General features: G+C 37.9%; 2 protein-coding genes across 3 annotated transcripts; one reads left to right on the top strand and one right to left on the bottom strand.

Annotated features, from left to right (window-relative positions):
* Positions 1 to 5,906: 5,906 nt before the first annotated feature.
* POLR3A (RNA polymerase III subunit A) lies at positions 5,907 to 42,025 on the bottom strand. Its single transcript, XM_035552118.2, has 31 exons — positions 41,756 to 42,025; positions 41,506 to 41,641; positions 40,829 to 40,966; positions 40,124 to 40,295; positions 39,405 to 39,559; positions 38,292 to 38,531; positions 37,200 to 37,362; positions 36,880 to 37,016; positions 36,215 to 36,318; positions 35,032 to 35,173; positions 34,403 to 34,543; positions 33,120 to 33,189; positions 32,285 to 32,412; positions 30,704 to 30,842; positions 28,530 to 28,694; positions 28,091 to 28,263; positions 25,741 to 25,852; positions 24,523 to 24,641; positions 23,063 to 23,200; positions 21,298 to 21,468; positions 20,487 to 20,600; positions 15,754 to 15,840; positions 15,586 to 15,668; positions 13,948 to 14,118; positions 13,179 to 13,272; positions 12,980 to 13,072; positions 12,334 to 12,498; positions 11,517 to 11,681; positions 11,041 to 11,172; positions 9,465 to 9,597; positions 5,907 to 6,487 (listed from the first exon to the last, which is right to left on the bottom strand). Exons 1-31 carry the CDS (start codon positions 41,797 to 41,799, stop codon positions 6,339 to 6,341), a joined length of 4,173 nt encoding a protein of 1,390 aa, XP_035408011.1. The 5' UTR covers positions 41,800 to 42,025; the 3' UTR covers positions 5,907 to 6,338.
* Positions 42,026 to 42,098: 73 nt separating this feature from the next.
* On the top strand, positions 42,099 to 48,018 carry RPS24 (ribosomal protein S24). 2 transcript variants are annotated; one of them, XM_035552243.2, is made up of 7 exons: positions 42,118 to 42,199; positions 42,906 to 42,971; positions 43,327 to 43,536; positions 44,036 to 44,146; positions 45,004 to 45,021; positions 46,907 to 46,942; positions 47,819 to 48,018. In XM_035552243.2, exons 1-5 carry the CDS (start codon positions 42,197 to 42,199, stop codon positions 45,007 to 45,009), a joined length of 396 nt encoding a protein of 131 aa, XP_035408136.1. In that variant the 5' UTR covers positions 42,118 to 42,196; the 3' UTR covers positions 45,010 to 45,021; positions 46,907 to 46,942; positions 47,819 to 48,018. The 2 variants fall into 2 exon arrangements, with proteins under 2 accessions (XP_035408215.1, XP_035408136.1); XM_035552322.2 differs by lacking the exon at positions 45,004 to 45,021 and having other exon boundaries at positions 42,099 to 42,199.
* The last annotated feature ends 18,359 nt before the right edge of the window (positions 48,019 to 66,377 follow it).

Here is a 66,377-nt window from a genome sequence, read left to right as displayed (position 1 = left end):
CTTTGTCCTTGCCTGTTCCCACTTCAGTCGGTGTCTGTCTTACATCTCACTTCAGGAAGAGCAACTTCTGGCCTTTCTCTGCTTTCTTTGGAAGATGAAAGAATTAAAAGAACAAAGAATTATACACAGCAACTGCTAATCATATTTCTTAATCCAGACATCCTGGCAATAAGAACCTAACAAGAGAAGAAGATATACCCTTTACCAAATCTTCTGCATGGCATATAGCTTTCACAAACACATCCTTCACTCACCATGATGATCCTGTCATTTCCTTTCACAATCATGTTGCTCAGAAAAGACTATCATCATTTAGCAGTCTTTAGTAGATTAAAGTACACAGAGTCTAAATGTTTCCCAAGGTCATGCTAGTGTGCGGCAGGAACAGCTGATTTCACATATGCCCATTACCACACTGCTGCACTGAGCATCGCTGCTTCTTCTTCTTCTCTACAGAGTACATGTAAACACGAACAAGTGAAACAACCTTTGTGCCAGGTACACAGGAAGGAACAAAAACAAGACAGAGAAAAAATAAGTGGAAAATTCAACAGCAGAAGACTTTTCAGTAGTGACAGAATGCCACACCTAACAGGGATGCCTCGCCTTTCAGTTCAGAGCACAAATACATTTCCTTATATAACAAAGTCATCAGTTCAGAAGTTATTTGACCATAACCGTAATTTTGATGGCAGTACATTTCCACATCCAGATGTGCTGAGGAGGTGTTTTTTCCTCAAGTGATTTCATTATCCTCCAGGCAAAGGTTCACAGCAACCTCGCATGGCTGAGCTGAAGCCAGCCAGTGGTACAGTATGGTTGATATAGCACTGCTGCAGGGAAGCAGTGTCACCAGCAGTGACAGTCACCAAGGCCCAGAAGGAAGAAATCTATGTGAGAAACAAGAACAGGAAGAGAAAGAATAAATGTAAAGGGAAATTAGAAAATGCAGAACAGTGGCGTAAGTCAGAAGAATTACATATCTTCTTAAAACTTAAGTGTAGAGGAAGTCTCTAATGGAACTGCAAAATACTTGTATGAGCTGAAAACCTGGAAGATGGGCTTATGGGAAAGTGATCAAGAGTCTCATGGGCTTTCCAAATTACCTATACACATATACAAGAAACATTTTAATATCACTGCACTCGAAAAATGCAGGAGTCAAGTAGCAAGCAGTGAAGCGTGTCCCTCCTAGGGCATGCACGAAAAAGGTCTCCTGCCCTCTGTGCCCTTCACCACCCCACTGCAGCGATACGGCCGAGCCCATTCCCACCACTCCAAAGACCAGCAGGAGTTGACAACAGCAACAGTGAATCTGACTGACTCAGAGAAAGCCTTACCTGTGACTGCACGTTGCTCAAGCTGAAGAACTTCATTCCTTAGGGAAAAAAAAAAAAAAACAAAAAAACTTCAGGAAGCAACTCCTATATGAAGTAACAGAAAAAGTAATATCACAGGATTATAAGCAGGGATGAATCACACCACACTGCTAACCAATACTTCTCAGAAGTGAGCAAAACACTGAATAACAAATCAAGTCTAAGAACTTTTAAGTCTGACAGGCCTAATTCTGGCACTGTCTGGGACACCTGAAGTTTAACCACAGTGCAGTCTCACTACTGATTTTGCATTTCTTGGCAATTCTCTTTATTTTGTTTTTAAAATCTGCACAACGTAGTATTTAAAAAGGGGTGCATGCAGACAAAACAGCTCTATGTGTGGGAATATTAGCCAACCAAGACCCACTTTCACAAAAAGGAGAAATAAATAATCCAGATACCTGCTGCTTTCACAAGAGCTTCATTTCTGGTCGACAGTGTCTCCACCAGATGAAACATAGCCACCACGGAGGTGAAATGAACCTGGTATGAAGTCCAGTGGAGTATCCCAGCTTTCAGTAGACAATGAAAGCCAGCCACAGGGGTGCCTGCACATCCTCTGGTCTTTTATGTATGTCTTTGGACTCCTCAGCACTACCCAGCTTCGCTATCAGCAAGCTCATAACGCTATGGTGGCAGACATACACTGCAAATCTCTATATGCACACATATATGTGTTTAATTTTACGTGGAAGTTTTCCTATTCAAACCTTAGCAAATTATTCACCTGATCTTCATAGATACTGTATCCTCTCTTCTAGTGGGAGCCGTACCACCACTAGGAACTTAATTGATGTCATTTCCATATCGTGGCCTAGCAGCAGGAGTTACAAGCTCTCATTGAGAAGACCCCATGAACTTAGTTACACATCTGAAAGGCACTAACAAAACAACAGCATCCCAGTAGGTTTCAGGAGTAAAGGGGAAGTCATCTTACATAACTTTGCTGTTTTCAATTGTCAGCACACTCGGAAGACCACCTATTTTATATTGTTTTCAGTCCTAGACCTTGGTCTCTTGCATCTCTCAGCATCACCTTCAAGCATTAGTAATCCAGTCTTGTTTGGGAGCTCTGCAGCAGCTGCAGAATACGGAATGCTACCCAGCAAGCTGCCAGGGCTTCATCCTTCAGAGAAGCTCTTGCAGCTATTGTTTTAACACTTAGAGAGACCAAACACGCTAGGGATTATTTAAACAGACTATAGAGACCAAATGCAGATTGTAACAAGCATTTCTGCACGGAAAGTGCTGCAACAGAAGACACCATCCACTTTCACAGTAGATATACTGCTCTCCCACTCGTAAAGAGCAGTTAGGTACTTCAGTTCCTTTGGGAATGATTACATCCCTCTATCTCAATGCCACATTTATTTTTTTTAAAGCCAGATGGGGCAAGAGATAAGCAAGTCTTTACTTGATCATGAAAAAAACATGTCTGAACTTCCTTCTCTCCTTACTTCCTTAGGGAAAGGTACTCTATTATCCTCCTTCCCCATGTATACAATTTTGCCAGTTTACCTTCCTTCTTGTAGTTCTATTTCTTAATCTAAAAACAAGAATTGCTACCCAAACTGATCTTTTCCTAAAGAAAAAAAAAAACAAAACACTGCTCTCTAGTGGAAGATGATCATATGATCTAGTCATGCCTCACAAAATGCTTTATAGTTTTCATTTTATTATTTACAGAAAGCCTTCATTTTTACAAGCACTTACATTGAAGTAGCAACACTGGTTGGTTTTATTTCATTCTTTCAGATTGTCCTGTGAGATTTGGGTATTTATTCTTTCTTAGAGATAATTTTGCTCTGCCAATCAAAGCTGTAACCACATCAAAGTGACCTGTACTTTTGCATTAAAATATTAATTTATTTTCTAATTTGATTCCTTATGATTTGTCTGTTCTTGGACAGTTTTCTGTTCTTAGTAGTGACAAGCTTTTCAAGGTCTCAATGCACAGCTGTAGCTAGCTATCTTGAAGATAAAACATTCATGAGTTATACTCACAGAAGAATTTAGGCACATAAATGGATAATACTAAAATCTTTATGCTATATGCTATGGGCTTCTAAAGACATTCCTATCTGCAAGCACTGTGATACCAATAACACAAAATTGAGAACTGCCTATTGCAATGGCTACTTCAGACATTTTTTTTCCTTCCTTTGATAAAGACGCTGCATAGATCCCAAACTGACATCACTTCAAAAGTACAGCAGTAGTATATGAAGCTATCATTAATGCCTCTTTCCAGCTACTAGAAGCTTCACTTTAGGAAACCTCATTACTTGTCAACTGTCTTAACTAAGCAGATGAGGGAGAGACAGGTCAGGTCACCCATAAATTAATTATGTACAAATTATAATGCATCAATAAACAAACACAAGGTTTTCATTTTTATCTTTGCCTCTTTTTATTGTCATAGTAAAGGCAATGATAACAGATGTAATTCACCAAATACTTAAGACGCACAGAAGAGTAAGCCCAGCTTCATTTCACTATATTTACAAAAGAAAACTAGGTGGTTACTCATGTCAGCACAAACCTCAACCGATTACAACTGTAGAAGAATCTCTATTCATAAAAACGCCAAGCTCTTTCATCAGAACTTCCCACGACAAAACAAAGTACTTATACATAGCAAAGCTTTATCGGCTTTCTCGCCATTTGGCCCCTACCTGTCTTATACTTGCATCTTTAAAGACAAATAAAGCTAGACTTGTATTAAGACTAACTCTTAGGTGGCAATCTCGCAGAGATTACAAAGAAATTTTAAATTTATTCTGAATTCTTTAATTATTGCAAGAGAGGTGGCAAAATCTATATGGCTTTCAGAGCAGGTACCAAATGCATTACATTCCCAACCTTTACCCTGGCAAAATCTAGGCAGAAGTATATTCTAGTATATCCTACAGAAAAAAAAATAAATAAAAACATCTGAGAACAGCTATGTTGAATTTCACATCGTGCCTTCACTGCATAGAAGAATTAAAAACAAAACAAAACCCTAAGAACAATGGCACCCTCAACTTAAACCAACACGTTTTACATTCTCTTAATATAGCCTTACACTTTTCTTTTGGTTGCCACATGAAGACAAACTGCAGCACAAACTCATGGATTTTCAAATGCTAGATTATTCAGCAGCCAGCTTTTACTTTGTGAGTGCAACACTTCACTTCTCTTTGTTTCTCTCTAACCTTGACCCATAATATGAGCACATTCAATATCCAAATACTGCTGACAAGAAGAACCAAGATATTTGCCCCCCACAGCGCTAGAGTAAATTTAAACATGCCACTCTACAATAACTTAAAATGTATATTCATTCTGAAAACTAGTCTAATAGGATAAAGATTAAAATACCTGAATCAAATTATTTCAGGTCCATACATGAAAACAGCTTCTTTTTTATTCCTGCATTACGTATCAAAATAGAATTAAGTTGTTCCAATGACCCTGCTTACTTATGAAATTTCCCAAACTAAGCCTGCTCTAAGTTGCAGAGTCCAGCAGTATAACAACTGCTATAATATGAAAAACTATTTGAAAGTTGGAACATTATTCTAACAGTCTTCACAGAACTTAGTGAGAGCTTCACAATCTGCCACTTGTTGTAGGTATGTCCTAAACCAGAACCCTGGGGAGGAAAACCATTTCCTGAATAGTAACTTTGGATAAGGGAGAAATATTTTTTAAAAGTGAGCAAAGAGCAAATACTTCATATACTTTTAACAACACTCCTGAAGTTAACACAGGATGAATGAAATCAGAAACTCAGTTCTACTTTTCTCGAAGTACACTTCATTCTTAGGAGCTGTAGAATGACCTCTGCAGCACCTGCTGAAATGCCTTTTCCTAACATACAGTGCAACCTCACAGAATTCTCAGGCAGGTGTTTTTTATCAAATCTAAATTCAGAGCTGGTCTAATACTGAGTTAGGAAGAACTTCCATGCATTAACAGTAACGCAAATAACAAAAAATAAAGCAAGCTATCATACTGCACATATTTTATGGACTACTTGTAAATTACAGAAATATGTTTATACTACAAATGCCTACTCTTCACCTTCACCTTTAGCCAATATTACAGCTTCACTAAGTACACAATTCTCCCGGTCATCAATTTCGCAAAATTTCCTTCAGCCTCCAGAATTCATACAGCCAGTTCCCAGGAAATCATGAGCAAGTTGTGGATTATTTTCCCAAGCATTTGTGGATTTACCATGAGGTTTTAGCAATCCTGTTTGCCTATAAGAAGCTTTAGTTGCCTACAGAACCAGAATGCATGGCAACAGTAGCTTGACACTTGATATCCACCCACACAGAGCACAAGTTTCCAAGTACAGCACTTCCTTTCCTACAACATCATGTTTTAACACGCATTTCAGTTTTCCTTCACCCATGCTACAAGAGTACCTGAAACAGAATTATTTCTCATCATGTGTTGTAGGCTAGCCATAGGTAATTTCTTAAGAAACAAAACAAAACAACCAAACAAAAAACAAAAACAAACCCAACACATGTATGTTGTAACATACATTATATTCTGAACACTTTATTTTTTCTTCATAAGGCAGCAGAAAGTACATGTCAAAATTTCAGAACTTGACTTGTGGTGGTGATGAAACAAGCTTGCTTCCTATACAAACTAGCATTAACTAGCCTGGGAAGTCATTTTCATAAGGTACTGACAGTTTCAGGTCATTCCAAAGCATGTTACTACAGGAAGAAAACCATCAGCTGAAATCCACCTTAAATGTATTTCTACTCTCTGGTGCAGAGAAGCTTCTCGTATCAGAGTCCGTACAAACAACAGATGGTAAACAATCGGGCAACTCTTTTGCTAGTATTTCACCTACCAATTCAGTTATTGAGACACACAGCACTAATAAAACTCTTTCTTAAATTATGTTTTCTTGCTATTTCTTGTTTTTCTATCTGGTATTATACACGAGTGCTATGTAACAATTGGAATATGAAACTCATTATTATCAAATATCAGAGGCCTCCTAGGAGGTGTTGATTCTTTGTCTGCTTTGTGCAAAAGTTTAAAAAGTCCTGTTCCTATATTCATTGGAATTCCCATGATGATGCATTCAGAAACACCTAGGGAGGGAAAAAACAAAAACAAAAATAGACACGTTGAACAACCAAACAGTAAAGATTTACAAAACCCTTAATTATTTTAATTTGCCCATTCTGAACACGTTACCTATCACATCTCCTCGAACCTCACATGTGAAGGCCAAGGTCTCTTCACTAGATGAACTGAAATGTTATGGCTATCAGAATGTTAGCTCAATATATTATTTAATTGGTGCTACTGCTATTCTAGATAGCTAGAGAAAAAAATCAATCTAATCTAAACACCACCTCTAGCAATGAAAGAGCTCCAGAAAATATTTTTTTTCCCAGAGAAGACATGTTCCATTTGGTGCCAACATAAGAAGTTACCACAGCAAAGTCACTTCATATTAATTTAACTCAGTGCAAAGACTTCAGTCAAATCTGACCAAGCTCCCTTGAAACCCCTGCAATTTCCTGTGAAAGAGGTGTACTTACTATTTTAGTTTGGAATTTTTATTGATTTATTTATTGCATTTTCATTATTCAAAAAGTGCTTGGTTTGAACTCAAATATTTAGCCTGTCTATATTACTTTTCATAGCTACAAAATTTCACAGCAATGTGCTGACATATATTCCAAATACACTGATATATGCAATTTTTCTAAAGAATATTCTATATTAGAAGTAAGCTACCAGATACCAGTGTTTTAACTTCTGCCTACAGTTACGATCCAAACAAAAATTTCACACATACTCAGGAACATGAGAATGCTTCATATGAGCATTTAAAAAATAGCTACATCTATAAGCTATAAATAACAGTACATTTGAATGCACATCCTAGGATGAAAACTGATTTCCTTAAAGTTCTGGCAAGATTTGATTATTTCATTGTATGCAAGTGAAGATTCAGTATTTTCACTCTTAGTCCAGTGTTGCATTTCTACACGTTTTCCAGCATTATGCACTTAAAAAAAAATTTGAATGTGTAATAGAAATCTTAGGTATTACTGTAAATTTAGTCCCACCTCTTTATGCATCCTTATAGCATACATGTTGCAATGCATAAAGGAAACACCTTTCTAAAACTTAACTAAATAAAGCTTTCCTGGTTTTGCATAATAACGTTTCAAGGTAAGCCAGCCTCTGAACCATGTAAACAGCATTTAGATTTTGGGAATCCTCCTCCCGTGCCAATGCATTTATACCAGGAGCCCGTTCTTCCCACTTTCTTTTGCAGCATCTGGCAGTAGTCACATATAGCAGGAGATGTATGGACAGAACATGCTGCTGTAACAACCAAGAATGTTATATATGTGCTCAGCTTAAATTCTAGGAACCCATTCTGCCCACTGAAAGGTGGCATCAGCACCTTGCAGAAAAAAAAACATGGTCTTCATGTACGTAAGGCATGAATCAGCTTTGCCCATTTTTCTCAAAGGAAAAAAGGCCTCTTACAAGACGAGATATTCAAAAGCCACATTGTCTACAGCTACATCCAGACATTCTGGAGAATCACTGATTTGAAATGCCATTCACTTCTGCACCTATGCTGATATTGGGCACATACTCATTTTTCTTGGCCATGTTTGTAAGTTTTCCTGCTCTGCAGATGCAAGAATGTGAGATTCTCTTTTCATAGCAATTCAAAGAGATAACTAGTGATGACCAGGTCAGGCAGCAGCACAGCAATTTTCCTTATAAGCAAGCCAGTAAGATCTGTTCTGTTTTGGGACACAGACAACCATGTTCTGTTTTGTCCACTCTGTTTCCTTACTTGAACTAAACCATTTATATAGAAGGCAACATGAAAGGATCTTTGGTTTCCCTATCATTCAAAACAGGATCTTACTAGGTCAGATGACTTCGAGTAAATACTTTCTTTTCCCTCTGTCCAGGACACTATCATTCTGCCATAGGACTTTTGCTTTAATCATGGGCAGGATGATAAAAAGAATTAATAAAATCCCACCCACATGGGATGCTGGACAGCCAGAAAGTGTCTGATTTAAAATGCAGACTAGTAATACAAACATTTCTAACAGATTCCTCTGATTCAGAAAATATTCCGTCTACAAAGCACTGACTACACTTTTTAAAACCATCGAGAAATACATATAAATTAGCAAACCTTAACCTAACACAATCCTATTTTTATACTTCAGTAGCACCCAGAAACTCTAAATGAGTAGTTACTGCTCCAGGATTGTAGGCCTTAAACACTTGATGAAAAGCGTGAAAGATGTTTGACTTCTTTTCCCAGTTAAACTTACTAGATACACACTTGTTAACAAATAACTCCAAAAGGAGAATGAAATCTAGGAGAAGTGTTGTTAAAGGAGAGGAATAATGAAACAAAACAGAAAATATTTCCATTCCAAATAATACGTAGCAGAAATGCAAAACTGAGACAAATGTTTATCAGATTCTTATCAGATTCCTTCATTACTTCAGTGAAAAGACAATTTAGTGGACATTAATGTTATCTCTAAAACTTGAAAAACACACATTTAGGAATAAATTTCTCAGGACAGGGACCATCTCTGTTCTGAGTACTGACAATATTCACCTATATTACCTGAAAAATAAATGTCTTCCTACTTCTGTGGAAACATAAATATTAAGTGGGGTACTAGATTCCTTAGGTAGCTCTAGGTGTTGAAGATGCACAAACTTTTGTGATTGAAAAAGCATAACTACTGATAATGGGACAAATGTCCTGGTATTTCACTTATCTAAGTAGTGAGAGACAGAAAATCCACATAAATCCACGTCTACTTTAAGGAATGTAAGACAAATGTCCGACTGACTTCAAAATCTCTGACGGAGATTAGAAGTAGAGAAAAATCCACCAAACTTCTAGGATCAAGAAGTAAGCATCAGCCTCAGACCTGAAGTTTTTGACACTTCAGCTGAACAGAAATCTTAACGAGGCTAAAAAATCTTGTATGTGTTGAAGAGGTTTACAGCTGCTGCATGAGAACCTCAAACAGCAACAGAATTTGCAATACCTACCACAAACAGAATCCTTCTGTCCAAAGTAGGCAGCATCAAAGAGATGGTCTGCAGTCTTTTCAAAAGAAGCCAGCATCAACACACTTTCCTTCATTTTTGCCAGTCCAAACCTGGTAATACCCAGCACTTCACCCTTGAGTGATAGAGAAACCCAAAGAGACTCTCATAATAGTGGCTCAAGGTCACTTTACCAAGTTATACTTGGTGAAGAAGCAAATCAAGTTAACAACAGAAATGTGTTTTGCACATGAAAGAAGTAGTAAAGTACTGCCTATAATATAGCATTTTTGTAATAGGCTGCTTTACAGCTAAACATCCTGAAGGTTAGTAGTTCTGTAGTAACAGATACTTCAATAAACCAGAAGAGAACACTCATATACTACAGAACCAGTTATAACTGTTGTTAATATTCTTTCTTCAGAAAATATCTTATTAAGATTGACAGAAACATGGACATGAGAAAAACAAAGAGATCAGTTTGCTGCAGAGCCACAAACTTTTGTAGTCTCTCACAGCAGTCCCATGAAAGCACTATACTCAAGCTACTGCCTATTGTCTACTAATAAATTTGATTTCAGCTGCCAGGAAATTACAGAACATGTTAAATCTTTATTTTTTCACTCTCCAGAAGAAAAAAAAAAAAAAAAAAAAAAAAGCTTCTCTTTTTAAACTAGCTTGGTGTATCTCTGCCCCTTTCTAACAAACATCCCAGTTATAACTGACTGCAGTTTTGTAGCACAAGTCAGAAGTACAGACAAAAGAATGCATGCATGCTAGAAGTCCAACAAGTGTAAAACAGTGTACTCCGATGCCCTTTTTCCTCATTGTGTGGCAGCTGTGCACAGCCAGCCCTGGGGACTATTGCAGCTCAGTACAAAGCCTTACATTTTCGGGAAAAGTCTGTACTCCTCCATCCATTTTACCCAAATTAAACCCTTGACCTCTGGCAAACAACAGCAGAAAAACTGGACTTCACTAAGTGTACTTAAATAAACCTTTTTAAAAAAACAACCAACCCCATCCCCCCTCCAAAAAAAAAAAAAAAAAAAAAAAGACACCACACCACCAATATTTCAGATGCAAAGGAAGAAAAAAAAAGTTAAAGAATGGATAGGATATTTTTCTTAACAAGTTCTGGAAGCCTGTTCATACTCTAAACGTAATGTGATTCTATCTAATGTCTGTATTCTTAGGCTCATCTACACAGTGCAGCTGCTATGAACCACACCCCATGTGGTTTTCTGCACAGCATGCCTTAAATTGCATGGATGGTTATTGAGACAGTTGATTTTCATCCGGCTATTTTTAAGCTTCAGATTTTGAATATGAAACTATGATTCTCTACTCCTTATATCAACTTGTCTTCTATCAAAATAGAACTTTCATCCGCCCTCCAAGAACTAGATAAATTGTTTTTGTTTGATACACAATCAACAGTATTTGGTTTGTACTACTTAAAATTCTTTACATCTGTAACTGAGTTCCATCTCCCTAGCTGACCTGTTCTTCTCAAAAATGGTAAAATTAATTTGTGTAAGCAGGTCAATGTAACATTGAAAAAAAGCACTGTACGAACCTTGTAAGTCATTAGATCAGACAGTAACATAACATGTCTCCTGTCAATGCTCATACCATGGTTCACCATTGTATACTGAATCTCATTGATAATGGTGGTCCGAGCAGCTTCAATTCCTAGTGTTTTTTCTACCTGCAAGAGAGATCACATAGACTTCATGAACAACCTTGGAGCACATATGTTCCTGGAACAAATACCATCTGATGTCAGATAACACTCCATTTCCATTATTATCGTTTTGGATTTCTTTGTTTTAAAAGTATTTATAGAAAAAGCTTTCAAGTGAAGTCCACTGCCAGCCAAATTATTCTCTTGTGTTAATGTATTCTGACAACTATTAGTGAAATCAGGCTTGATTAGATATAAATTGTGGCATCTGAGCACAAACAAGCACTTGTAATCAAGATTCTACTGGAGAAAAACAAAACAAACCGAAACAACAACAACAAAACACACAATAACCATTTAAACATTACCTCGTAAGTGTTGTTAGAAGATGTTTTTGTTCCTTTCACTCCATGAGTAGCCATAACAGCTCGCAGATTATCACCTTCAACTAGAAGTTTGTATTTTTCCTTACCACTTTGTTCATCAATATGGATGACAGCTCGGGAAACCTCTGGTATACCTTGCACTACAACCTTCACAAAACAAAAACCCAAATAACTTTGATGCATACAGTAATGCAGTATAAAGGACTGACCCTAATCAGTATTCCAACTGATTTTGAAGCTTCACTCTTTGGAGTAGATAGTGAATTAAGATACATATGAAATCAGATTTCACTATTAAATATGCCAGTACAAACGTGATCTTCACACTGTACTATTAACCTTACATTTTATATTTCATTCCATATATCCTCACATTCAGACGTCTCTCTCAATAGTAGGTCCACACAATTGAAAGTGCATCCTGCCAACAGTTAGGTTCATTCATCAATACTTTTAAAAGCAAAAAGTAGACAGTTCTCACATACAGCTGCAAAAACATCAGATACTGCCGATGTGGTTCAATTCTAGACGGAGCTACAGGAAGATAATCAGTTCATACATTTACAGCTGCTGCACTCAGAATGCTTCAATAAGTGTTGTAATGAAGGCTATGTACTGAGGCTTCTTTTTTATTTAAACACTTAGTCACTAAGTCTTAGTTTCAACTGCACAGCAGTACAAAATGTACTCACATCACCTTCAATCTTGTCAATACTGACAATAAATACTTCATCTTCCCACTATAAAACCCCAAATTATTATTACTGAACACCTCCTAAGATAGAGTCTTTGTTTTTACCTTTGGTAATTCTTCTTTCAGGGACTGCAATACATAATACATTGAACTCTTGCTATTTTCACGAGGGGTCACACACACAACTGCTTCTCCATGGACAGCAACATCCCCAGGCTTCACTCTGAGTTTAGATATGCAAATAGAGTAGCGCACAGTCTCTGCATTCACCTGGGGCGAGAGTCAGTCAGCAAAATCTAGATATCTCTCAACACATGTAAATGTGCTCAAAGACATGCAGCAGTCAATATTTCTGCTCTTTCAACAGAAAATCAAAAGTGGAAATGTAGAAAAAAACCAACATAAAACCAATTACTCTTAAAAGTTATATGACATACCATCCTATGCTGAAGGTACATACAGGTTTGTATGTTCCTAACAGACAGACAAGAATATTCATTCTTGTCTTGAGAATGACACCAAGAAATTAATTCACATTCTAATTTCCAAATAGAGGAAAAAGTTATCTGCTTTACAAGTTAAAAAAAAAAAGTAAAACAAACACAACAGATGTAATATTGGCACAGGACATCCTTGGTTTTCTTTCTATTTTCAGTTTCACAGGTCTGATGATTTTTGTTTCTGTGCAAGGAGTAAAAGACCTTCTGGATCCTTCCTAAAGCACATTCTGATTAAGAGCTCAAAAACCCACCTCTAATCTCAGTAGCCTAATGCGCTCTAGAGACAGCTTCACTAGGATGAAACAGTCATCTGGAAGAAACACTTCTTCAATATATTCTGAGATCTTAAAAAGATAAGGGCAAAATAGTTAGCATGTGAAAATGGTTAAAATGCCCTATACTGGCTAACATTTACATTTAAGGCATTACCAATAATACAATTTTTCCTACCTCTCCTAATAAAGTTTTCTCAATTCTTCCTTTAACCAGACGGGCAAAATCAGGATCATCATCTTTGTCCAACTGTGCTGTTATAATAGGTGTGCTACAAAGAATAAACACGCAAGAAAACAGAGTTAGGAAATTGCTATACTAGATTACAGATAGCAATTGGAATTAAAGCTTGCCTTATGAAGCTAATCACATTATCTAGAGTAACATTTAAACAAAAATAGGAAAACCTTCAGCTTCCTCAGTTACGTTGAAGAAAGCTATCGTTTATGTACTGCAGGACAGCAAAAATAAGCAAACACAAGAGAGATTATAATAATACAATAGTGACTATTTTGATGGCCTACAGAACTCCAGTATTGTTTAAGAATACCTCCAGTATACCCAGGTAGTTTCGGCTACCACTAAACAATGGTAAGCTTCGTAATATGAGAGATGCCTAACACAGTATTATAATTAATTAACAAGTTCAGCTAATTTAATTTTCAGAAAAAAAAAAAACACACCAACAACAACCTAAAAAAAAAGCACAAAACATTTCTAATTTCAGTCTTTAAATTATCACTTAGTTGTACTGAAGCTAGGTTCTTCTCATTCGGGTGGTGTTCCATGGATTCAATGTCATCTAGCATGTTACCGACAACAGGGAAATGCTACCACATATAAATCCCAGAAATCAGAATCTTAAAAATACATCAGGTTTCACTGAGGCAAAGAGGAAAGAAAAAAAATGCTTCAAAAATGAAAACCAAACCCACAATGTTAGTACCTAATTGCCTTTGAAGCATTAATAATTTCTTTGATTCTTGGCACACCCAAAGTAATGTTCATGGAAGCAACCCCTGCAAAATGGAAAGTCTTCAGCGTCATCTGTGTGCCAGGCTCGCCAATACTCTGTGCACAAAGGGCTCCTACCGCAGAACCAGGCTCCATCTGTGCCCTGAGAAAGAAATGGTCTCATAAAAAATACAGGAAGATTCAGAACTCAGTAAGGCTTGCAGTCATACACAAGCAAAGACAGCAACTCTTCTGGTAGACATAAGGGAAGTGTATTACTTTTTAGAGAAGTTAAAAGATCACCAATACTCAAAGACACTGCTCTCATTCAAGGCAAGAGCATGCCTTGTTATATACACATTCCACAGCCCCACAATAACATCCCTAACATAAAAGATTAAAGGCTTGTCCCCTCCTCCTCAAAACCATCAAGCAGTAAATTCTGGGTTTGCCATTCAGGGAACTCCCCTACATTAATATTTCCAAAATTCCCCTTTATGTTTTGAAGCAGAACAGACCTTTACCAAATATTCTTCAATAAATTATTATGCAGGCTGCTTCTAATCAGAGCAAAATCCAGATATTACTGCTTTCTTGTTTCCAGCTAATTCTTAAGCCACATTACTTGCTTCCCCATGAAGTTACGCACATAATGGGCTCAGTCCCACATTTGCCTCTTCCTAAAATTTCTGTTTCTTGAAAACTGGTTGTCATTACAGGATAGAAAATGAAGGCGGCTACACTATATCATGAGATCTCTAAATGGTTTACAATTCTTCCCTACAATTTTCTTCAGATCCTGCAGTTAGCATTCTTAAGCTCACAAAGAGTGTGATGTGATTAGCTTTCCTAGAGCAAACACAACCTCTGAACTTAAAGCACAATACCACAAAGATTGCTATTGATTTGAAACTGACCTATTCAGGTATTACTGTTCATGGTCTCTTTGGAGGTTTGCAAAAATCTCCTGCAAGAGGAGGAGGAAGGGAACATGTCTACCAGCAGGTATAAAAATGTTGCTATTTAAACAACATCCTATCTCCCTTCCAATCACATTGCTTTTGGCTTTTACCAGAATCTGCTGTCAAAATGCAATTTGTGGATATAACTGGTAAGGAAATATAGAAGAAAATTGTGCCTGCAGATATGACTAGGACTATTACAGAACACAGGTGCCCAAATACAAGCAGATAGATTTCTACACTCAAGTCTCCTGATATAAAGATTAAAGAAATATAAAACATTTTTTCTGCTATGTTACAGGAAACACAAAAAAGATAGTCATGAGAATGTTTAACAAAACAAATCTCATTAAGATTCAAGACAGAAAGATGAAAACTTCAGCTCTGTCAAACCTCAAGAACTGTCATACAAGGCTCACCTCTGCCTTAACAGTTCCACCTGTAGATGGTGATACTTGACTTTTTGGCATTTTACCTTAGTCTTGCAAATTTCATGTCACTGGGGACAACTGTTTCTTATTCTTTGTTTTGTAGTCACAATAAAACCAACATTTTTGGAGTAACAATAGCAAACACTCAGTTTTGAGTTACTCCTAGATTGCAAACAAAGCAACAGATACTAAGCTGGCAAGATAAATAAACAGAGAGAAATTAAGCCCAAAACTTACCTCATGTATTTGTCCCTACATGTCTCTAGAAACTTCTCTAGTTGTGTTGGTGTAATCCTATCCAACTGATATAAAACTCGTGGCTGAAAAGGAAATGGAACAGTTGGAAAAGGAATAGCTTATGAAGATGTAAAATAACTACACTGTTAACCCATTGAAATTATTTACCTCTGTTGTGCCATTGTCATTAATACCATACTTGTCCCTTGTTTTTTTTATTTTCTCAGAAACACCTTTGATGAATTTTTTAATTTCCTGAAATTACATGAAAACAACAGTAAGCAAAGTTATGTTCTTCATACTGAAATCTTCAGCAGTAAGGTATTTGATTAGAGATCCAAATGAAATGTTTAGAATAAAAAATTATCTGCACAATATGAAGAGAGGAACATCAAAAGTTAACACACACACCAAATTCACTCTCGCATAACCACAAATTAGTAGCAGCACATGAGGAATATGGTCGACACTGAATAAAAGCATCCTTCCTGAGCACACACTGAAAACAAAAGATTTGACAACGGTTGACCCTTCCTTTCTACTCACCACTCACTAAAACTTCAAAGTTCTCCCATCAAAAAAAGTCACATGAAGTAAACCCTCAAAATCACCATTTTCTGAAAATACTGACACAAAAAAAAAAAAAACATACTCATTTCTTAGCATTCAAAATAAGTCAATGTGAAAAGACTGAAGCAATAGAATAAAGAGCAAAGAATACCTGCTGAATAGGTTTCAGAGATTTAAGACATACTTTATCGGGGAGTAGGGAACAAAAAATAAAATACAAACAAACACTCAAAACTGATAGAAATATATCAGTCTACCTAGTATAATTCAAATAACAACTTCTCCGTGCTGTGGAGAGGTCTTGCAAAAAAGTGCATTCAATGTGTAATATTAATACATAAGCCAGTCACTTTCTTATCAGGATTACGCCAGAGTAGTTCTAATAGTCTTTACTGGAATAGAAAGTGAAACAAGACTGTTAGAAATATATCCAAAGTTTCTATGAAACATCATCCAGGCTTTGGGTATAGATATGTACACTAGAAGTCATGAAATATGATTCAGCTTGCTCACGCAAGTGGACTCTGTGCAAGTCATTACCATAAGAGGCTTACGAAAACCAAAACGTGAACAAAAAGCAAGAGGAAATCATTGCCATCTACTTCAATAATGATTTAAGAAAGCCTCTGTGGAGGAGGAACAAGTTAGATGTTTAGAGTCCATTTATACCCCAACAGCCCTGCTTGCCAAACAGACCAAGTATCCCCTCTTCTTCACTCAGTACTGGACTCTTTCCAACTACTGCAATAGCTGAGCACTGAAAATTACTTGCAAAATTGAGTAAATATTTGAGCAACTGCCCCTTTTTATGACTCCATTCATACACAATTATCTAAACACTTCTATTATATCCTAACAGAATCCTCAGATTCTCAAAATCTAACACTCTTACTGGTATTCCAAGTATTTTCAGATAGTTCATTATGTTCTGTGAATACCAGCATGAAGTTCAAATGAAAGAATTGACAATAGAAATGTGCTGCTGGAATGGATGCTTCAAGTTGTTGCCCACTTGGATGACACAAGTTGCATTCATACATTTCTGCCCCTTTTGCCCTGTAGTAAGTCACTGTAATTCACAAATGAAATATTGTGCGACTTGGAAGATTTTTGACCCTGAAAGCTTATGATAATTTTTTTTTCTAAAATAAGTTCTAAACAATAATGTGGTGTTGGCAAGATTAATATTTTTTATTTTGGGTGGATTAAAAAAGAATACTGTAGGACTGGAGAAAACTGGAGAAGATCACTCAGAACACATTATCTAAAGAGAAAACACAGCAGAGAGATCCTTTAAAAGTCACTCCACTTGGAAAGATACTTCTTTTGTGGAGGGGTAGAAAGGGGAAGAAGACAATGCGTGACACTAACTTCTCCTTCCAGAACAACATAGACTAAGCTCTTTCGTGTTTTCATCTACTCATACAAAACCAGGGGAATAATAATAGTAACAACCACAGGAACCCAAAAGCCTTGTTATACTGATGGAAAAATTAGTCATGTGGCCATATGGGGAAAGTCTGCAATAGGAAAGACAAAACACCAAAGCAGCATAGCACAGACTGTAAATACCATTGTGGCCTATTTTATCATCAACTGTTTCTCTTTGACAATCCCAAGTACTAAAATACATTTGTTTGTTTGTTTTTAAACTTCTAACAAACTAAATAATTCTGTTACATATCCTTCTGCAGAGTAAATGTAGGGTACTCTAATGACACGTTATTTCCATGTACTAGAACAAAGAAAGAATGGTGAGAAATGTATGATAAATCTCTGAAGATAAATGTTTTTCATTGTCAAAACGTTTTACTCAAGCAAAAGAGAAAATTAACTATTCCTCTCAACTTTCAGTTATCTTTTGGCAGTTTATGTAAACTATGGCTTAATTAAGGCTACAAATAAAAATGAAAGGTAGAGACAGGCTAAGTAAAGAGTCAGCTGTCTGAGTTACATCTTCAGTGCGATGCTCTACCAGCATACCTATGCAGCTCCCACAGCATGCAAGATGTCATTTTTCACACAGTCCAAACCTATAAAGTCTTTTAGTCAGGACAATTTTACCAAAAAGGCACCAAACCAACTCAGTGATCTACACAGCCAACACTCAGTGAAAATAGCAGTTTGCATTCATCCAGAGTATAAAGCCTCATCACTCAGGTACTTGCACCATTTTTCCCATATGTGAAGCACTGCTAATATAGGAATTCCAACATCGAGAAGCCCACTGAACTACCAAGTGGTACAGACAATCCCACATGATTCAGCAGGAATCCTTTCAAGCCCAGTCAGACCCACCAGGCAAGTTCTCCATGTGCCACTCACTGTCTAAGCCTTTTTTAGATTTGGATCACACTTCCTAGTGCTTGTCTCCTACCATCTCCAAAAAAAAAAAAAAAATTTTTAGATTCTGTAGGTTTCTACATTTTTTTCTAATTTCCATACGAAGAAAATAAAAATTTCCCTTTAGCTGTATCTTTATATATTCAAGTATGTTTGCATTACAGCATTAAGCCCTGATGAATTAAGCCCTGAGCTGTTCCAGCCAACAATACGCTTTTTCATCAGTTTATTTCCCTCCAGTGAGGACAGTGCAGGCTGAATGAATGCTAGTCTGCTTGAAACAGGCTATTCGGACATCCTGTTTTCTAGACTGGAGTGGATAAGGCCATTATAATAACCTCCTTGTAAAATAACAGCAGTAAAAAATGTCTCTGTTCTGGAAGGGAAAGGTAGAGGAAGGGAGAGAAGATCAAAAAACTCATGTTAATATCCATGCAAATTCAAAAAACGCGTTTTAGAATGGAATGTTGTGTACCAAAAGAAAGCTTCCTCAAATTCTCAGATTCTTCACAATCTTCCAGTTTGACTCTGGGAATTAGTTCATGTCATGGTTTTCATCACTAAAAAAGGACTTGGTCAAATTATTGGGATGAACACCTCCCTTAGAATTTAACAAGCAGTAATGTATATATGCTAATCAGTTACTTTAGCACTATACACACATCTTTAGCTAAAAGCACTAACATTAATGCTCACACAGTGCACACACATGCTACAATTACCTCATTATATTTTTCATAACCTGTTTCAGTTAATGTCTTCAAGGATGAACAGAAAAAAAGAAAAGGAAAAAAGAAAATGTAACAGTATCTGAAACTTAAAAATCAGAAGTAAAGCTCATTACCATTACTGTGATGTAAATAAATTACCTTATTTTCAGGAGGACAGATATAATTTTTACTGGTATGATAAAAAAGAATCACACCTTAAAAAGAGCAGCATTATCTCTGAAGCTGGATATAAGTATAATTCATTTTTTTTCTTTACAGGTGCATAAGATATAGAGAGTATTTCAAATACAGATATAATAGATTTTTCTACTCTGCTCTAGCAGTGGAGTTACAAATCAGGCTTCTTACTGGTTTTGTCACCTCACAGCTCTAAAGCGCTCTGATCTACTCAAAAGAACCCCTCCAAAAGCAGGTTACTAATTTCATATTGTAATCATTCATTGCCAGATATCAGAAAGTTCATCAAGCGAACACTTTTACATATACACACCCAGGTTAACTCTACAGGTTTTAATCAATGTCTCCTAAAGTAGTCTCAAGTATAGATACTTCCATAAATACTTAAATACTCAATGCTCTTTCAAAATAACAGTTCTTCACAACTCAAAGTGAAAAGTCATGTGCATATTCTCTCATCCTTGGAAGACATGCAGGTATCTCCCAGAAGATAAAGCCCTTTCAAGCAAAACACTTCATGTGGCTAAAGACTTCTGCTGAGTTAGTATCAAAGGAAAGCAACATACATAGGTAGAAGTATAGAATTTATATTAAAGGAAAACAAGCAAATGCCTAAGAGAAGTTATTCAGAAGGTTGATAATATCAAAACCAATGTATGAAAGGGATCATGAAACTTGACCCTAGTAGTCTGCTATATATAGTCATTAAAAATTATTTAATTTCTGACATCCCAGATGAAGCACATTAATTACTGTACCATCGTGCTATAAGTAGAAATTCCAACAAGGTATCTCAGATCAGATCAATGCTCACTCCTACACAAAAAAAATCACTAGATTCTTCTCTAATTTCTTGTTTCTGTGGTCAATGTGAACATCTACTATAGTAAGAACTACTTGTCCTACGTCCCCACCCCCAAAACATACAGAAATATATTAACGAGCAAACTTCTATTCCTTTTGTTAATGCATAAAATTCAGCCATTTCTCCTGCAGATTGATAAAACCATTTTATTTAACTTCCTTGATTTATAAGGTATAGTTAATAAGTGTGATAGGAAAGTGAGATAATGACTTCACCTGCAGAAAACTGTCTCGGCAGCAAAGAAATTCATTCTTCTTCATGATAGATTCAGATGTTAACACCAATTCATTTTTACTGAGGGCTGGTTCACTTCGGCATGGATATACAGCCTTAAGAGGAAAAAAAAATACTTCTTCACAACTTCTTCACATAAAGTAAACAAAACTTCATTGTACAGACAGAACAGAGACACATACAACTGATTAACAGTTTAATTTAAAAAAATACACAAGAATTCCATCTTTGACTATTGTGAAGGGCCACATAGGTGTCTACCTAATGAAACCTGAAGGTATATGCATGCACAATCCTAATTGTTTCAAATCATCACACTCAGATTACAGAAAAAGCCAAACCACAAATAAACTATCCTGTTTTCACACATCATAACATTTACAAAGTTATTCATCAGTGTGCTAGGTCAATGACTTAAGAAGCAGTCCAACATAAAAAACATGTATATCTTGATTTATTTATGAATTACTCTGTAATTTTAATCTTACCTAGTACACAACTGAAACAATAGTAACTTAGCTACTGTTTAGTATTACACCCTAGAACTATACCTTAGCACTAAAGAAAACTCTGCTTTTTACCTCTCATTAAGTTTAGTTCCAGTTGCTCTGTTGTAATGTAAAAATACATATATAACCGCATACACATGCTGGAAGACCGTGATCAGGACCACCATAAAGGTGATTTTAAAAAAAAGTTATTTAATTGTAACAATTCTCTGCATAATTTTTTACTTCTTCCTTTAGGCTTTGCAGTCTTTTCACATTTCCAACAAAATTCCGTAATCCTTACCCTGATATTATCTAGAACCCGCTTAAATTCCAGTGGTTCATCCTTCCCTTCCATTGCTGCAGGATCCAAGCCATCTCCTCCATAAATAAACTGAATAATGTCACCAGTAGAACTTCTGACTGTCAAATCATACTGCGAACAAAGATCTTCAAGAGATTTTACCAGCCGCCTCTAAGGGAAAAAAGGTACAAAGGAGGTAAATGGGATCTCTTTAAAAATAGCTATTAGTAGGGATTCCATACATACAACTAGAGCTTCACTGTACATTCCCTCTTAAGCATTAAAGGCAGCAATAACCAAATTTAAAGCAAAAATTTTATTCTCACATTGTCCCCTATACAACAGAAATTCTAAATGCTAAACTGCCATAACCTATTATAGTCTGAAGAGTTTTTACAGTCATTTGTGACAAGAAAACTGAATTTTCGAAGCCTTGTATTCTTCCAATCAGGTTTGTTTCTCAAGCAATACTAACTTTGTGTATGGCAGCAAAACAAGCCAACAATTATTTTCACTCACAGAAAACAGAGCGCTCATCCATCAAAGCCAGTAGTTGCCATTTGTCCACCAGTATTAACTACCTACTGTCTCTGACATTGATTCACTGTAGTGGGAAATCCCTTTGCTACCATTTTCCCTCCTCCATCTCCCAAAAAAGAATGCATGCTATGAATCATCAGTGGTTAAGAACCTTTTTACTTGAAAGATGGACTTCATCATTCTATCAATGTAAATTAGCTCACTAAGGAATATACACCGGTAATTTTTTTTTTCCAGAGGAAGAAAAAGGTGAGATAACATAGAAGTTAAGAGATTTTTAATCCAAATTCCAATTGCTATTTATATAGGGTAAAAGTTGACGAAAATTTGCAGGTTACATATTATATTTATATACATTTATGCACATACAAAAATTGTTCTTGAAGCCTGGGAGACAAGTGGTGTCACTAGCTTATCACTCCAACAGGAACTGATTTCTTTAACTCCGTAAAGTTACTTGTGTACTTCTGAATGCATTCTCAGCCCCACATCATCTTGCTTCTTCTAATGCCTACTACCTTGGAAAGATGCCTGTACCTAAAATCCTGAGGTATTTCCACTAAATTCTCAAGACTGTTCATAGGAGCAAGGAGCTTTGGCAGAGGGACATTTATTTTCACAGGAGATACAGCCAAAGACACTAGCAACTTATAGAACTTTAAGTCCAAGTCTCTACAGCCCCAGGGGCCTGCTACTTGAAGATGACAGCCATAGTTCTATCATCCAATCTTTCTTTTTTTTTTTCTTCTTTTTTTTTTTTCCTTTTTTTTTTTTTTTTTTTTTAAATAATCCAAGTCAGGTATTTACAGACAAAATTTTTGTTTCTCATTGTCAAAATACTGTATCCGAAAAAGCACTCACAACTCAAATCAGTGCTATCTGGACAAACCTTACAGCATAGCAACCATGCGGATTTGAAGCACACGCGGTACCTAAGAAAGCAGTCCTCAACAGTTACCTAGAACAACAGCTTTTATCACCCATATCCAACAAGAAACAGCTTCATACAAGCATATTACTGTGTCATTGCCTGAGGTCTGTTTCACAAGCCTCATGTGTCTACTGGAGAACAGAGACAAGTCTATTTTGCAGTACAAATTCTATTAAATTAAAAATAAACATCAACAAAAACCCACGGAAGATGTATGCACAACCCCCCAACAAGCACAAAAGAAATAGTCTCCTTTGGCAGGTTAGATAAAATCCCCACCCCACAGACAGTTACCTGCATGTATCCAGTTTCGGCTGTTTTTACAGCTGTGTCAACCAGACCTTCTCGACCAGCCATTGTGTGAAAAAAAAATTCAGTGGGAGTCAACCCAGAATAGAAGCTGTTAGCAACAAAGCCTTTTGCTGCTGGAAGCTACATGAAAGAGCAGAAAAAAAAGTTAAAATGCAATGTCTATTCTTTAGGTACGTAACAGAAAAACATATGTTAAATGTGATCTAAATTCTTACAAATAGTCAGCTGATACATAAACATAGAGCAATTGACTCTGTTATATTTAGCTCTGAAATTCAATGCATTTGAGATCTGACTCAGGCTTCAAAACCCTCATCTAGGTTTTCAAAACTAATACACTTTGCAAACACCACACCAACTTCTAACAATTCAGCTTCCCTTATTGGTAAAAGAATTGAAAGGATGATATGAACATTCATGCTGAAAACTACGGAATCCAGAAAAAATATAGAGGTATGTACAGAACTAACTCTTTTGAACAGTCTCCTATCACCATTCAGAAAAGTTCTTGACAATGAACTTGATGCAGGCATCCCACTAAGCCAAATAACACCATGCTGTCTCTATGATCACATGTAACAATGTATAGACTACAAAAAGTTTAATCTTCGAACATTTCATTTGCCACTATTTAATAGGCAGTGCTTTCTAATTCACTAAAAAAGCTGGAGTTAAATTTGACATTCCTCCCCATATAATACATGAAGTTTTTCTTCTTTCTTTTTTTCAGGAAATAAAAGATTTTATGTTACAGAATTCAGAAATTCAAATTTGGACGTTTAGTGACACATGCAAGTGTCATGGCTATCATCCGACACAAGCAAAATAACACACTAACAAGTCTGATGGCTGGTACGAAGAACTTTCTCTACTGATAGTTAAATTCAGATAAGCACTTAAAACAAAACAATGAATCTCATGGATTTGTATTAACAAGTGCATGAGACTCCTCATTGTTCCTTGTATAAAGCAGCCCATGATATATATCCTAGTTGAAAAAGAAACAAACCAGACTCCAGAATGGTTTAGATGGCATGTTTCACCTGACTGAAGATAACAACACACACCCGGCAGTTGTCCTGAGAAGTCTTAGTACAGTGAAACAGAGTGCAAGACAGACGTTTTAACAAATTATTTTCAGGACTATCAGAAGAGCCAAAATGCATCATGAGACTAAATTTAAACTTACTGAATTAGAAAGGTCTACACCACAGGAAACAGCAAGGCTTAACTGTAAATATTCAAGCTAACGAGATGTCCTACTGCAATTCACAACATTACTATTAATTCCCAAATCACATTCAGAACGCTTTGCATTAACCATATGTTTTTGTTTTCCTGCACCATGCCATGACCACATCCTATCATGCATCCTTCTCAAAATGGTTTAAGTTAACTTGTCTCACTTCTCTTTCCAGTGGACTGTAAGCATATGCAATTACCTTAGAATGCTTCTCAAAGTGAGGCAAGGACCTGTTCTCAAATCCATCGGGAACTCGGGACCCACTGATAGCCTGTTGACCTACACATGCAATCATCTGGGAAATGTTAATGAAGGAGCCTGAAATGGAAGAAAAAAAATTGAGTGATGAGGAATATCAGTGTTCCTCTGACGACTGAATTGCCTTCACTTCTATGAAAATCTGTTATTTAGTTTAGTGATTCTTCAAAAACACATTTAAAATTGCATCAGTTAAAAAAAGGTTTTCATATTTGTTGTCCTATTCATATTAGTATTTATGCAGTAACTAAAGTAGTTAACCATGTAGCTAAAAACTATCTTTATTTTTTGAGTCATAGACATTCATGCCACCACTATTTTACTATAGGCCTTATATTATGGGTTGTGGTTTATATATCCCATGATCTGAACCTCTAGGTTTTGCTTCACAATTTCTTCAACAAGCATATTTAAAACATTTTTTAAAATCAAGGGTTCAGTGTCTATCAAGATTCCTACAACAAATTAAGCCTCAGAGAATTAAGTTGCTAGTTAAGCTTTATTTGCTGAACATTTTTGCAAAAGATGACTCCCACCTTCCCAAATCATACATTTGATACAGCCTTCTTTTTAGATTTCAATATTTCTGTAAGACTTTGAAGAATGTCTTCAAAACGCAGAAGTTTCATGCCACCCTGAGGCTTTCCACAATTTCTAGACAGAGGCAGCGTTAAGTAGTTTCTTCAAAATCTTACAGAGAACAAAGGAAAGCTCAGATAAGAACTTGAGCATAAAACAAATACTTACTATATAGGATATCCTTTCGAAGAGAAGCAGTGAAAATGGCTTTATTATTTCCAATTCTTAAGGAAACATTTCTGGATGATTTTTGTGTGCGATACAGATAATTGAAATGGGAGGTGCAACTGATGTCTCTGTGCTGATTAATTCAAGATCAATCATCTAAGAACATTTAAAGTTCTCATAGGGTGCTGTTCAACTTGTGCCAAAAAATTAAAGATACAGTAAAAAGTACATCAGCTTGCTTTCAGTTAACTAGAACCAAACTGTATTTATTGAGGAGTCACTTCGAATTCATATAACGTGAATTTAGTACTTGCACAACTGTCTGTATAAAACAAGCTATAAAGACGGAACAAGTAACTCTGAGAACAGAGATGGAATGAGCAAACTAATTCCAAAGCTCGGATAGTCCTACCTTTAGAACCACAGAGAGCCATAATAAGGGGACTATTGCTCTTGTCCAGCTCTCTGAGACAGGCACTGCCAGCATGATCTCTGATAACAGAGAGTTCTTTAAGGATCAAAGCCTAAAATCCAAGAAAACAGAGATGTGATATTAGTTAAAAATACCATGCACAAACAATATGCTATCACTTGCCCGCAATACTGTCAGTAGTCAATAGGGAACTCAAAACAGAATTAAGAGAAGGTTGGATGTTTCTTTGGGTAAAGTAAGTTTTAACTTAACTCGCGTGATCTTCCATTTTGCTGCACAAGAATTCTTTGTTTGGCTAAGACATGGGTAGCTGTGGACATTGCAACCTCTTTTGCTAGTAGCACCAGCTTAAGCTAATTAAACCAAATATTGGACTGAGCTGTTCACTGTTCAATGTGAAATAAAGCCACAAAAAGTAATTTTGGACTGCTCTCACATTATACATTGCCAGTATTTTAAATTTTTAAGAAAACAGTTATATCAAAAACCATAGGCATCTGAGAAGAGGAAGAAGAGTGAAGAACATGGCAAAACTTTGTTCAAGGAGAGTACAACTTCAGACTAGACAACTGTGACAGTTAAAGCACAGTGTGGGGTTTTCTACCCCCCCCCCCCCACACACTTCCTTTCTACTTTTTAAAAGGTAAAAAACAGACATTGATAGCCAATAGAACAAATGTATAAAACCATTAAAGGCAACAAAGTGAGTATTTTTCAGTTGACTTCCTTAAGACCCTGTCTGTAAGTTTTTGGGCAACATGCATTGCTCTTAATATAAGTTTACATGGAAAAAAAAAAAAGAAAGAAAACTGAGTAACACAAGTCCACTCAACCGTTGCCCTAACAAGTAACAAGAAAAAAAGAAAAAAAAACTTGTGTATATACAGAATTGTAACTAAGAGCATTTCGTTTCTTGAACTAGACTTGTTGCTGTTAGTGTTCTTTACTAACTTAGTACACATGGATAAATGGAATTAACACTATTTCAATTACCTGTGTAATTTTATTCTGTGTCACCTCCATACTTCCAGTGGGGTGGGAGGATCCCAGTTGTTAAGTATTTAGCTAGCATTTGTAGTGGGTTTGTGTGTCAAGGTTTTGGTAGCAGGGGGCCATAGGGGTGGCTTCTGTGAGAAGGATCTAGAAGCTGCCCCATGTTAGGTAAGGGCCCCGCTGCTGACCACAGCTGAGCCAATAAGTCATGTTGTTTTGCGCCTCTGTGAGAGCATATTTAAGACAGGGGGGGAAAAAAAAAAAAAAAAAAACTGCACCACACAGCAGCTGGGAGAGTGAGAGGAGTGAGGAACAGCCTTGCAGGCGCCAAGGTCAGTGAGGAAGGAGGGGGAGAGGTGCTCCAGGCGCCGGAGCTGAAGTCCCCTGCGGCCTGTGGCGAGGACCATGGTGAAGCAGGCTGTCCCCCTGCAGCCCATGGAGTACCACGGTGGAGCAGGGTTCCACGCTGCAGCCCGTGGAGGAAACCACGGTGGAGCAGGTGGACCTGCACCGACGGAGGCTGCGGCCTGTGGAAGACCCCTGCCGGAGCACATTCCGGGTCGGACCTGTAGCCCGTGGAGAGGAGACCACGCAGGAGCAGGTGGCCTGGCAGGAGCTGCTGCCCGTGGGGGAATCCAGGTTGGAGCAGTTTGCTCCTGAGGGATGGACCCCGTGGTACGGACCCATATCTGGAGCAGTTCTTGAAGAGCTGCTGCCTGTGGGAAGCCCATGCCAGATCAGTTCAGCAAGGACTGCATCCCGTGGGAGGGACCCCACAGCACAGGGGACGAGAGTGACCGAGAAGGAGCGGCAGAGAAGAAGTGCTACAGACTGACCATAACCCCCGTTCCCCCGTGCCACTCGGGGGGAGGAGGTGGAAGAGGGTGGATGGGGGGGGGGGGGGGGGAAGGTGCTTTTGGTTTCTTTCCTGTTTCTCGCTTCTCTAGCTTGTTAGTAATAGGCAATAAATCTTACTATCTCCCTATGCTGAGTCTGTTTTGCCCGTCACGATAATTACTGTGCGAGCTCCTCGTCCTTATCTCAACCCTTGAGCCCTTTTCATCGTATTTTCTCCCCGTTCCTCTTTGAGGAGGGGGAGTGAGAGAGCGGTTGTGGTGGAGCTTGGCCACCCACCCGAGTAAAACCACCACACATTTAACATAGAGATGCTTGTATGCATCTAAAAGATGAGACAGACAACTAAAGTTGTGTACATAAGGGCCCTACTTGCTCTTCTGAAGTTTCAGGAGACACCTTTGAGCTTTAAAAATTATGTGCATATATTCACGAACTTTCTACTGTATATATATACAGTGATTCCATTTAAAGTGTTTACCTCTAGTGTCTCTTCTGCAGTACAACCAGGCTGCTGCTGTAGTTTTCCAGTGTTCAGAGCTTCAATATACTCATCACATTTCTTATAGCCAGCATTCAGGAGTTCATACTTAGCTTTTAGCAGGCCCTGACCTGGTGTCACATCACCAATTCCAATTGAAAAGCCACGATTAGCTGTCATAAAACAAAAGGATTATAGTATTAACTCAATCTCACAGAAATAAAGTAGAAATTAACATCAAGAAATGTTATAATTCGTAAACATATCAGCTGTTTCACCATTTGTCAGTTTCAGAACTGGCTTGTGGTGTGTTTTTTGTTTGTTTCCTTGATTTTTAAATGGGATACATTGTATTTGAAGCAAAATTCTTGCTTTATTGTTGGGTTATTTCTGCTTTAAGATAAGGTTTCACAAAGAAACTTACTTCACTGTCACTTACACAGATAGACAGGAGCAAGCCTGGCTAGTCGTGACATGGCATCTGCAGCTTCTACTTGTCCCCAGTCTCTCAGCAAGATGTAAAAGATATTGTTCTTGGATCCAGAACCTAAGGTTCCTTTGTCCATGCTGCCACTCATTAACTCACTGTTTTGAATTGTGACATCTACAAATAGAAAAGCAAAAATAATTCATATTTTTTCTAAAACATTACCTAAACTCTTGTGATATGTTATGGAGCAGGTTTGTAAATACTTTGTTCAAGAAAAAAAAGAAAAAAGATATTTACCATTTCTGTGGAAGTGTATGAATGAGTGAGTATTTAAGGTGGACAATCTACACACTAATTTTACCCAGAAAAGCAAACATTTATGTATTTCCCTTCCTCCTTAGAAGGGCAACTGTATCTATTTTTAAGACTTCTGAGGATCATGTGAATAATTCATTCCATTAAAGAAAAAATAAATAATAAAACGCTAAACTTCGCTTCCTTAATCAGAATCAACGTTTTAACCTTATCTGTCCAGAAATAAAGTCCTCTATTGTGCATAGTTCTTGATTTATTCTGTGTTCAAACCACAGTTCTTGACTTATTTATTAAAGCAACTAAACTTCAGAAACTAAGCTACAATTCTCTTTATTCGAAGATTCTGATAATCATTTCACCTCTGGAAGTACGGTTTAAATTTAAAAGACATAGTGGAAGCAGATGTCTCTAGTTAGAAGCATATTGTGAAGACATCCATGCTGGCTTTAGGCCTGTACATAATGCCTCTTTTAGATGACCTCCTTCTGCTTCATCATGAACCTTCTATTTCAGGCACTGAATCTTCATTGTGACTTTCAGCCTTTATGCAGCTAGAAAAGTATCTTCTGCACGTGAAATTTAGACATATTTGGTATGCAAACCATACAATATATATTAATTCCTAACTTCATTATGCAACTTTCAAAGAACTTATACATGAAGATAGATCCAATTTAAATCATTTTCTGCAGAACACTCTAGATGTCTGTATATGATACTCTATGCTCAATATTTTCAATATGAATTTAGGTACTCATCTTGAACGGCAAGTCAATGGTCTTTACCACTTACTACACAATGATAATACCATTTCTTGAAACTTCAGAGAATTTGCACAATTTTCTGAATAGAATTAGTGTTGCTTTAGGAACCAAGTTTTTTCAGAGAACTGAACAGAGCCATCCAAAGGTTTTCTGCAACACCTGTTACTCTCAAACACAGGAAACAGGAATTCAACCTATACTTCCTAGAACAAAAAGGAAAAAAGGATGCAGAGGAAGGATGATGGTGTATGTTCACACAAGGGAATAAGACAAATTGTTTTGTTGCCTTTCACTCTACATTTTTTCAGGCTGAAAAAAATAATATCTTAATGTTTACAGCCAACTCGACAACCACAGAGTGATCCTGTCTTCCAAAGAAATCTCTCAGAATCTGGTGTGGAGTATATCTGAGTCCTCAATGGGAATTCTTTCTCACATCACCATTGCATGCCTGAATTACTATAAATCAGTGCTTCCTCCCTACGTACCTATGTTCCTTAACTCAAATTTATGATCAGCAAGGAGACGAGCTAATCCCACATGCTCAAGTTCTCTTCCAACTGTTACTACATAATGTTAAATTATTAATTGGAGAAGCCTTGCTCATCTCCTATAGCCTCTTCAACCCTGATGCTGTGCATGCCACTTGCCACTTTGACTTCCCCAAATGGCAGACGGTCTGACCTCCAAAAGATTCTTATCTTCCTGTCCTTTATTTCCTAACTGCTTTCACTGTTTGACTAATAATCACTGCATCACTACCCCCACTTAAGATATTTAGCTTTTTCCCATTTGCCATCCGCATAATCATTTCTTAAGCTTCTTGGCTTTTCTTATCTTTCTTACCTTTAAATACTTCAGCATCGTAATAAGCCTATCATCACACAACAGAAATTTCATTACAAGAAAACACTTAAGTCTTTTCTTTGATGTTTAGCATGACTTCAACTTTTGAGAAAAAAAATAATATATTTTTCCATTTCAAGAATACTTATGCAAGGCAGTGCTTTAATTCCTCCAGTAAGCTCAACAATAAACTCAACAAAACAGTATCTACAGTTTTGCTGAAGGCTTCCAAAACACAGCTTTAGAAGTGTCACTCACAAGAGTCATTGTAACACAGGTCTTCCCCTTTGCCACAATACTGTTTGCCCTTGGTTCGCAGATTCGCTTTTACAGGACAGTCATCGCTGGGTTTGAGAATGAGGCTGAAAACCTGCTTTCCTGTCCAGAGTGTTACAGGCTTAGGAAAACAAAAGGACAAGAGACAGGGTTACAGAGTTTATGATACAACAGCAGTAAAACCAGCAAGCAAGAATTGTATTGTAAATTTTTGTTTTTAATACATAATCTTTCTATACTGAACTATACTTGTAGCAGTATACAATAGCATTATTATGAATAGGGGAGTATTATGCACTTTCAAAAATATAAAAGCGCTGATTCACAAAAGGCTATCCTTTACGTAAAGGTATACACATGCATTTACTGAAACACACTCTATTTCTCCCTTTGTCACATTTCCCTTCCTGATTAGAAAAGGAAAAAAACACAATGCCACATTTGTTTCATTTCCCAAATAGGGTGCCACATTTATTTAATTCTTTATATAATGCTTCCTATTTAAATTTTTAGGAGGCTCAAGATTCATATAATTATGTACTTCACTCACCTGTAGTTAAACAGAAGTAACTGTCACATCTAGTGCTAAATTTACTCATTTGGAATGACAGAAGCAGTCAAAGGAACAATACTCCTTGTTATCAACGTTCATATAAATTCATAAAATTCAAATTAAATATCATTGCTAAATGCTCTGACCTTGCTTTACGTTACTATTATTATTATTCATTTAAATTTTAGTTTCTCTTTCTGAATAATTATGGAAGTTTCCTTAATGTTACACATGTAACAGTTTTAAAACTATCTACAGACTATAAGAACATATATATGAACACTTAATGATAGTTAACAAGTTAGAAAATGCACCAAATTCTCTCTAAACAAGTATTTGCCTTATATACAAGACCAATCAAATAGAGGCACCCTGAAATATATTTGAAGGAAGGCTTAATAGACTCTAATCCAATCTAAGAAATGGTATTACAGCTCTCTTCCAAGTTTCTGACTGATACACAAATATTCAGCCCTTAACAATACTTTTTTTTTTGTGTACATGATCTAACAAATATCACATAGCACTCACTCTCTTTAATCTTGGACACAGTGACAGGTTAACAGTTAAAATATACTATCACCCAGGTTTGACACCACCTACAGCTGGGATACTGAAACCTAGAACTGCTGAGCATTTTAACAGTACTTCAGCACACCCAAGGAACAACAGTTTCTCCACTTAGCCCCATGCTAGGTTTGTCTGCTATATGACCATCAACAGCCAAGTGGTCTTGGAGTGGAAAGTAACAGGACAATAGCAAAACTATGTTTGAACCACAAAGGAATCCTGTATCTGGACCACACTATGCAAGGTTGACTCTGTTCAGTCTCAGGAACCAACATCAAACAACTTGAATTCTGATCTTTGCACTTTATGCCTTATAGTATCAAATATAATACAAAACAAACGTCAGAAAACACAAGGACTGTCTCTCAGCTGAGAACATCAACATGGGTCAAGAGAACAGATGGTAAGTCTTTGTAATGTTGAAAAATAGTTTGACACACCTTCAGAATTGCCGGAGGTGGAAGACGAACTTTAATTTTTTCATCCTTACCAACCAGGATAGAAGCAATGATTTGACAGGCTTTGGCTCGATCAAAAAAGGTATCTTTTAGTGTAAGAAGATAGGCACCTAGAATGTAAAACATGATTAAATTTAAAATCTATTATAAAGATTAAAATATATTTAAAAGCTAAGTTTAATACTATTCAGTATTAATAATTTGATTCTGATACTAAGTAACTACTTACTCTGCAAAATACCAATGTTTTAGATAGCTTTGCTTGTAACCCCTTTCCAGATTTTTTTTAATTCCTCCTCAATGAAACTTCCAAAAACTAAAGACAGTGCATTGCTACAATCTATTCTCTTTCACACACTATCCCATAGGTAAAAAATAAAGCCTTTGTACTGATTTTTTTACACTTTTTCTCTCAATATTCATTGGACTTTTCTCAAATATATAAGTAAACTTTAAAGTACTTACTATAGGTTAAAACTCATTTTAGGCTAATGAGTTCAAATTCTCTCCCATAATTATAAGGAGTTTACATTACATAATGCACATGAAGACCCTAAACATTTACTTTTAACATCAGAGAAAAGATTGCCGAACATATGCTAAGCTACTGAAAATTGCACCTACAAAGGTTGACAGTATGAGAAGAAATCTGAATAATATCATCATATTTCTGACCAACAATGGCCTTACTCTCATACTGTCAATTTGACTTGTGAAAGGAGAAAATTTTAAATTAATAGAGAAAAATTATAAAGAGGGAAGTGATTCTTACAGAACTGTTAAATCACACAGCTCTAAACCAAGTTTATGTACACACCTGTAAGGAAATCTTGAATAGCAGCAATGAGGGGTTCTCCATTTCTTGGTGTTACCAAGTTTGCTTTAGTCTGTAAGACATAAGACAAAAATTACACACTTGAAGACACTTGTTATTCAGCGGTAAACCTACTATTTCAGACAGTTTTGTCAGCAATGATAGCAAAACCTTCTTCTTCTGACTGTAGCTAAGCCTAGCTATGGAAGATCTTGCATATATTTGAATTTTTTGGAGACTTAACTAACAACCAAGATGCAAAGTCACAGTTCAGTCTCCTGCATAATACTGCTAGGCTTTGTCAGGATCGGCAATTAGATCTGACACTGAAGTCGAATGTATTTAGGTACCCACTTCACTCCTGAATATTTTAAAAATATATCTATCACATGCACTAAATACTAAAACCAGTATGTTTTAACATGCATCATATACATAAACTAAAATTGTTCTCCTCAGACATCATTCTACAGCAAAGAGATCGGTTAATAAAATCAGGGTAATTAGTATGAGTTCCCAGTCATACAAATTACTGCTCCAGTTACTTGTCCCCAGATCCCCACCTGGGCAGTATGTGGCTGCCACAGCTTTGCCTGAACTATTTGCAGGCTCACAGAAGCCTAGGTCATGCGCTTCATTTTTCCTTTTGGAAGCTTTCTTTTTAAACTCTCAGATTAATTCAGCAACTCAATACATGCTGTAATGAACTGTTGTAGTAGTACTGACCTTCACTTGCCCTGAAGGAACAATGTACTGGAAAATCCTTAGATTATTGCTACTGACTCCACTTTCATGCTACGTATCAATGGCTGCAACAACCAAATCCCTCCACCTACTATCTTTTCTCCCTTTTCACCTCCTAAAACCTTACTTGTATCCTGCCTTCTCTGGTAACTATTACTCCAGTACAAGCACACTACTGCTGCCTCATTTCCAGTTTAGCCATAATCCAGAAACTGCAGGCTGTCAGACCAGAACACGCATCTGTTCAGTAACAGCCACCCTATCTTGGTAGCAGTTGTTAACAGTAGTCAAGTAGAACCATACTAATGACATGTTCTTACTTAAAAATACTGGATTTTCTAGGAATGCTAAATACATATCTATTAGACTTCCTCTAAGGCTAACAGCCCTAGTTATTCTTAATTCCCTTCTGCATGATTCTCAGGTAGCTTCACAGCTGCATACTATCCATACCCAGGCATCTTAATGATGATTTCAGATTTCATATGCAACGTAAGCACTACAAGGCATGGCCTATCCCAACACCAACTTGATCTGCATACCCCCATTAAAACAAGTGCTTCTGCTTTTGCTTCTTCTGTCTGAGGAAGGTGAAGGTTCATCTCATCTCCATCGAAGTCTGCATTGTATGGTGTACACACACATTCATTAAATCTGAATGTCCTATGAGGTTTTACTCTAGCCTGTAAATAGAAGGAAAAAAAAAGTGATGCACATGCAGTCAAGCATGCTAACCGATGAAAAAACATGCCCGAATGCTTCCTTGTAGGCTTTATACTTTCTCTTTATTACAGACATGAATGAAAATTTCTGATCATAGGATTCAACTCAGCCAGAAACCAGGCTTGGATTATATTACACAAATTTAACTAAGTTGCATTACAAGAAATATTTATACAAAGCACGGAACACCATATGCTTTGTAAAGACCACATCAACTCTACAAAAATGAAGTCCTTACACAAGAACAGATACTGAGGTCAATCATGGCTATTCACAGAATCGTCCAGGCTGCATACTACCCAGTTACACATTAATTCCCATGCAAACAGCACCTCGTTCATGTTTGTCCCTGCACAGTTAGAGAAGCTGTTTATTTCAAACAGCAGCAAAGGTAGGCCACCTAATGTTCGCATGATGCACTATCTGTCTGTTAGACTGTGGCACTTACAATGTGAGCCATGATGCTCAGCTTATGAAGAGAGGGTTGTCGGTTGAACAGGACTATATCACCATCTATAAGATGCCGCTCCACGATATCACCAAACTTCAGCTCCTGGGCCATCTTCTCTCGGTTTCCATATTTCAAAAATCTTATAGTAACACATGACAATGGAGTCAGAAGACAAAGACAACTGAAAATAAATCCTGTGTTTATAATGCAAGTTCCTCCATTAAACATTGGAGCATTTGTACTACAATGACTAAAAGACAAAACTGGTGTTGATTACATCATTAAACATCAGCCTTGTTGCTATTTTAAATAATGAACAAATTTGTAGTGTTAGTTAAAACTACAGTTATACTACAAGAACTAAGAAAAAAGCTAATCCATACAAAGTATTTGTTTCAATTACATCATGGAGAATAGGCCGTTTCAGTCACAGACAATTATGTTTTGTATCATAGTATGGCTTAGGTTGGAAGGGACCCTAAAGCTCATCTAGTTCCAATTCCCCTTCCATGGACAGGCACACCTCCCACTACATCAGGTTGCCCAGGCCCTCATCCAATCCGGTCATGAACAATTCCAGGAACGGGGCATCAACAGCTGCTCTGTGCAACCTGTTCTAGAGCCTCGCCACCCTCATAGCGAAGACTTTTCCTCCTAACATCTAATACAACCCCCACACACCCTTTTTTTCAGTTTAAAACCATTCCCCTTTGTCATATCACTATCTGCCCATGTAAAACATCACTCTTTATAAGAAGATCCACAAACTGACTGCACACTAGCCCTCCCATAAAAAAAGCCAGCACAAAGTGACCAATACTGTCTGCTTCCATTCGTCACCTGTCAATATGACCCAAAATGCACATCTCAGTCCAGTTCTATATTATCTAGAGTATCTTAGCCTCTATGCTAAATAAAAGACGCTCAGTCATAAAGCAACCTAATTGCAGTTCACTATCCTTATTTCCTTATTATGTACACTTGATATTTAAATCCAACATATAATCTCCTAAGGTTTAGTGTGTGAGTTCTTTTTAGGTGATGATTTTTGTTACTGCCCTTTATGAAAAATGCTAAAAATTAAGATCCATTTTAACCCCTGTAGACATTACAGGTTTCACAAAACAGTAAGAATGAGTTGGTGAGGAGAGATGAAAAGTGAATCATTAATGACAGGTACCTTTTCATCTGTGTGTGCCTTTGCTGAATGAAGTTGGCTCCAGGATGAACATCAGGACCATTCCGGACAAGTTTCCTCATAAAATTAATATTTGCTTTGTTAACCTGTTGCATAAAGATTTCAATCATGAACAAGCGAAACATGTTTCAAGACCTCTTGTTTTTGCTGGTGTTCTGTGTTTTCAAATTTTAGGCTCAACTGAGAATTCCCCTCACAGCCTCAGCTGCTGAAAGGAACAGGCAGGAGGAAATAGAGGAGGAAAGTTTAAGCCTGTTTTAGAGCACAACATCACAGTGAAATTACATTAAGAAATCTGGGAAGTAAATTCAGAAATCAAAAAACCACACAACCATTCCTCAGACAGTTACACCAATGAACATATGAAGCTATATAAAAGTTTAAACAACATCAAGCTGAACCGTTCTCTCTAGATATGTCTGTCACTCCTTACCCCATATGCTTTCGCAGCACTTGTATATATCTGATACTATAAGCTTCACTTACCAGCAGCAACAGAACTGGCAAAACATCATTGAATGACATGCTGAACATATAAACCACACATTTACTCCCTCTTACAGTGGGATCATGAAGAAGGACAAAACTGATATATGTTTAAAAAACAAAACAAAAAGGTACAGAAGTTTTGGTTTTACACTACCCACCTTTTCAGGAAAAGTTAATATTTTAGCAACATGAATAGGCACTGCTACTTCATCTATTCTTAAATTAGGATCTGGGGAAATGACTGTTCTGCCAGAGAAATCCACTCGCTTTCCAGACAAATTGCCTCTAAAACGACCTAAAAGAACAAGCAAGTGAAAAACTCTTATAGAGAAAGCTGATTTCAAAATGCTGTCTGCTAGGAGAGCACATTAGAACATCTTTCAACATGCATCACAGCAGCACAACACAATAGTAACAAAGACGTGCTTTGGAATACCAAATAGTTATGACTTCATTAAAAACAGCTTTCTAGACAAACCTTGCTTTCCCTTAAGTCTTTGAACAAAACCTCTGGTCCATTTTTTAGGTGCCATGTTCAGAGGAATTCCCGACAGCTCACTGTTAATGTACAGGGCACACTGCAACTGAAGGAAGTCCCAGTCTTCCATTATCATCTGTGTTTTGGCTCCTGATATCCTGTGCTAAACAAAATAGTCACCCAGTTCAGAAAATAAGCATAGCAATAGACTAAACCAGTCAAGATGTTTTTTTCTGATATTGAACACAACACTTTTTTGGAAAATAATGTTAAAAACCCTTCATAGTCATAGAAATGAAAAAGGCATGATAACTTTACATTGCTATAGCATAAGGCTGTTCACAAGAGAACCCAACAGAAAACCTAATTGCTTACGACTAGCATCTTTTGACAAACACTCACAAAAATATGCATTTGTTTAAATTGCTATTTTTTCCCAAGCCAGTGAAGTTAAGCTAATATTATTCCACAGCCAGGAAAATCACCGGAATTTAATCATTCTTTAGTCGTGGGAGTTACTGCTCATTTGATTGTTTTCTTGGCCAAAGCCCAGTTTTGAAAATCCTGAAAAAAATTAGCCTGGTAGAGCTGTTCCTCTAAACAAATAATAAATTGTCAAATGCATTTCTATCAGTTCGATAACCATGTTAACGGAACCTTGTTTCTTAAGAACAAGAATGGCAGAATAAAGGAAGAATAGAAATGTGGTAAAGAAAATTAAGGCATACACAAAAGAAAATAACCCTTTAGGTATAGTATAATGTTTTCATTGTAAGCAAACACTCAAAAATGTTATAGTGATAGACAGGGGTGGGGAAAAAAAAAGTTTACAAACAAGAACTCAAATGAAAAAGTCTTCTCCTATGGGCTCCTGTAGATGTTCAGGAAGTCCTATAATGCAAGCAGCCAGATAGCCAGCTCCATTTGGAGCAACTTTATTTCTTTCAATAAAATTCCAAAACAGCACAGCAGTACAGTACAGACTGCTTGATAGACTGGGAACAACGAGATAAGTAAAACCACTTCCTGTACTAAATTCTAACCAAATATTTTAGAAGGCAACAGTCTCAGAGAGCTTGAAGAATGACTCACCTTTTTTATTACATCATTGAGGAAAATGATCTCTGTCAGTTTCATTGTCAAGTCGTCCTCGTTGGTGCCGGACTTCAAGTCGCTCACAACAGAGGGTCTGATACACAGTGGTGGCACTAAGAGTCGTGTGAGGATCAAATCTGAAGGCTTACCTGCTTCTGGATTCATTAGAAGCAGAGGGATATCTTCTGCTGGGATTCTTTTAAAGAGGTTCAATACTACTAATGGATTCAAGTTTTCCTACAAAATCCATCAGAAAATGTCAAGATTAAGCCATCAAGTAACAACTTTCAACCCTTCCTTCCTCCCCTCATTTACTGATTATTCACTCCAACTTTTGATTGTCTCATACACTTGGTATGTTTTCTTTGTGTCTGTCTCCCCTCATTTTAACTTATGTGTTTTGCCTTGTACTTACTTATGCTACTTTTTTTGAAGCAGTATTTCATAGCTCCTTGTCAAAATAATATAATAAATGTTACAACAAACTTAAAGTATGTTTTCTCTCATTTCATTAGTAGAAACTTACAAGAATTACAATACTTTCTAGTACTTTTAAAAAAATAAATACAAACTTTATTTCTCTTATGGAACAGCTATTGATGCAGCATAAGAAATTCAAAATGCTCATTCCTTTTTCTGTTCATGTATCTACCCTGAAATCTTTCCAGCTTGCTAAGAAAAGAAAACACAACCGCACACAATGCAAAGCTGGATGAAACAAAAAAGCTGATTAAGCCTCTTCTTTCCTCCTCAATACTAAGTTCTTTTGAAGAAGATATCTCTGTGTATTACAATCATCTCAGAGTTACAGTAAATCCATATGTAAATGTGCTATTTCTATGAGCCTACACTTTTTCTTGCTTCTTGAAGTTTCATACACCAAGAACATCTCCCTTCTTTACGGATAGAAAAGTATGTATCTAATAAACAAAGCTGCTCATTGTTTGCCAAGTTAATGTTATTGCAATGCTAACAATATGGCAAATATGCTTCACGTGTCTTGGTATCCAGAAGTACCGGACCACCTTAAGCTGCTACACTGAAAACCTTTGAGGAGTTTTATTTCACGCACAAAAACTAGCATAAAATTCAAGCTGTAATAAAATTCACCTGAGCTCTTCCCAATAAGGATTCTACTTCTTTGTTATGTTCTATGGCAGTTTCAAAGGACTGGAGAAAAGTGGATACCACGGGATCTACCACTTTCTTATTGGTCTTATATTTTTCATGTATTATTTTCAACAAACCACACTTCTTCACAGTTCCTGCAAGCAAATAAATGTTGTTGTGTTTTTTTTTAATTAAAAACTTAAAACAACTAAGTAATTGTTCCAAAATCAGTTACCCTCCCAGAGAATGACAAACATATTTAATCTTATGAAGAATAACTTCACAGAATTATGACAAATGAAGTTCAATCAAAAGTAAAGTCTACATGAAGTTCAATCAAAATTAAAGTCTTCCATGTTAAGGTACTGATCACTGACTAAACCTTCCAATATTTTATATATATATATATATATATATATATATATATGGTTGATCAAGGCTTTTTTTGCCATTATTCAAGTATTAAATATTGTTCACTGCCAAGAAGAGATATGTAAAACAAAATAAGTTACTAGGTCAATGTCTATATCCACATACATGAGAAGTGAATAAGCCCGTGCTTGGCATTAAGAATGCAACTTCCTGTTTCTTAAGAAAGGCCGGAGAAACTACCCATTACCTATGGAATGAGTATTTGAGATTTTGATGCCTACCACAGCCACCAAGGTAAAAACCATCACAGTAGATAACTATCACTAACTACTAATGCCAACACTCACCGTTAAAGGCACCACAGTAAGGACAAGTGTTTTTCTTTCGGCACTTTTCAGACACTTTCTTCTTTAGCCCTCTCTTCTGAAGATACGTAAGGCCTGGTCGCTTCAGGTAATCCAAAAACTGTTTTTTTTCTTCCACTGACAGCATGATACGGCAACAGGTTTTGCATATCATCTTTAATATAAACACACATAAACATGGTTGTTTAATGCAGCCATGGAGAATTTTAACAGCTATTAGAACCTAGGTTCTTCAATAGTATGCAAGTTTTTATTGAAATACAGCAGTCTTGGTTGAAAGATAAATTCTCATAGTGTAACAAAAAAAAAAAAAGGACAAGGGGAAAATAATACAGGCAATAAGGTAAATTCTTATGTAAGTTCTGCAGGACCTTAACAATCCATACAAAGCAAACAGAGCTTTGTTTTATTAGAATGTTCTAAAGGGTAAGTTACATTGCCTACACTCAGCTCAAACTACTATAGAAAAATAATGGATTAATGAGTCTGAAATCACAAAATAAAACTGATGTCTTTATATTACTAAGAGTGATACTTAAACATGGGTACTTTACAAAACACAATATCCAAAAATATGTATAATGCAGCCTTATTCTTGTCTTCTAAACTAACGTCTTTAAATCCATCTTTACTGATCATTTTGTTTCTCTAGCCTAGATATTGATAACAAATCATAATTATGTTTACCTGTAAGATGCCTATCACAGCTTTGAAGTATCCAACATGAAAACAGGGCAGTTCTAAGTCAATGTACCCATAATGTCCCAAACAATCAGCTAGGTTTTTTCCACAGGTTTCACAGGGGCGGTCTTTTTCACTGGTTCCCTGTGAGAGAAAAGAAATACATACTAATAATGGAAATTTATAGCTATAATGAGCTGAACATACAGAAGATGCAACAGTTTTTAAGCTAGTAGCTATCCTGACAGCAGACCCACAGCACTTAAGCATTTTTTTTTCCAGCATTAGAAGCATGCCAGTAGCACTACATTTGGCCCAACCCTTAAGAAGTAAAAATGGTTTTCACACACTGCCAATCCTGGTAACAGTGATGCTAACTCATCCAGCTATTGCCAGCGATCTATAGCCCACGGGTCTCCTGCGTGATGCTTTGTAGATGACCATCTCTGGGTCTCTGACAGGCAGGCAGAACAAACACCTCTTGCCCCTTAAGATGCTTTGTGGAACCTTCTCAAGCCACGCAGGAAGCGGCTGGCACAGCGACTGAGAGCTTGTGAAATCGGAGACACATACACACGTATTTCGAATGAACAGCGTACTCCAGTTATCTCACATTATTTCCACAATTTTAAGCAACTCTACGAAGAGGACGTTTTTTAAAGGAAGACTGATAAGCCTCTCACCAGGCGGTGGTCGAGCACGCCGTACTGCAGCGGGGAGTGGTGGTTGTCCTGGCTGTACAGGTTCTTGCTGACCACCTGGATGTGCGCTTGCTGCCGCATCTCCTCGGGGGACTTCATCCCAAAGCAGATGTGGCTTCTGGCAGGGGGTACACAGAGCTGAGTGCGACCCGGGGGACACCGACACCTCCACCCCCGTCCCGCTCCCCACCGCCCCCCGGCCCCGGCCGAGCCCCCCCTCAGCCCCTCTCACATCTTCTTGGCCACGTCGCTCTCTCGGAACTGCTCCTTCACCATGGCGACGGTGAGCGGCGCAGCCCCGCGGGCCGGCGGCAGACAAGGATCACAGCACGGAGCCCGGCACCGAGCACCGAGCACCACCCCACGCCGGGCGGGCCGTGCGGCCTCCCGCGGGACGCCGGTTGCGAGCCGGTGCCCAAACCCCGTCAGAGGGACGAGCGGGCACAGCCGGTCAGCGACAGAACCCGCTGCGGGACCTGACGCGAGGCACCGCGACCCGCCCCCGAGCCCAAGCACCCCCCTCGCCGCCCCGGTCGCCTCCCCCCGGTCCCGGCGCTGGGCCGAACACTCCCAGCACAGCTCCGCCCCGCGCCGAGGCCCCACCGCCTTATGCCGGGCCGCGCGGCGCCGCCCCTTCCTCTTCGCGCCCGCCGCCTGCTAGCCAGCCGCCATCATGGTGAGGGGCTCGCGCCATCCGCCCGCCGCGCCGCCATCCCCGCGCTGAGGGGGCTCTGGGGGGCACGGCACGGCCGGGGGGGCTCGGCCCGAGGGCGGCGGGCGGGTATGGGGGAGACGGGGTGCGTGCACCGGCTGTGCCGGCCGACGGGGCTGCTGCGGCCTGGCAGCGGTATCGGGCAGTAGGGAGCCGGGTCCCTGCTGTGTCGCCTGGCTTCTGCCCGGACGGAGAGGCCGGATGCCCTGATGTTAGGGTAGTGCTGCACAGCTTCTGGCCCCTGAAAGGGGTGCGGTGTGCTCTGCTCGTGTACTGGCTTCATGGCTGTTCTTTGCTGAGAAGCATAATGAGACCAACCGTTTAGTCCCCCAAAGGAAGCTGTCTGTGCGTTACTATAGCACTCGGCCTTACAATTGACGTCTTTCATTAAAAGCCATTTCAGTGTGTTAGGATAGCGGGGGCACAGATGTTGCTGTATTGCTTGCAAACTGGAATTAGTTCAGTGTACTTTTCTGAGGTGTTTTCTATAGCTTAGGACAAGTGTGCTTGTGAGGACACACACATGAATTCACACTTGTGAGTTCGCTGTTACTTCGTGGTGAACTATTGACTGGTACTCTACTGTGTATTGTTTATATATTTGTTAGGCTTGGAATTATATATATATATAACCAGGATTTTGTTTCACTTTTTTATACTTATTTTGCAGAATGACACGGTGACCATCAGAACCAGGAAATTCATGACAAACAGACTGCTTCAGCGCAAGCAGATGGTAAAAATAGTGAAAAATGCTTTTATTTTTTTGTTGGTTCTGGGCTGCAGGTGTTCTTTTAATCGTTACAAGTAAGGGGCCCTGGAAATTGTTTTGGCTGTCACTGTGTAAGAGCTTATGTGTTTAAATGTCTTCGTGTGCAATGAAAGTAAATCTTGATGCCAAAGTAGTGAGCTGACCTGTCATTATAAGCAGGAAGCTGTTAAGAACATTTCTGTATTAAATTAGTAATACTTCGTGTTGCTAAGGTGGATAAGTTCAAATTTTAAGCTTGTGGTGGGAGTGTAGCACATGGCTGTTGTACTGGATATTGACTGGTTTTTGTTTTTATAACAACCTGTTAATGTCTTCTTAGGTGATTGATGTTCTTCATCCTGGGAAGGCCACCGTCCCCAAAACAGAAATCAGGGAAAAGTTGGCAAAAATGTACAAGACAACCCCTGATGTGATTTTTGTATTTGGCTTCAGAACTCACTTTGGTGGTGGCAAGACAACAGGTTTTGGCATGATCTATGATTCCCTCGACTATGCAAAGAAAAATGAACCAAAGCACAGGCTTGCCAGGGTAGGTTTTGTTTTCCAGTAACTAGAAAATGATAGGGATGGCTTTCAAGTGTTCAGTGGCTCATTTACGTGTATAAAAACTACAGTTTGTGGAAGTACTGATGTATATGGGGAATTCAGTGTTCTGTAAATGATGTTAAAAGTACTGTATAGATTAGCTTTTGCGTTTGAAAAGTAGGTTGCCTTTTTTATAGGCTATTATAGGTGGCATGGGGAAGGCAAAATCAGTGCTATTTCTGACATTGGGTAATAAAAGTCAACTAATTGCTACTAAAGATCTTGAAGTGTAAGAGAGGGGACTGATCCATAGAAGATATTAGTGCTTGTTCTATTGTGTCATTCATTAGCTACTGAAATTTCTAGCTATTTAGTATTTCAGGTTCAAACAGTATTTCAAAGTTCCAGGAATAGTACAATTCTTTCAGCTCAAAACATGAAAACTTCATTTTGGAAGTTAGTATCAGCAAACAGACGTAAAATATAACTTTGTTTTTTGATAGCATGGGTTGTATGAAAAGAAGAAGACTTCCAGGAAGCAGCGGAAGGAACGTAAGAACAGAATGAAGAAAGTCAGAGGCACAGCTAAGGCTAACGTCGGTGCTGGCAAGAAGGTAGGATGAGATGATCTGTAAGCTGGACTGTGTATGTTACTTTTGAAATGTCAAGTAGAAATTTTTCAACAGAATAACTTTGTCTTTCTTCCATTTCTTTTACCTGTTCTACGGGATAACAGAAGGTAATCTGTGTGGTCATATAGAGCTTCTTACCAGCTCAGTAGCTTAGTTCTTCTCATCACTCCTGCAGCTTAACTGATACACCAAGAAACCGTGCTTCTTAAATGATTGTTTCCTACATCACTTGACTGAAGTTAAACTTTCTTAAATCTAACCATGTTGCTTTAATATTGTAATTTAGTCATTCAGTATACAAATTAGATGTTCTTAACTCTTGTTACTCTGCCTAAATATCTAACACTTAGTCTGCCAAGGTAGTGTTCTATTTGAAATTTTGTTAAGGATATGTAGTGGTGTGGGTGGTAAGGACTCTGTGTAACCAGGAACAAGGTGGAAGGGCTGCTTTATATTGGTTCTGAGGTTCTGATTGGGAAAACTGGGGGTTTTCTTCCTGCTGGGAGCTTCATGTGCTGTGGCTGGAACTTGATACAAACTTAAAAGGTATGCAGGTTGGAGGGAGATTGAATTCATTTATCATTAAACAACCAAAACCACCAAAGCTACGTAATAGCCTGGCTGTGAAGACCCTCACCTTCCTTTGCTGAATTTTGCACCTGGGAAAACACTGAGTAGGCTTGTGCTACTAGGTGGATTTTGCAACAGTATTTTAATGAGGGAGGAGAGGGTGATGGGTTTTGATGCTTAGCTTTGTAGCTACTAAGTTGCTTTAACATCTCAAACTTAAGTAATCTTCACTTTTGCTTTTTTCTACTTCCTTGGGGACTCTCCATCAGAAATGAAGTATCTAGCAGGTACTGGAAATAAGCATGGATGTGGTGACTGAATCACTGAAACACTTTGTTCTCTCTTGAAATGGAAGCACTGTACTGCCTTGCATGCATACATGTTTACTTCAACTGTCTGTCCTGTAAAGGTTCAGATGACTACATAATGATTTTTATTCTGTGTGATTTAAAAGTGAAATTTGGCTAATAGCCAAGGAGATTTTCAAAAATAGCAAAATACCACGAAAGTAAGGAATTCCCATCGAGAAGAAAGCAGAGCTGTTGATTTGAGACATCAGTTCAAAACACTACAGGCTCTGGTTCAAAGTAGTGTGGTGCAATTGCATGTGTAACTTGACCTTTACACAAAAGTAGTTGTGTATCTTTATGAAAACTTAAGTCATGTCACAGCTTAATGTGTTTGAGACAGTGATTGTTAACTACGAAACTGTCAGCATTAAACTTCTAACTAACTATTGGCCTGCGATATTCAAAGCTAAGACAGAAATCACAGCAATTGTTGTGAGAAATTATTCCTGTGTAAATGAAGTCCTTGTAGTTATTAGATATGATAAATCAGCGTTGCAGCTAACAACTGGGGGTGAGAGCTAGCTATTGTTTGGAACCTCTTTTCATTTCTTCTTCAGTGCTGTTTCAATAGCAAAGTTCTAGATTCGTTTGCAACGTAACACTGTAAAAAGAGCACCCTCTTCTAAGTGTTAAGGGAGTCATTCAGTGTTGCACTGGTAGCAGTAGTGTGGGTGACTTTATTCCCTTCAAGAATTTTGGTACTTGAATGTGGCTGTTACTGAGTGTTAATACAGAATGGTTAAGTAACTGTCACTTGAATTAAAACTGTCTGTTTCATCTAAATTTTCTTAAAGCCTATAAGCATTTTAGAAGTCAAGACACGGTTGTGTTGTGATAATTATCATTTAGCATGTGGCTTCACAGAATTGTAGGGGATGGAAGGGACCTCGAGAGATCATTGGGTCCAACCCCCCTGCCAAAGCAGGTTCCCTAGAGTCTAGTTCCCTAGACTTGTTTTTCAAGTACTTGTCAAACTAGCATGCATTCTCAGTAATAAGAGAACTGTTTTGGTTAAAGTTTTTTGAATGTCCTCTAAGATAATCCTTTAGTTTATGCCTACAGGGTTTAGGTCTTCTTCACTGGCTTTGTTAACCGTTGTGTCTTTGCATTAAGCATAAACTAAAGACTAATTGGCATGCCTTCTGGAAAACCTGGTTGGGAAGAGTTCTATGCTGTATCACAGAAAAAAGCTTGCAGAATACACTTCTGTCTTAAAGCTTTGTCTTGAAAAACATGTGTTTGGACATAATGATGTGGCATGGTTCAACATGCTCTTTAACAGCTGTCTGCAGTTTTTAATAGAAATCCTGAAATATGTTTTATTGTCCACCTACATGATATGTGACAATTGTTTATCTCAGAAGTGTGCAGGGACTTGATTATTAGACTTCAAAGGAAAGTCTGTAGTTTTGAGAGTAAAAACCCATGTCTTTTAACATCACTATTGCACAAATGTCACTTTTGACAGCCTTTGACACGTGAGCCTTTCAAACAAGTATTTTTCAAGCATAATTAAACAGTAATGTGAATAGATAGGCAAATAAAGGCCTTCTGTCTTGGAGGTATAATTGAACATGCAATTGCATCCTGAGAGTTAGTTGAGCTGTAAACAGCTATTGTTAGATCTGATCTTAAGTTTGAGGGAATGCATGAAACCTAAGTCCTTAGCTTCTACAGTAGTCTAGACTTCAAGGTTTTCCTATCACGTTGCTCTGTAGCAATTGAAAAAAGTATGTTGTCTGTGTTATCGTCTGTATCTTCTGCAGTAGTAGGACCTTGATTAAAACTGTTCTCTTATTAAGTAATGCTTTTTGTTTTTCAGTAACTGCACATACTTAAGATGGAAAACGGACAACAGGTATGACTTCGGAATGCTTTGTAAGAGTACACGTTCGGTGGCCTGTAGTCTGACCATGATGTAGGTTCAATGTTTATTTATGCAAAGAGCATGGTACTTGCACTGATATAGAACATAGTGCAAGAGTTGAAGACTAAGGGAGACTTAAATATTTTAAAATTCACTGTTGTGCTTACTAGTGAGCTGATAATTTGTAACTTCAACTTGCATGAGATACCTGATAGGCAGATAAACTGGAGTAATGGCTCAGGCTAAGCTCAGATTTACTGTTATTAAAAGATGATATTTAGTCTTACTGTAAAACATGTTTGTTTTTAAATAATGTAAGTGTGCTAAGGGTAGGGTAGGTTTGTATTGTCTTAAATAGGTTGAAGTTGCATGACTTCTATTTTGGTGCCAACTTTTTCTTGCTGATACTTCAAGTTAATGCCTTCTAAACAATCCTGATACCATTTTAGACAAGTCCTAGATTTCATTTTTCTATCTTTGCTGCAGAAACATAAGTGAATTGGATATGGTGTGGGCAGTAGCAGTTACAGACCAAAGTCTGGTTTTACTGCAAATGATTGTGAATGGCTTATTTTTAAGTAACTGTCTGGGAGTTGATAGTGGGTAGTTGATAGTGAGTATAATGTCTTAAGCAGGAGGCTGTCAAAGCAATTGTAGGTTGTTGAGCTTGTCTGGAGAAATGCTGTAATCTAGGCTCTCATTGCCATGACAGTTCAAGACTTCACTGTACTTTGCATTCTTCTAAGAAAGGCATTGTTGTTCACCTGGCCTTGGCTTCTTTGGTAACCAGTTTTTCGGGCCGTATAGTGGTGTGACTACAAAAATGTGTTTTATTCTTGTGGAACTGATATTTCTTTTCCTTTACAGACTACATGATTTTGTGAAGAAGTGCAGGAATAATTATTCTGGAGAGAAGCTGCTCATCTGGTTGTAACATCAAATAAACTATGTCAGTCAATTGCTGGTTTGCCATTTGGTTTTGATTGGACAACTACTGTTTTGTAAAGCTTAAAAAATTCAAGATTGGTGCGCTATTTGCACTGTATTAAAATCTTTTCATAATTAAACAGCTCTTGTTTTGAGTATCAATCCGAAGTATGAATCCAAGCTTTCTATGGATAGTAGTTTTAAAGACATTCCAAGCAGGCAGTGTTAACTCGATGGAGGTAGGCGTGCTTTTGTCATCTATTGTTTAGGTTGTGTTTTGCAGAGTCCTTTTAAGGTGTGCTTGACTGCTTGTATAGACCTGCAGAGTACAGCTGAAGAGAGAGGAAAAACATGTCAGCAGAGAGCTTCAGAGCTGCATATTTTACAGTTCAGTTTTTAGCTAATGAAGGAGTCTAGTATAACTAGTCTTTGGTTCCTGGGTTGTTAAGACAGGCTCTGGGGTCTCCATTTCCTCTGTGAATTGTGTAGTTTATCTCTAATTTTTTATCTGGTGGTGTTAAAAGAGTCATTTGAGATTGGATTACTTGTTGGATGAGGCATGCTTTATGCTTTTAAGAACGTTCTGGTGCAGGTCTCTTGAGTAGTAGGTAGAACAGAAGTTATACAGTAAATAGGACTGAAACTGACCGGGCAGCTCTACTGGACATGCTGATGAAGGTTCTGACCTCATTCTTAGGTAAGTGCAGTGCTTTTAAATTGTACTACAGTTGTACTGAGGTGTACTGAGGCAGGATATTGCAATACAGGTAAGACATACAGGTAAGACATAGTGTTTGGGGGTGGCAGGGGGAGTGGGAACAACCCTGGAGCCACAGTTGAAGTGATTGGGATACTGTTACCCTATTAACTTCAATACAATATCAGGTAGGTACAGATAAAACCCTGTCTTTTCTAGTACCTTCAGTTGGTTTTCCAAATAGTGGGTTTGCTATTCTCAGTGTTCAGCAGTATCGCTCTCTCAGCTGTGCAATGAAGTTGCTGTACCTCATGCTATAGTATTTCTGTTTTCGTTGAGGTTGGTATTTGGGGTTAGGCAACTGACCTAAAGAAAGGGTAGTTGCAATTATTTTTTTTATAAATGTAGGTGAAGTAATGAAATTAGGCTAAGGGGATGTATAATCAGGGAGTAATTGCTTCTACAATAAATAGTTTTGATTCTTAAGTCTTGTGGAAGTAAAGGTGTTTTTTATCTTAGACCTTCAAAGACAGATGCTAATTAGATGTTCTTCCAGAAGGATGTATGCAAGTTAAAATCTGAGGAGTTGATAGAGAGGCATTAGAAATAAGATTTGTTATGCTACTTGGTGTGTCCACTGAACTCTTGACTCTGTAGGAGCACTTGGAATAAGTGACAAATTTCTGACTAGCAAAAGGATTTTGAAGGATATGGAGCAAACATTATTCACATAAAGCATTGAGTTAAACCTAAACCTCTTTTTAAGGTAGTACCTGAAGTAAAAACTTTCATTAAATGTTCAAAACTAAAGGAGAGAATTCACATTAAATATAACTGAATACTCACTAGGGGGTGGTGTGAACACAGCAATACAAATATAAGACTTAAATACTTATTTTTCATAATAAATAAAGCTGGAAGGAAGCAGAAATGTCCTGCCAGAGATGTCAACTCATTTGAAAGTAAGCATGAAAAATGGTTGTTGAGGATGTGAGGCGTTGTGTGATACTCTTGCATTTTTTTTGTTTTGTTTTTAATTGGAAGTTGATTTTTCAGTAAAGACCACATATTCAAAATATTGACTGCTTTAAAGCTCTGGAGTACTGACTCTCAAATTCAAGTTGTTCTTTTCAGAATCTCTCTTACCTTAGTTATAAGCAATCAATCTATAAATAAATCCTGACACAGGTGTCTGTCCTGCACAGTCTTGATGTTTTTCTTACGTTAAAACAATACTGTTTCCGAGGACATGTTAGTCTTAAAGAAAAATTTAGTTCTGGAATTGAAGGTTCTCTCCCCAATACTGTGGTATCTTCAGTGATTTTTCATTAAAGGTTCACTTAAGTACAGTAGCTGTCCAAAGCAAATGGCTTGAAGTCAGTGGTCTGATTGCCTGGTACCATGCTTCGGTATTTGGTGGTGCTTTATTATAACTGAAGATTGACAGCGAAAAATACTGACCTAGTGATTCAGTGTAACAATTGATGTGTTTTGTTACATGGTTAGCTTATAACCACACATTGATAAGCTGTGTTCTTGTCTTACAGTGGGAGGCAGTAAGCACAAAAATGGGAAGGGGAGGAAATGATTTAAAGTGATCTGAAAGTAATTAGTCCAATCAGATTTTTCCCCTATTTTGCAACAGTGTTAATGCGGTTATGCTTTTGTCCTGTCATTCCACTTGGAAAACAGCAGGTAACTGAAGAGCTGCCATTGGAAATCCTGTTTCCACAGTCTGGAGAGAGAAGCAGCTCATCATGCAAGTTTCTATTCTGCCAACATTTCTCCTTCGTATGCTGCACGTTAAGCTATGTGTAGCAGATGTTCTGTAATTCAGAAGTTTAATACACGTATCATACTGTGAGGAGACTCTAGGTTAATCCCCTTTCCTGTGGAAGGTAAAACAATTAAGTGGAAAGCACTGATGAACAGGAATCTTCACTTCTTTCCCTACTGTGTGTTGAAGGTACCCTTTTATTTCCTGCTGATCTTGGCGCATCCCATCATCTATAGGTGATAGTTTCTGTCGCTGTTAGCTGCTTTTGGACTTCAGCCTGGCCTTCATGTAACAATACCCATTTTTTTTAAAAACCCAAGTTTCAAAGAGAACTTTTAAATATTGTATCTATTTAATGAGCCATCTGGAACCCAAATTAGGCTACAAAGGGTTTTTGGAGAAGCAACTTAAAAACGAAACAATTGATGAATAATGTGAAATTGATCTACATGGAAAGACTTCCCTTAACTACCATTTTAATGGGTAGGACTTGTTTGAATTGTGTTTTTTTAGAAGGTATGTCAATGTTGCAGGAAATGTGTGTGGTTTTTTATAGTAGTAGTAGTGACTTGATCATATGGCTGGACAAGTGAGATTAAATCAAGTATTTCTGTGAAATATGTTAAAAACTGTGTGCAGCAGCCTCAGAGCTTGACTTGAAGCTAGATCAAGTAGTCATATTTCTTACTGAGGTTCCACCTTTAGGTTCACTGACATAGATAAGGCATGGTCTTATATGTAAGGCAGCTTCTTTCTTGAGAATGTAATCTCAGGCAAAAGACAAACTACAGCACATGAAGAGATAGGGGGAAACTGAGTCTGGAGGAGAAGAGATTAGTGTCTTGAGGTCAGAAGTTAGATCTGAACAACAGAAGTTGCTGATATGGGTGTAAATATTTTTGTTCATTGTCTACCTAATGCAATAGCAGTAAGAGTAAGTTACTTTTATGAACAGATTGGTTGCAATGCTTCTAATAGGTACAATGAAAAGGCTTAAGCTTTGACAACTCAATGTCAGGATTAGGCACATTGGAGTATATTAATGTTATTGGTTTCCTTTGCTTTAAAGAGATTAAATGGAAACTTAATCATATGTTGCCTGTTGGTAACATTGATGAAATCGAAGAAGCTGTATCTAAAAAACAACAGAACCCCCTCTGTGAAATTGTATCCTCATCTGGACTTCAGTAAGCTTCCTTTTAATTTCAGTCTTGAATCCGTGAAGGCTGTGTTTAATGAAGCAGCTGTGAAAGTGACTAAAAGACATCCTGTGCACTAGAAGACAGCTGTGGGGCTTTTTGCCGGAGTTGGCCATCAATAACCAGTTCTACAAATATAATAATAAAAAAAATCATCCATCTTCCTTTCTAGTTACTGCTGTTCATACACACAGCTCCTAAGTAAGGTGAAGTAGTAAGGTGAAGCAGAGGTAAATTCAGAGCGTCTCTGACTTTGTATGCTGCAGATGCTTTACAATCAGTAAAAAAAAAAAAAAAAGTAAATGCAATGCCTTGGGTACGTGATGATGGTTTGTACTTGTGTTCATTGGGTTAAAATACAGCTTGTTATCTAATAAACTGGCCAGACTCTAAACTGACCTGTTTTAAGAGAAGCATGCTTCACTGCCTTTCATGATGATCTGATTTGATTGTGCTGGAGCTACTACCTTGCTATCATTTTCTGTCAATTTTCGCTAGCCTGTTTGTTAAGCCAGGCATCATTTGTGTTGATTTGATAACAGGTTTCAATCACTGATAATAAAACTTCTGCATCAGATGACCTCAGATCTGTATCTTCTGCACAGCGTTGGCTGTAAGTAGAAAATTGGGTCTGACACTTCTTTTTGATATTTTGTCTTTTTTAACAAGCAACTAAAATGACAATGCAGGTAGGTTAGCATTGTTAAAGTAAAAAGAGGAAAAGGATGATTTCTAAATGTTGATCGTGTTTTTTACATATTTTTACTGTTACCTCTATAGTTTGACAGGTCCTGTTGCAGAGCAGAAGTTAAATGAAGCCTTTTTTAAAGGTGAACATAGGGTTGTTACAAAAATAGGGAGCTGTTAGAACTCAGGTTTTAAATATTTAATTGATCAGTTCTGGTTTTGGAAGAAAGGTTTAAGATTTATCTTCAGGGCTTTACAAAATTAACTAAAATGTAGGAACATAGAACTGGGAGAAGTTCGTGCTCACATACAAATATTAAACTTACAGGTTTTGAGGTGTTAATTAAACTTAGAGGAGTATATTCTGATTAGCACTGAACTGTATAGCATTTGCTTAAACAAACACTCAAGCACTGTACTGGGGCATAAACCAGAGAAAACTTGATAAAAGTGAGTTGTCCAGACACCAAGGAATGCTAAAAAGTTAACATCTAGCATTAAACATGAAGTAAAACAAAATATCCATCACTTTTTTGGCATTTTTATTAAATATAAAAATCTTCAAGGGCTTGGATGCTTGTTAGTTGCCTTGCCTGTTTGTGTCTTGTGCTTTAGAAAAGATGTAATTTTAGTATAGTAGGTAGTATCTTTCAAATATTTTTAAGTTAATAGTATTTTTTGGCTACTGGCAATATTTCGTTTATATGGCATATGACCGGTGGCTTATGGGATAGATTCAGTGTAGGACAAAGATATTTTACAGAAGCTTTAACACAGACCAAACCTGGGAGTGTCATCTTAGGAAAACTAGACCAGTATTCAAGGTAAGTGCAAACACTCAGGGTCTTTGTCAGGATGTTACCAGACAATCTTCCTGGGAGATTTGGAAGTTCTTGTATTCCCACTTAACAGATGAAGCACAGAAGGGTAAGTACGAAGTCATTTTTTTAAGTACTGAAATGTTTTAAAAATGCAAGACCCTGTGCAAATAAACTAACTTCCTATTACTATAAAATACCTCCTTCAGGGGCTTGTCCCTAGGTCAGAAAACAAGCAAACGTTACACTGGGGAGTGGAACAGTATCAAGGTAATGCTCTGTCTATTTGCTGCACCAGCTCTCTTTCCAGCAGACCAGAGGCAGGATTTCTGTGGAAATGGTCTCAGTAAGTGCTTCGGTGTCCACGAAGCACTGAATTCCCCTGAGCCTCAGCCTGAGTGAAGTGCTACATGGCAATCTTTGGGTCAGTAACTGTGCGGCGTCCGGGCTTCAGCCCAGCTGTTAGTCCCTGTTTCACGTCCCAGCCAGTGTTTTCAGCCTGCTGCCATGCAGCTGCCTAGGAGCAGGTAATTCTTTCTGCTGGGCTGAGATAGCTTGTGAAGTTACTTTTCCTTTAAAAGCTGTCCTTAATGGTGCTGAGCCTACTTGGTGATATTTTTAACCATTCTTGCTGAATCAAAAGCTCCCATGTGTCAGCTGGCTTGAAAACAGATTTGTCTCAAATATTTTCAATGGCTTATGTGGGAATTAGCTTTTGGTAGTGACGATGCACTGAAATGATTTGGTACCTTGTAGTCTCACAGCTACATTAACCTACATTAATCCTAAATTAACAGACTTTGTTTAGTAAAGTTAAAAAAAAAAGAAAAAAAAAAACACTCCAGAGGGTTTATTAATTTAAAAGCTGTTGTCTCAGTGACTGTTTTATTAGAATTAGTAAATGGAAGAATACTGTAGCACACGCCTATCACAAAATACTGAACTTAAGGTATTTCTGAGGTCTGTTCTTCTATTAATGTTCCTCAGTAACTTTAATGGCAGTTACAACAACCTCACAGAAAACAGATCCTCTGATCTCAGATGCTGTGAAGCATCTCTTTTGCTTTTCAGCTCAGTTCTTACTAGTACTTATTAATCCAAGACTTTGTTCTTACTTGTCTTATCACTTGAACAGCTATCTTGCAATGTGAAATGCAGGATCCTGTGTAAAATACTTTTGATGGAGTTTGCATAATCAAAATTGTCTGGGCATTTCCAATAAGCAGAAACATCAAGAGCAAAAGTATCCTGCTTTTCATTGAACGTACGTGACAGAGAAGAGCTTAGATTCTCAAGGAGGTTGTGCAAAGGAATCATTTAGCCAGCAGAGGACTGTAGAACCACACATCATACAGTTATTGATGCAAAAATGTTTATTCACAAAGAATAAGGAAAAAACCTACATAGAAAAGATGGTCTTTGAAACACAATAAAATACTGAAAAGTGAGGGCTCAGGTCTTTGTTTCTCATTAAAGAATTTAATTTGCCCCAGGTTCCCTTTGTTGATGAAGATCTATGGGAATTTTGTTTACATTTGGAAGCACATTGTCAAGAAGAGTACTTTATGCAGACGACTGAACCTTTTGGGGGAATCACAGCGCTGCACTGACACAGAAATGGTGGCGCATTCCCTAAAGGAAAACATACTTCATTTGTAATGAACGTTATGTCTGCAGAAACTAATGGCACAACCTCCTATTCAGTTTATGTAAAATAAAGCAGGCCCATATGTTGCTGCTTTTAGAGTTTGGTTGTTTAAATTAAATGTTGTTTAATGAATATTCAAGCCCATTTGCTCTAAAATTGTGCTCAGTGTAGTGTCTTTTTCTTCTGTCTTCGATCCTACCTAGAGTATTAAGCCATTTCAAGAAGGTGCTAAAACTGAGGCATCTGTTTCTAACAAACGTGGATATTAAAATGCCAGAGCAGATGAGAGGGTAAATAAAGACATACAGTAAGAGGATCGTATTATTTTTTCTTTTGTAATTAAGACTGAGAGGGGTTTGATATGCATGATGCCCTTTAAGAAACAGGAACATTCACTGTGCTATTGCAGCAGCTGCAGATGGGGTATGTTAGAGCGTATTCACTCCGCTTCCCTTCTCCTGTAGGAGGTAAGTCAGTTTCTTCAGTACATGTGGGCCAGATGCTTGTGCTGGGCTGCTTTGGCAAAGGGACTTACAGGAGCACTTATACCTATGGGGGGTCATAGGCAGCTTCTAGATCTGTGTTGATGTAGGCAGGAGGATCAGCAGTACTCTGTAAAAGTTGGGGTTCGTGTGTTGGCAACAACAAGGTGTAACATTTTGTCATTGGTCCCCAGTTTGAAGTCACATAGAAATGTCAGTAGGCTGGAAGAAATGCTCTGGAAGCAAGATCTGTCCCTACAAAAGGGGTCTAGACCATTCAAATTTGAAATCCATCGCACATTTATGGTCACAGGTAAGTAACTGCACTGCGGTTACTCTGAGCTGGGGAAAGAAAGCTGATACAGACAGATGATTGAGTTCAGTCTCATTGTGCATTTACTTATGTCTATTACATCAAGCTTTTAATTCATGAAAACACTCCAGTGTATGTCTAAATTATATGTTTTCAGGAAAATCTCTCAGCTCTAAGGCAAAAACTGAAATATGTACTTAAATGCTTCCGTGAACTTAATCTCCAAGTCCAGAAGTGACAGCGCCATTGGCTTTTTTTTTTTAATGGCATGGAAAAAAAACTCATTAGAAGACAGCTGGAATGTAAACACAAATCACAATAATTGGCTTTTACTTGTTTTCATGAGGGTTCTTCAGATGCTTGTTTTTACTGCACAAGTGCAATATTGTAGATATACAGTGAAGCCCTCTTCAGAGAATAATTGATACATGGATAAAATACTTAGAAGATTTCCTTAATGCTGTAAATGTAAATGAAGGCCAAGACTATTACATGGGAAAAGCAAATATACAAACCCTCAAATTCTTTAAAATTCTACTTTTGCTAAAGCTTCCCTTACAGAACTAATTCCACTGTCTCTACTTAGCTAGGTTGTTAAGCACCCGTTAGTGCGAGAACAGGACAAGAAATTGCCTGCCTGATGAGGTGTCACCTGAAGATAGTTAACCTGTTCTGGGCATGTCTGTAGACTTAAAAATTCACCATTTATCTGTCTCTTTTAGAACATTTGTTAGATATCTCCAATTAGAAAAAGAAATACATACATACATGGATAAAAAAAAAGAAGCTAAAAATAGCAGCACCTTTCTGAAGTGTGAACTTCTGGAATGAACTGAACTTGAATTTCCTCTTGTATGTCAGTGGGAAATGTTCTGGCTACTGTACAGTAAGCAGTGAGAGGCAGTTCTACGCTGAAGTACTGGTTATATTTTACAACTCAGTTTTGATCTCAAAAATCTTGTAATACATCAGAAAATTATTTTTCTTTTAAAAATGTTATATGATTGAGGAAGACTCAGTGAGATTATTTTATATACAAAATGGAGCTCTGTGTTATATCTATTTCTTATGTGATCCTCTGTGTATAGTCATGTATATTCAGTGAGTTTATCTGCTCACTGCAGTGAAACAATTCTTTCTGATTTTAGTATTTATTATTTCTATGGAGCCATCCCAGACAAGAAGGGAAAATGAACCGTCCTTTGCTGTTTGTCATTACTGGGACCCCTCCATGGTTGCCATCAGCCACAGGTTTCTAAACCATCTATGTGCAGAGGAGTAACAGGAGAAAACAAAATGTTGGGTTGTTTTTGGAGTCAAACTGCACTGCAAGCAAATATATGTATTTGTGCTGTATTTGCAGATAATCGCCACCTCTTAGCTATAGGATAAATATACTCTGGACAATCCACAGACTGCTTGAGTTCCTTTTTTAGTGTGTTGGAAGTGCCAGGTAATGCATTATGTGATGGGACATGGGCAAATCGCTAGTTAAGTTCAGCATTCAGGCTTTAGACCATACCTATGGTTCTGTTTCCCTTTGTCCCTCCTTTTGAAGGACTTCCACCCTTGACCAGTTAGAATCTGTTTAAATCACAGAGAGCAAACTCTTCTCCAAACACACACACACAAAAATAAATATAAAACACTTTTTGTTTATCATGCTTTAAAACATACTAGTGCTTTCTTCTTCACCTTTCCTCTTGTCAGATATAACAAACACAAACTGCCCTGAGGAGAAAACAAACACTTGTTGGGGTTTGCAAACACTCTATGAATTCGTGACATCAGTGTTAACGTGGCTTGTTTCAGCACCAATTTAAAATCCATTCTCCTGCACCTTATGTCATCTCTTTCTGGCTATCTATCCAGCTTCTTCCAGGTTTGTTGTATTAATCTGGCATCCACCCTTTTGAATGCTAAAATGTGCTATCCTCCTTTTCTATAGTCGTGTGCATGTTAAAACATTGAAATATTTTTGCACCCTCCTGAATGCTCTATAGGAGAGATGAAACAGCCTGTGGAGAACAATTGTACATCCTGGATCTAGCCCTCAGGATAGAAACGATACTGATGACAACCTGTCGAAATGCTGAACTCATGTTGTTGTTTGGATTAAAGGGAGAATGCAAATGAGGGATAAGGAGAAAATAAAAGCTTCGGGATGGACATGGGGGATTTTCCAGCAACACAACAGCAGACGTTGTCAGAACACTTGTGACTACAGGTCATACAGTCCTCTACTCTGGGAGCCAGATATCTCTACATCGTTTACAGTCCTTCCCAAAGACGTTGTAAAGCCTAAAAGAAAATAAACATAGACAGCTTCCACAAGCTACAGAAGAAAGATTTGCTTTATAAGTCTTAGAAAAGACTCGTGAACTCTGCTTGCTTGCTTCCTGCTAGTAGTTATCTTAGCGTAGGCTGTGAAAGTTAATGCATTGCTATGGCATTCTGGTTTTGCATGTATGGCAAATTCACATGATTAAAATATTTGTTAAATTATTTGAAGTAATTTCTTCATGTAGATGTTCTCACTTGGTTTCAGTTCATCTTCTAACAAGTTGTTTTCGGTTAATTAGACAGTTAAATCAGTGCTCTTGTCCTTTATAGAAGAGACCTTTAGGATGATACCTAACTACTGAAGTTAGTAGTAAGGCTTCATTTGACTTTTTTGGAGTAATATGAGGTACAGTAACGCGTAAGTCTGGGATGTATTTCTGCACTTCGTTGTAGATACGATGCACATCTTTCTAGAAGATGGCCAGTTACTGCATTATGCATGAAGAAACACATTCCCAGAGCTCATGTAGGTGTTTTCAGGGAGAGAACAATTCTGTTTTCAACCCAGCTTTTAGGCAGAACAGGACTACAACCAAAAAAGGAGCAAGCAGCAATGGACAGAATAGCTATAAAGAGGAAATCTGATTCTCTCCAGTCCTGTCTTTTTCTGTACTATGCCCTCGCTTTTGCTTCCCCCCATTGCCTTGCAGGTAGGACATTAAAAGAAGTTGTGTATAAGGAACTGAGAATAATCGGAGCACAGCAGTCTTTCTTGATTTATTACTTTATTCATTAATCCATATATAAAATGCAATTTAGGACAAGGCTCAGAAATCCTCACTCTGACATGTTCTCACATATTTGATAAATGATTCCACTGGCAGAGGCTTGAAGGGCATCTGCAGTAAATTCTGCCGAGATCTATTTCTCAAAACGTTTTTACACTTTCATATCAAATTAGAGGATATCTCTTAGATAAGGGTAAGTGATGGGATTTCTATCACTCGGGTGCATGTCTCATAACTCACATGGGTGGAAGAGTACAAGCAACCAGCACCGTAAGAATGCCACAGCTTTAGGACAGTCCCCTTGGAAATAATTCTCAGAATTGTTTTTCTTCAGCCCAAAGTTTTTAATAATCATTGAGATGCTTGAAGACCTTGATATAAATATTTTCTCTAACTATGCGGAGGAAGAAGTACTGTGATGTATGGATTCCATTTAAGTTATTCCAGGCAGAACATGGGTTCTTAATACTCATTTGAGGGAGTTGAAAAAAATTTTAATAAGGCAGTCACATAGTCTCCATGTACAGGACTAGGATGACTCTGTAAAGTTGGAAACTGCATTCTTTTGAATAGGATAAAGAGGGGTGGTGGAGCAAACAGTTTCTGTTTTGGTGAACCTTCCTGTTTCTCTAAACTGGCTCCAGAATCACTGCTTTGTCCTTAGACCTTTGTCTCCCCTCCCACCCTTTTTTATGTATTCTTCTTCACCCTTTCTCATTTTTATGCATAAAATTTCCTCCTCCTAGCTTACTTTACTCTTCCAGAAGGCTTTTGTCAGGCTTTTGGTTTGTGTACTCATTGTATTGTAATATGCTCGTGCACATAGAGACGCACAAAAGCACACTCCTGTGTTCCTGCTGTTTGAATGCCAAAGAAAAGGTCAAATGATTCCTGAGCTCTCATGGTTATAGCAGAAAAAAAGGGAGATAAAGTGGGCATTCCCCCTCTGTTCTGTGCTGTGCTATCCCATTGAAGAACAAAATCAGTTTAGGGAACAAGACAGTACTCAGAACCTGTTCATTTACAGCTATTGTCAAGACCTACTGTCAGCAGTGGGGCTTTCTGACAGGGTGAATGAAGCTTTAGCACTTTATTTTTCAATGACACAAAGGGTTCTAAAAAAAGCAAGATTTGGTCTTCAACAAACAACTCAGCTCAGAGCTAATAAACTGATTTCATATCTATTTAAAATCTGAGCTTTTAAAAACAGGAGTACATTGATCGAGGCGTGTAAGACCTAGAAGCTCAATTTTCTCCCTTTTATTTGGATCATGCTTTGCTGGGAAGGTAGCAATTAGACTCTGAATTCTAATGGCTACTTCTTTCTCATTCGTGCCAACCCTTTAGTTCAAGAACCTTTTGTCCATTTCCCTTGAAATCTGGTACAGTGTCATTCTGAAGACCAGCCATAACCTGCTGATTTTGAAACTGATATGCTTCTATTTGTGAATTCAGGGATGCTGGTTTCTAATAGAGACTTAGCTGCAACATTACCTCTGCATCTGTAGTAAACATAGAATGCTGCATATCTCAATCGGATATTTAAATTGTGTGTGGATATATAGATTATTGCTGCTGTGCAGAGGAAATCTTTCTGCTACCCTTGAGTAATATCCTTTAGCCTTATTCAGCTTGGAAGTATTTATCAGGAAGTCATTACAGCTGTTTTGTTTGCACATAGCTTTCACTCATCATATTTTATTGTCTGGACAGCATTAGCTCAATTAGTCTAATGAACGAGTAGGTCTTCTAATATTTACTATGTAATTAGTTTGTTGGCCCACACGTAATGCGCTAGGTCAAACTGTGTGATGTCTCTAGCCAAGACTAGTCTGAAGAACTTTGTGTTTTATTTTTTTTTTGTTTTGGCCCAGTGCTTTCTGAGGCAGAAAGCTAATTTTGCAGGCTAATTTTGGTGTATGCTTTCCTAAAGATTGACAAAGCAATAAAGCTTCCTGGAAAGGTGATGTTCTTGTCCTACAAAACTCCTAGCCGGAGAAGTCTAAATCCCTTTTGTCTAGGGCAGTCTGGATAGTATTAGAAAAGTAAAATAAAGGGACATCATTTGATTTCCAGTTGATACCTAGCATGCAACACTAAAGCAGAAAACAACATAGTAGAATAGATAAGATACCAGGGATTACAAAATGCTCTGCTACATGCTTTTCTCTCCCCACAGGGAACAGAAGAACAAATGCATAACAGATGTTAGTTATATTACTTATTAAGCAAATAGAAAGTGCTGAGATGTTTCAATGAAGAGCCGATATCAAAACATATAAATACAGCATGAATGGAAGAAATTAGAGCTAACGCTTCTATGTATAAATAAAGTAACTCAAACTTTTCCTAAGAAGCAGAAAAACAAAACCAATCATACTTTTTTTCTCCTATTCTGTTAAAAAATAAAAGTAAAAAAAGACAATTTAGCAAAAGACTCCTAATAGGCTGAACAGTGTTACAGATTGATTGCTGTTAGCCCTAACATCATGGAGGTTCCTGTCTAACCCCACGTGTAGCTACTGATGGTATAATGCCTAGCTGATACTCATTTTCTGTGTACCAGGCAGCAGGTCTGTGGTGTAACACAGTCACCCATAACACAAGTGGGGTTTTTTGTTTTGTTTTGTTTTTGGCTACTGCCAGTATTTCCACTCTGAGGGCTGTGTTGCTTAGACTTAAGAAGTCATAATGAAAGAGGAGTGGAAGGGAATGGTTCAACATTCAAGGGCTTGTTTTCTCTGGATGAGAAGGTAGAAGAATGACTGCTTAACTCAAGTACGCCTGGAGTTTCTAGGGATTACCAGCTTCACCTAGAATTCAAGGAGAACAAATTCAAGACTCATTGAACTTAGATCAAGGTAGGAAAACTATGGATTCTCTGTTTAAGACTGATAGAGCCTCAGTAATTTTATTCAGTAATTGGGGATACATAGAAGAAAGAGACAGAAGTTAAATATGAGTGAAATAATGTCTAACTGGAACTTAAACTTTTTCTTTGCTTTTAAAGTAAAAAAGTTTCATTTACTTCTAAATTTAATTTTTCGTATGCCAGAAACAAGCAGGAGGAGAATATAAGAGCAAAATAAATGGTGTTGAGTGGGTGAACAAAATATATTAGGAAGAAGTATCTGGAAAAAGAAGGTATTTCTTTTGATTGCCTTCACTTATTAGTGAAGTGAAACCTTACCTTTTGAGTCAAAAAGTGGCTTTTTAACATAGGTGTTCTATAGTTGATTATGAATATTTCAAGCTACCCTTAAAACTAAAACTGGAAGATGGAAACAGAATTTCTTCCTATGTGCTTAGAAACTGCATAATATATTTAACAAGTAAGAGGTTGTGTAGCTTTATATTTTTTAAGTTGTATCTTCTATGGTATTTGTTTTTTATTTTTTAAATGTTTTTTGTAATTTAGTGACACAATGCACAGCTGCAGAGCATAAAAGGAAGATTTACAGGGCTGTATACTTTAATGTATATGTGATTGTGAAATTACTGGGTGTATCCATTAGTGTGCTTCTATGAGTATTGGGGACTCTAAGGCATTCCTGAGGTTTGCTACAAGATCCTTGTATTTGCGATTATAAGAAGTTTGTCTCAAAGGAAACTTGTGCTGTCTTTTAAGCCCCCTTTAATTAAGTAACTGGGTATTAAAGGCTTCCAAAGATAAGTGTTGGTTTTATCTTTCAGGTGGCTATCATCTAGGGGTTAAAGTTATGGCTAGATGCTATAATGAATACAGGACTCTGTTCACAGAGCTTGAAATCACATTATGAAAGGCATTCTGAGATGCAATGGCTCAGATACTCTGCTCTGGAAGTACTTCTTGGGATGATTTAGAGATCCGCCTCTAAAATGGAAAGGGCAAGGAGCTATCTTAAACTTAGGGCCCCATTTGTTCTGTAGAGCAGCATTACTGCTGATGTTGCTGGATGGAATTTCTAAAACACCTATTGTGAAGCATCTTAGAAATTTCTGTGGAAACCTTAAGATTGATGTAGGATGAAAAGCTTTATGGAAATAAATATGGGGAAAAAGCAACCTCTCACTAGTCCATATTGTTTATATTCAAAGCAAACTTATTTAATTAATGTGGTGTCAGCATTATTTTAGTATGCCACAGGTGTTTAAATGAAGAAATGCCTGAAGGCAAGGAAGGGAGGCGCTCCTTAAACAGCAATTTTACCTCTTGCCTTTCAGGAAGGTATTTTTATTTGAATGGCAGAAAGGAGATGGACTTGGCTCTTCATGTTACCAGGTTTAAGAAGCCTTGACAGTTATCCTAGGATGTGTCAGTTTTCTGATTCTCCACCTTGCTAACTGCTACTGTATTTCATGAAGAAGGTTAATGTGCTACAGGTGCCCCCATAGTCATGGGCAGTAGACCACTTGCTGTTACTGACATCCAAATCACTACTCTGTTTCAGTACTAACAAACAAATGATGGTAAATATCTCAGACCATCTTTGTAATATTTCAGTGAACTGATTCTATTCTGATTGCCACTGGGGGAAGATTAAACCAGTGAACTGGATCTTTGTAAACAGCTTTAGATAAAAAGAAAATTGCGTACCAATGACAGAACTTGAGGAAGGTGTATAACTTGCCAGAAACTTCTACCTATATCTTTAGGCACTTTAATACCTGTGAACCCTTGGTGCCATAGTTAATGGTTGTGGAAAAAACAGCTTGCATGGTGTACCATTGTGTCGGCATATCAGGAAGCTGTTCTGATTGCTGTACCAGTAGTATCGATTGACTGTGATCAATAACAGTGCAGTCAGAAGTAGCAAGAGCAGTGCTTATGCTTCAGCTTTGGATCTGGCTTTTGGCAAAATAGGAATATTTTGCATTCTGACAGTGCCTTTTCATCTCATCTAATGCTGCTTCTTTCTTCCTCAGTGGAATTGTATGTAATCTGTGATGGTGCAACTCTAAGACAAGCTGGAGTCCTGCTTTGCAAACATATATAAATGTTTATAAATCGGTCCCAACATATCCTGTTATCTTATCTCTGGGCTCTGAGTGTTGATTGAATAATTTCTGATCCCTTCTACTTCATCAGTATACATTCACATAAATTCATGTGGCAGCTCAGAGCCAATTAAAATTTATAAGCCACAAATAGTGAGTGAAATTCTGAGGATTAATTTACTCACTGGAGTATTAATCTGTGTAATGTAGTAGGTTATCCTTCAGTAAACTTGGCTATATGGAGATAGGGAGATACATTTCCTTGCATGTTTTACTGTAAATGCAGTAATTAGTCCCACTGGGCTGTTGAGCTTGAACGGTTACAGCCGGCAGTACCACCGCAGCCTTGGCCTGAACCCTGGGAGAAAGAACCCAGTCAGCAGCACAAAACCCAGCTAGCAGGATCCATTTTGCTTTTTGCTCCCTGTTTTGAGTTAGAGATCAAGAAAGGAAAAGTGAGGTAAAATTAATTTTTATTTTTTTTAAAAAGGAAAGCAAGCATTGTTCTGAATATCAGAAAGTATAACCTATTCCCCCTGCCATCCCCAAACTTCTCCAGTGAAGTAGCTATTGGGAAAAGATTTGAGAAGGGGGACAATGATAATAAATGACTTCATATGCTCAAGAAAAGGAGCCTCATCCTTAAGGCTGGGAGCTAGGATCCTGCAACACCAGGAGAACCTAATTGATCAAGCCTAGTAAATCTGACTCTTGTTAATGGTTTTTTAACTATCATTTATTCATCTAATGGTCTTGCTGATAGGGAGCGGGGCAGAAGGATGTTGTGGCTTGTGGAGAGCCACAGAAACAGCTGGTACCTGATTCAACATTTTAATTTAGATCCTTTTCTCTCTGCTTTAAGATTGTTCTTGTAATCAGCTTCTGCCTTTTTCCTATGTTATTAACTGTGGACCTGTTCATGTAAAACCCACTGGAATTCATGTGTATTTAAAAAAAAAAAAAGGCAAGTACAAAAATCTGGTGGAAAAACATGTCTCAGGGGAGTGTGGCAAGATAAATTATTTCCAGGGTTTTGTGTGGAAAAACTCAGTCAGGACAACCAAATGAATAAATAAATATGTTATATGAACGTGTATCTGGGGAGCATAGATGCTTGGGGATGAAGACCTGCAGTAAGGCTTCCTGCCCTAGAGGAGGCTTGGCCTGGTGTTCATGCTGGCTTTTCATTGTTGTCACTGGCTGTGAGTTGGAAAGCCAGCTTCCTTGCTGTTATCTCACATTATTGGATTTATCTATCATATTCCCCCTGACAGGGATGACACTGAAAGGCCAAAACCTGCTGAATTGCTTTTATCTGGCTGACATGTGAATTATCCCTGTCCAATCCTCTAGTCCCAATTCTTCTGTTTGTCAATTGATGTGGAGCAAAAATGAGAGTAAAAAGGTAAATATGGCTTTCAGCAGATAGCTCCATGTCAACTGAGAGCATGGCAGCAGAAGGCGAGTTCTCCTCCTGCCCAGCAAGCCCTGCCCTGCCTCCTAGGCTGTGCATCCCTCCCGAACCCCAAATGTCGGCTCCTGGGGGAGCTGCTGGCTCCTGGGGGAGCTGCATGCCCCTTGGGCAACCTCAGTCCCTGTGGGTTGTGGTCATTAAGGCTGCTGTGGGGGGGGCTGCAAGGGCTGCTGGCCACCAGCCATGGTCCCGCTAGGTGTAGGGCAGAGCCCCCCAGTGACTGGGGGCTGGCTGGGCTCTGGCCCCTTCGTGTGAGCTGCACTGGAGCACAGCCTGGAATAAAGGGCTGGGATTTAACTGGAAATCGTGCCAGTGTGAGGTCACATATGCAACTGTTAAAATGCCATTATTAAGGTTGTCCAAGTCTTAACATAAAAAAGGTTTGAATAGGGTCACGTATCATACAGGTGCTTTTGAAAATGGTATGTCAGAGAACCTGCTGCTTATACATGTATAATACATCCTAAATAAACCAAGAATCGAAGTAGAAATTGCCCTTTGGATTTGCGTATCTGACAGAAAGAGTAACATCCATTTCAATTATATCCATTATCTGGTTTTAAATAGTATAGTATATAAGTTGCTACACAGGTACGTACTCCTAAGGAAAAAACCCACAACCTTGTGTGGTACATCATGAACTAATTTGTGGGAGAATGCAACCTTGTTTTGTCTCATGTTATTTCTAAATTGTTAACACTAATTCTTTCTTTCACCTTCTCTGTCTGGTTATTGAAGCCTGCATACTGTTTTTTTTTGTGTGCAGTGCCTTCTAATTATCTTCTATGATATATTGCTGCTATTCTGCCACGTTATTCTGCCACGGAGAATAACGGAACTTGGTGGAGATTTATAAAACGCATTTAAGAAACATCTAATGGATGTGTGCATGTGGGAAAAAATAGTTATTTTTGTTCTTGTTTTTAGCTTTTTTTTTTTTTGATGTCTGCCTCTATTCAAACAGTGGCCTTCAGGACACAGATTGGATAAGTAGAGGCTGTTGCATGGCGTTCTTTTCTGGGGCAGTCTAATAAGAGTTACCTTCCATGATCTTCTCCTTCATAAATAGTAATGCCTGTCATTCATTGTCACAGTTCTTGATCATCTGGTGTTGTTTTTTTGTTGTGACCCAAAGTGAGTCACTTTTACATTTTTGGATATATATATATATATACACACACCCACACATATAGTGCACGGAAACCTCAGGGAGGGCTTCCTGCCCCTTGGTTTGGGGGCAGCTGGAAGCTGAGGCTCTCACCCTTGCTCCCCAGCTTCCAGCACTGTTGCAGCCGTGGCTGTGTCCAGCCCATGTCCTGCTGGTGAGAGCCTGTCCCCATCCCCAGGGAGGTGCCT

This window comes from Cygnus atratus, chromosome 7, assembly GCF_013377495.2.
Source record: "Cygnus atratus isolate AKBS03 ecotype Queensland, Australia chromosome 7, CAtr_DNAZoo_HiC_assembly, whole genome shotgun sequence".
Lineage (NCBI taxonomy): Eukaryota > Metazoa > Chordata > Aves > Anseriformes > Anatidae > Cygnus > Cygnus atratus.
The sequence above is the reverse complement of the archived record's forward strand: the minus strand, read 5'-3'. Positions and strand labels throughout refer to the sequence as shown.

What these genes read in the sequence shown, in the direction of transcription:
- POLR3A (XM_035552118.2), bottom strand. Translation starts at nt 41,799, where the DNA reads ATGGTGAAGGAGCAGTTCCGAGAGAGCGACGTGGCCAAGAAGAT. An exon ending in CCTGTGTTACAATGACTCTT is followed by an intron (nt 28,695 to 30,703) that starts GTGAGTGACACT and finishes TTCTATTTGTAG; the next exon opens with ATGTCACAATTCAAAACAGT. An exon ending in CTGATCTAATGACTTACAAG is followed by an intron (nt 9,598 to 11,040) that starts GTTCGTACAGTG and finishes CTATCACTCAAG; the next exon opens with GGTGAAGTGCTGGGTATTAC.
- RPS24 (XM_035552243.2), top strand. An exon ending in TGCTTCAGCGCAAGCAGATG is followed by an intron (nt 42,972 to 43,326) that starts GTAAAAATAGTG and finishes ATGTCTTCTTAG; the next exon opens with GTGATTGATGTTCTTCATCC. An exon ending in CAAAGCACAGGCTTGCCAGG is followed by an intron (nt 43,537 to 44,035) that starts GTAGGTTTTGTT and finishes GTTTTTTGATAG; the next exon opens with CATGGGTTGTATGAAAAGAA.